Below are 71,619 nucleotides of genomic sequence, written 5' to 3' on the forward strand. Positions count from 1 at the left end.
CCTCGAACAATGAAGCCGAGTATGAGACAGCAATCGCCGGCCTAGAATTGTGCATCTCCCTGGAAGCCGATCATGTCTGCCTAAAAACAGACTCTCAGCTAGTTGCATATCAGATCAGTGGCAGCTACGAGGCCAAAGAGCCCTCCATGATAGCTTATCTTGCCAAGATCAAATCAGTCATTGCAGAGCTGAAAACTTTTGAGGTTCAGCTGATCCCAAGGGGTCAGAATACTCAAGCCGATGCACTCTCCAAACTTGCCAGTTCATCTCTTACCGAGCTGAACAGATCTGTATATGTAGAAGTGCGTCGAGAGAGAAGTGTCGACGAAGCACCTGAAGTGTGCTGCGCTGACCCAGAGCCTAGTTGGATGGACCCCATCCTAGCTTTCAAGCTTCGGGGAGAAACTCCCGAAGATAAAGCTTTAGCCTCCAAGATGAAGAGAACCAGCTCTAGGTTCATTGTCTTCAGGGGGGAACTTCTGAAAAAGTCCTTCTCAGCCCCATTGCTGAAATGCGTGGGACCAACAGATGCAGATTATATCCTACGGGAGATTCACCTCGGCATCTGTGGGAACCACATTGGGGGAAGAACCTTAGCCCACAAGGCATTGAGGGCTGGATATTACTGGCCCACCATGATCGCAGATGCTAAGGAGCTGGTTCGGAAATGCGAAAAATGTCAAAAATACGCTCCAGTTATCCATCAGCCAGCAAGGGATCTTCAGCCGATCCTTAATCCACTCCCGTTTGCCCAATGGGGACTGGATATACTGGGACCATTTCCAGAGGCTGTGTACCAGAAAAAATGGCTGATAGTTGGTGTCGACTACTTCAGTAAATGGATCGAGGCCGAAGCAGCCTCGAACATTACAGAGCAAACTGTCAGAAAATTTATCTGGCAGAATATCATCACTCGATTTGGCATCCCGAGAGTATTTGTCTTCGATCATGGGAGGCAATTTGATAACTTACCTCTGAAGCGGTATACAGATCAGTTCGGCATCAAACTGGCATATTCAGCGGTATGCCACCCGCAAAGTAACGGACAAGCCGAAGCTGCAAATAAACAGATCTTAAATGCCCTCAAGAAGAGGGTGGAAGATCAAAAGTCCAAGTGGCTGGAGGAGCTCCCTGGAACCCTTTGGTCCCTTCGGACAACTGAAAAAGAGGCAACGGGCCACTCACCTTTTGAACTGGTGTATGGTGCCGAAGCCGTCCTTCCAGTGGAAATTGGCTCTGAGAGCCTTCGAGTGCACCACTTCTCGGCTGAGAATGAGCGACTGATGAGGGAATCTCTCGATTTCCTCGACGAAGTAAGAGACTCAGCCCGAGACAGAATGGCCGCCTATAAGCAGAGAATCAGCAAATTTTATAACCGAAGGGTCCATGCAAGGCCTCTCAAAATTGGAGACCTTGTCCTTCGGAATGCTGCTGCAGTTTAGAAAGGCCGAATCCATGGGAAACTCTCAGCTGCATGGGAAGGACCTTATGAAATCTATGATGAGCTTCAGCCAGGGACATACCGACTTCGGAGTTGGATGGAACTGAGTTGAAAAATCACTGGAACGCTGATGTACTGAAAAAATATCATGTGTAAACCCTTCGGGGCAGAACAATCTTTGTAAGTACATTTTGAACTAATGAAAGGCCTTGGAGCCGCCATTTATATAAATGTTTACAACTTTTTATCCTTTCAAAATTTTCTTTGTTCTATCTACTCTTTAAGGGTTTTTTATTCAGCCTCGTCTGAAACCTTCGCCTTCGGGTAACTGGGTTTCAGATTGCTGACAAAACTCGTCTTTTTAAAGAACACTGGTCTTTCAACTGAAGTCAATCTTCAGTAAGACTTGTTCTCCAAAGACATGAGTCCATGGACAATTCTGGGATATTGCCTTAACTGAGCCTTGTATCCCAGAGAGCCATTATCCGAAACATTGCCTTAAGTTGTCCCTGTGTTTCGGGTATCCATTTTTCAAAGATAGACAGAAAATCAAGGATAACAGCAACAGTTGAAAATTGTTTAATCAGCCTCGTCTGAAACCTTCGCCTTTGGGTAACTGGGTTTCAGATTGCTGACAAAACTCGTCTTTTTAAAGAACATTGGTCTTTCAGCTGAATTCCAACTTCAGTAAGACTTGTTCTCCAAAGACATGAGTCCATGGACAATTCTGGGATATTGCCTTAGCTGAGCCTTGTATCCCAGAAAGCCATTATCCGAAACATTGCCTTCAGTTAGCCCTGTGTTTCGGATATGCATCTTTTTAAAGAACACAGGTCTTTCAGCTGAAGTCCAACTTCAGTAAGATTTGTTCTCCAAAGTCATGAGTCCATGGACAATTCTGGGATATTGCCTTAACTGAGCCTTGTATCCCAGAAAGCTAATATCCGAAGCATTGCCTTCAGTTGGCCCTGTGTTTCGGATATCCAATTTTCAGCTGAAGTCAATCTTCAGTAAGACTTGTATTCCAGAAGCACTGCCTTCAGTTGGCCCTGTGTTTCGGATACCCATTTTAAAGAAGTGAAGAAATTGTTTATTCAGCTGAAGCCATACTTCAATTTCTGGGGGGGCAAGAAGCACTATCAGTGCAAGTTTATGTTCGGCAGAATGAAAGAAACAGTAAAGCATTCAAAAACAAAGCAGCTGAAGAAAAGAGCATCAAATTAATAATTTATGCTCAGAAATTGAGCTACAAGTTCAATTAAACTGTATCGGCAGCCGCCCACAAGCGGAAAATAACAGCTGCCGAAATACGTACATAAGCAAAAAAATAAACTGTTGTACGACAAGGCAAGCTGAAGCAAAAAAACAAGGCAAAAAATTCAGAAAGCGGCAAGTCTAAAGTTAAGCGCATGATGAACCGCAAGATTCTGAAGACGACTGCCCGAGTTCCTATGCTTCAGCCCGAGGATCAGACTGATCAGCATTGTTGAGCCCCATGGTGGCCTCAGCCCCAGCAGCAGAAGAAGCAGGCTTTGCACTCTGCCGAGCCTCCCTTTCCCTCTGTTCAGCCTCCAACTCCATTCTCTCAGCTTCCTCTTCGGCTTCCTCAGCCTTAAGAATTTCAGCTTCGACTGGAGTTGCATACTTCATATGAGGGTCTTCGGGATTCTGGACCCATTCAGCACATTTGGACCAGTCCAGCTTCGGCTCAGCATGAAGGCAGACTCTTCGGCATACTCTGAACCCGTTTCTGAAACCCATTTCATATTCTTCCTGGGTATAGACACGGACTTTGAGTAGAGCCTCAGCATCAGCCAGCTTCTTCTGGGTCTCCTCCAAGTCTTCCTTGGATTTCTTCAGCTCATCGGCGAGCTTGGAGGAGGAACCTTTCAGCTCATTCAGCTCCTGCAGAACTTGGGAAGCCTTTGTCTGAGCCTGGGCCACTTCTACTTTTTTGGCCATCAGTTGATCCTCAGCCTCATGGAGATTAGCTCTCTGAGCTTCAGCAGCAGCAGCAGCCTCTGAGAGTTGGACATCCCTGGCCTGGAGCAGCTCTTCAGCAGCCATTTGGCTGGCTTCAAGAGCTTCTAGTCGTTGCTGCACTTCAGCTTGTGCAGCAGCTCCTTCCTGAATACGGCTCTCAACGACAGCCTTGAATTTGGAGACGTCCACTCCCATGTGCTCCTGGAGGAATTTTTCCCCTTCCATCAGTGGGGGAAAAACTTCTTTCTCCATAGCGTCGCAGAAGGTTTTGAGGGCTTCAGCAGCTTTTTTCTCGTACTCCTCACCCTTCTGCTGCTTCTCTTCAGCTGCTGCTTGCTTCAGCTTAGCAAGCTTTAATTCCTCCTCAGCTACCTTCTTGTCGTGCTCGGCAGCATCTACCCTATCTTGTAGGGTATCTATCAGCTCTACAGTGAGAGTCTGATTGTGCACGAACTGAAAACAGGAGCACAAGTGTTAAAAAATAAAAGTAAATAAAAATAGAGCTGAATTTTAGAGGAAATAAAGGCAAGGAAAATCACCTGCATCATCAGCAGTTGGTTAGACCTGGCTGGGTCAGGAACTGATCTGCTGGATTCGCCCATCCCAGCAGTGGCCTTCAGCGACCAGATTCTTGCCCTATCTACTTCGGACATGCCAGCAAAATCGCCGAAGTAGGCTGCAGCACCTTCACGGTTTTGACCCCATATGAGGTCCCAGATGTGATCTGGGATTGGAATTCGGGGGGCCGAGAAACCCATTTCTCCAGATTGTAGAGTCTGGAAGGAGGGAAAGGATGACGATGGAGCTTGTTTAGCTTTGGATGGCTCAGCATCATCCTTCTCAGAAGAGTCAATTACTATGACCTCTTCTTCTTCAGGGGTGAGGACGAAAGCCTCAACCTCTCTTGCAATGTCTGCCGTGAAACCCTCAGCACTGGGCATCACGGCATCCTTATTTTTGTGCTCAGCAGCACTCTCCTGAATTTCTTCTTGGACCCCTCCCTTAGATTCGGGAGTTCTCTGATCCACCTCCATCTCAGGAGGTGGCGGAGGGGTCTTTTGAGGTGATTGGGGTGGTGGCCGGGGAACCCTCGGCGATCCATTGCCTTCCTCGGGTTCCCTTATTTCAACGCCAATGGTCATCGGCCTCCGCTGAAAGTCGTGAGGGCCGATGATGGCCATTCTTCGGCGCCTTTTCTGAAGAGGCTGCTCGTCCATGTCTGAGTCTGAAGACTCTTCTTGTATTTGGTCTTCGGGACGAACAGGGGCTTTCCCTTCTTTGTGTCTGTTACTCTCTTCAGACTGTAACAAACAGGGGGGAGGAAGAATGTGAGTAAAAAAAAAAAAAAAAAAAAAAAGAAAAAAGAAGAAAGACAAAGTTAAGTCTGAAAGCTCACCGAGGTCTTCAGCAAAGCCTCGTCTTCTTCAGCTGCCCTAGCTGCAGCTTCTTCTTCAGCAGCTCTGGAGGACCCTTCTCCTCCTTCGCAAGCTTCGAGAACCCGTGCAACCTCTTCGGCTGTACGGGCAGCTTCAGCTTCTTCGTCCAGCAGCTGAAACCAGGGGTCTCTCTTCTTCCACCAAGGCTTCTGCCTCTGATACAGAGCAACAACCTCAATTTGGAAGTGGGAAGAGTCTAGATGAACTTCCCTATGCCTCAGTTCAGTGATAGACGGGGCCCGATCAGTTACAACTCGTTCTCGGTTGACACCAAGACGAGCGTAGTTAATGCCAACGTTGGTCTCGTCCCGCTCTGAAAAAGAGAAGGGGAAAGGTCAGTTCAGATAGGTTGGCACAGCATAAAAAAGCGAAGCGAGAGAAGAAAAAGAGATAATTAAAAAGCCTCGGCCCCAGCCGAAGAAGCTTACCATCCTTAAACTTTCGGCTGAGGCCAACAGCTGCTAGCATGTTCTCTTGGAAAACATAATGCGTATCGGGGAGCCAAGTCTCCGGGATATGCTGCATTCGGCCGCTGCCCCCCCGGTTCGGCAGCTTGCCGAAGATATGTTGTTGATCAAGGTTCGGATCCGGCCCGTTATCTGCGGGGGGACCTAGACTTCCCATGTCGGGATCAGGCTCAGCAAGGTACCGGGGAGCGCTGAAGACGCAAGGGTGGCCCGGATCTGTGGGTGCCCTAACCCAAATCCATTGACCTCTCCAGTTTTTGTCTGAAGAGTCGTTCGGCCACATGGTTAGGTACTGGGGCCGGGACTCAATCCGGTACCACCCAGAACCATGGCTTCCGTGCCCACTTTGAATATTTGGCACTAGCCGATGAAGCTTTTTGAAGCAGTGCAGGTTCGGCACATACTTGAAGAACTTGCAGACCCATAAGTATGTCATCACCCTTCGGATGCTGGTGGGAGTTAACTGACATAGGGAGATATTGTAATGGATCAGCAAGTCTCGGACGAATACGTCCAAAGGGAACCTCAGCCCGTACTGAAGCTGTCTTGTGTACACCCCCACATACCCCGGGGGTGGACGATGGATTCTATCGGATGCCGCGGGCATTCGGCACCAATACCCATCAGCTTCAAAAATGCCGTAATGCAACTCAATTTGCTCGGCAAACCGATATTGTTCGGCATTCTCCACCCACCATGAGTAGGGGCGGTTCTTTATCATGGCCGAAGCTACTTCGGCATTCTCCCACTCTGAAAACCCGGGGAGGATATCCCAAAGGACAGCGGGAACTTCATTGTCCCGTCCAGAAGCGCTCGGCCCCTCCGTTCTCTGAGGAGGAGCCGAGGAAATTGGAGTCGCCCTAATCCCTTCAGCAGGGTCAGACTCTGGCCTTTGTCCATTCCAGGTCCCAATCCTGTTCCTAGGATCGGGAATTGGCCTTGCTCTTCTTGGAGCACGGGCTCTACCTCTAACTCCTCTTGCCATTGATTATTTCGAAGAAAAAAAGTCGAAAAAAAAGGGAAGGAGTTCGAATTCGAAGAAAAATAAACTGAAATCAAAGGAATTTACCTTAATCTGAAGCGAAAGTTGCCGATTTACGAGTTCGTAGTGGCAAGTCTCAGTTTCTAAGCTTAATGCTCGGGGAATTTGCGAAGTTTTGATGCGGGTTCTTGGTTTCTCTCGAGAATTCTGGGTTTGTGTTGGTGAATAAGTGAGGAGAGATGACGCGCCTCTGTTTATATCTCCAGGAATGGGATACGGGGAGTCCGCGTTTCAATTTATCTTAAATACCCCACTAAGTAACCGTTAAACACACGATCTTGCGATTAAACTGCCCATTATCCGTCCAACTTCCACCATCATCCGCCTTAACCGTTGTTATCTCATTAATTACGGTTTAAATTCAAATTTTTGGATTAATTAAATCATTTACTTCCCTCCTTTTCTGAATTAAATCAAACCCGACCCGTCATCCTTCCAAATCGGGTCTGGGGGGCAAGTTGTTTGGGTCTAATTTAGTCCAATTGGGCCTAGGCATTAAATGATCCAATTAAAAGCCCAAGGTCAAGGTTCAACTCTCCAATTGTGCTAAAGTCAAAGGTCAGCCCTCAAAGCAAGCCAATTGGGCTAAGGCCCAACCTCTCCATGTATGAAGAGGTATAAAAGCCATCAATATTCATACATTCAGGTATTGATTCACAGATTCACATATTCTCATAGATTCCCATACATTCTCATATATTCAAGCAAAGCCTCAAGCAACTAATTCTCTTGCATAGTGTTCTCTTTCTACACATTGTACTGACTTTAGCATCGGAGGGGCCTTCCTCGGCAACACCCCCGAGGCTAGTTTACGTGTGTTTACTGTGCAGGAAACCTTCGGCCCAACATAACTTGGACCGAATCCAGTCTTCTCCGTTTCAGCGGACCTTCGGCAAGGTCCCATTGTTTCACCCGAAACATTGTATATTTTAGGTGCAAAATTTCACTCCAGCCTTTGATTCTCTCCAAATTTAACCTGGCAGCAAAGGTAGGACTGCATCAACTAATTATATTATGTTGTATTCATATATTTTGACAGTTATCTTAAGTTTGGGATTGTTTTTGCAGTATAATGTCAGGGGTGAATCATGGAAATGTTAATGCAAGTCCAAGGAGGTGTCATTGTGGGTTACTTGTATCAAAAACAAGGGCATGGACAAAAGACAATCATGGAAGAAGGTTTCTTGCATGTCCAGACTATGATGCAAACACTGATAGGAGGGGTTGCAAATTTTGTAGGTGGGTTGATACAGAAGCTCCTACACCTGGCAGACATAACTAATTTTAGGCTTTAATGGAAGAGAAGCAGCATCTAAAACATGAGTTGATAGCTATGAGGAAGGCGTTGTAAGAAGCAAACAAGTACTTGAAGAAGGTTAAGGGTGATTAGCGCACTCTACTGGAGGTTAAAAGAGCTGCTAAGTTAGGGTTTAGCTGTCAAGTGTGGTTCAATATCATTGTAGTGCTTGTTGTTTGCTTTTGGTTATATGTCAGCAAATGAATGTAATAAGGAGAATGTAGATGAAAGAGATGTAGTTGTATGTTACCTTCTTTTGTCCACTACTTTCCTCTGCTTTGCAAGTTTCTGAAATTGAAAGTATGTAATCATATTATGCTCTATATAAGTTTGAGTATTTAACCTGCAGTTGTTGTATTGTTATGGTTGTTGTGTCTTAGCTTAGTTGGCTTGATGGTGGAAATTCTTCAACATTGAATGAGTACACAGTCTGATCAACTTCAAAATCTGAATAAGAAGCCCTATGTACCCTCTGCTGCATGGGCTGAGATTGAACTCCATCACTTTGTCGAGGGTTATTAAGTCCTTCCTGTATCAATTATCAATATACCAATATTTGATAAGCTGAAATAATGACATTAAAACCACATTTAGAATAAAATTAACTTATAGTTGCCACTCTTTGATACCCATTTGGATAGGTGTAAATGTCAAATCTGTTAGAAAATAATACTAAAAATAATAACACATATATGGGGCAGTAGTAGTACTTATTATCAGTCAAATATCACAACACTTATAATAACAAGCAAGTAGTACAAAAGTAAAATAATTGTAGAAGAATGAGTTTAGAATAGCCTGGGTTGTAGCATGCAATGCGCTATCCTTAGAGAGAAAACGCCCCACGGCACTGATAGAATGTAATTATGCGCTCCTCTCCAAAGATACGACAACTCGGCAGATCAATTATGTGCAGCGAAAGACCCCCGAACCAACTACCAACAATGCTCCGTAAAATTATAGTATTGCTTTAAAGAGAGAATTTTGTAAATACTATTTTTCTGTGAAAGTATTTTTTTTATTTCTAGCTTGATTCTCGTTTGCCGTCACTTAGTATCATATAAGTAGGAAAACAAATGAAAAATAATTGTTAACAAATAGGCTGAGTTTGTTATATGAACGTGGACATTATGCTCCATGAGTGTCTCAATAATTATTCCATTTTTCAAGCCATACAACGATAATGTTCCTTTGATAGTAGGAGGTTAACAACTCAAGCAAGACCAAATACAAAAACTAACGGCTAATCAAAAGAAGTATCCAAATAAAGTTTATAAAATAAATTTATCTTTATATTTTAAATTATAAAAAGAAAATATAGAATTTATTTTCCAACAATCCCCCACATAATTTAAAATTTAAAACATTGTAAAAATTATATGATATAAACAGATACTAATAATTAGACGGAGCGTATAATGTTGCATTTTCGGTAAAAGGAACCTTCCAAGTTTAAGCCTTATACCTAGTGTACATGAACTTCCACCCGAGAAGATATAGAGACATGGTTGCCTTGAGCTATACCTCCATTAATCGAGCTTTGGTGCACAACACATACAACATAGGTGATCATTTAGGTTCTTATTAGTGGTTGTGCGTTACGGCCATGCGCATGTATCTTGTATCGTGAGTGTCACTTAGAGCACTTACAATGGTGGGCAAAATAAAATGCTCATGGGCATTTTGGTAGGAGTAGTCTTGCAATGGTGAGCAAAAGTGAAAATGCCCATGGGCATTTGTTATTTTGCCCATGAGATGAGCAAAATAAAGGATGAACAGTGCTCTGGTGGGCCTCACAATTTGCAATGGTTATATTTTTTGTAATGCAAATTCTAAAATAAATATTTATTAAAAAAAAATTAAAATTACCAACGGTCATAAAATTTAATTCTCTATAAATAGACATGCATTTTGGTATAATTTCAGAAATACCATAAATCCTTCATATTCTTTATTTTAACGATAAAAATGACACAAATAAAAAAAAAAGTTACACAAATTTAGACTAGTTTTTATTTATTTGGAGTAATATTGTTAAAATATAAATGAAATTAATAAATAAAGAAGTGTTGTGTAGGAGAGAGAAAGTAATGGTGAGATATTGAAAAAGTAAGAGAGAGAGAGTAGTGGGCAAGCATTTTTTTTGCTCACCATTGGGAGAGAAATTGTGAAAAAAATTTGCCCATAGGCAAAACAGATTTGTTGAGAGAGAAAGTGGGTAGAGAAATAGTGGGTGGACATTTTTTTTGCTCACCATTGAGAGTGGTCTTAGAGACTAGCCCACGTCTCATAGTAGCAACCCCACTACCACACTCACTAGGTGAACCCTCCAAGGGTGGTCCATGACCTCCACCCCCACAATTTACCGTTGTCGGGATCATTAAGAGGTATTTCATCAAACACTATATACATATATACCTCAACCTCAATATTGCCGCGGTTTAAAATACACCTCGCCATAGGAAAAGGGACTAAAATTATAATGTGGTGCATTTTAGTCAACTATCAACTTCGTTGTTACCCATTGAACTCCTTTCATGGGATCGCTAATTATTAGGAGTTGGGTGTCCATTGTTGCGACTATATTATGGGCTTTAGTCCCATTCCCCTCGACGACTCGATAACTTAATGACGCGCCAAATCTTTTGTAAGCGGATTCGCAAGATTATTTTCAGACCTGACAAAGTCAAGAGAAATAACACCATGAGAAATCAAATTTCTAATAGATTTATGTCTTACTCTCAGGTGCCTTCTTTTCTAATTAAAATTTTTGCTAGTAACTTTAGCTATAGCAACTTGACTATCACAAATGCATTGAAATGGCAGGAATAGGTTTATTAAGCATAGGCAAATTACATAAAATATTTTTTAGAAATTCAGCTTCATTACTTTATTTTAGCTTCCATAGTATGAGAAATAATGGGCAATTCCTTGTTTCTTTTATTGATTAACAAACTTGTTTCTCTTGGGGGCAGTATAGTCATTTTAAGGGTATGCTGTAATGTGATGTGTACAAGGATGCTTGCCAACTGTTTCCACGTGGGCTGATTTGGTGGACGACCTTGACATAGTTAACTATGGCAAGATAACAGCAATAAAATTACAGAAAATCGAAAAAAAAAAAACGAAATTAGAATTTTGCAGAAAAACGAAATCGAAGAGATATAGAGGACTCAAACATTTTGCAGGTTGGAGATCGGAGATCGTAAAGCGGAGGGATTTCGACAAGATTACAGCAGTAAAATTACAGAAATCGACAAAAAAAAACGAAATTTGAAGTTTGTAGAAAAACGAAATCGAAGAGATAGAGAGGACTCGAACATTTTGCAGGTTAGAGATCGGAGATCGTAAAGCGGAGGAATTTCGGCAACTCATATCTACTGTTAATCGAAAAAAGGTAACTTTAAATTTGAATTTGGGTTTGAAGTGTTGTAGATCTGACTAGGGTTTAGGTGATTTGTCTGTTCGAATATGGTTTAATTTGCAGAAAATGTCGGATAATTTGCAAATAATGAAGTGAACTACTGAATTACGAAAGTGTGAACTGGTTTAATTTCCGTGTTTTAATTTCTGTAATTGAAATTGGTTGAATTCTTTCTGGTAGAGGTGTGTGTTGATAGATGAGCAATTTACATCGGACTGATGTGAGCATGAATAGATGAATTAATACATGAGCAATTTAGAAGATTGTTTAAATGTCTGAAGGAAATCGTAAGCGTACATTTTGTGATGTACCAGAGAATGTGGTATGTACTTTACAGTTTGCTTAATACTGTGTTTGTTCTGTAGATGTTAATTGCTGGTGAATTAATTGTTGGTAGTAATGTGAATTAATACATGAGCAATGTCAATTAATACATGAGCAATGTAGGTTGGTGAAGAAGAGGATGGATTTGTGTTGAGTAATAAGGTATAACTATATAATATGTCCTGTTTTGCTACACTAATATGAATCTCACTAATATGAATCTGTGAAATAAAATTTTGGAATGAATTGATTGCAGGCAGTAGGCACACCGAGGGAGAAACAATAGAGTTGTACCCTGGAATTTTTAAGGTAGCTAGGTTACAATTTTGGTTTGGTAGTAGTAATAAAACAGTTGGTAATGTAGTTGTTGTGGAAGGATGATAGGTTAACTTATAGAGGACTTGTGAAAGTGAGGGGAGAGGTGATGTTGGAACTTGCTAAGGGCAGAAGGAGGGTAAGACTATTTACTGTATGTTTGTGTTTGATGATATGTGCTAACTAAGTGTGTTTAGTAACGTGGGTGTCATTGTTTAGCAGCCTCCTAACATGAGTTGTCGGATTGAGTCATTTGGGCGTATTTGCCAAAAAATTGATGATAGGAGAAGACGATGGGTTTGTGAGATGGGTTTTGGAGGTCTACTACAACTTGCATTCAATATGCAATTACCGTGGTAGTTGGCGTATTGGCTGATGACTCATATAGATCCGCTAAGAAAAATGTTGATAACTCCCGATGGTGTGGAGTTTAGGTTATCCAAGAAACAAGTCCAGTGGGTGTTAGGAATACCAATGGGTACAAGGAGTGTTCCTTCCACTAAAACCATGAGTGTAGAGGATCGGGAAAAGGTGCAAAGAATTTTGTTGAAGTACGGGAAGGCATGGGAGTCTAATGGACAACGTGGCCGGGTGTACACATTGGTCGGGATACCATTGAGCTCAGAAATGATGGATTGCTTAGATGGTCACTTTGATGGTAGTGAGGAAGAGGAATTTAAGACGTTTTTAATAAAATAGTTGCTTTGGAGATGGTATTGTGTCCTACACAGTCTTCCCGTCTTGCGGCTGATTTGTTACCTGCAATTGGATGTGCAATGGAGGCTAATGAGTACGACTGGTGTGGTTTAGTCTTGTCGAAATTCATAGGGAGTGTTTCTAGTTTTGCTCGACGATTCTATGCTAATGGGTTTGCAAGTGGATGTGGAGGCTGTGCTATTTTTGCTACCGTATGTTTTCGTTTCAAGTTATGTATCTCTTTGTATTCTCTATTTATTTATTTACACCGCTTGCTGACATACGAGACCATATTGTTTTAGATATTTTACTTGGATCGTTTAAATCGGGATGCTGTTGATTGGGAGATTTTCCCAAGACTGAAAGTATGGAGTATGTATGAGATTCGGATGGCATCGAAGATGGACAAATCAATTAAAGGGGACTTTGGGAGGTTAGGGGTAAGAGAAATGTTTTTGTTTTTGGTTATTTTTAGTATTGGTCATTTGGTTGTAGTTTATTTTTGGTTATTTTTAGTATTGGTCATTTGGTTGTTTATTTTTACTATGGGTTGTTGTTTAAAATTATTTAAAAATCTTTATCTCCGTAGGTGTTGGACGTAGTTTATGGGGAACAACACCCGAGGGATGCAAGGGATAGTGTTGCCCCCCAAGATGAAGTGAATGTAAGTATTCTATATTTTTTTTATTGTCAGCAATAAAACATTTGCAGATTGTTTTCTGATAATTTTTTTGTGTAATATTTTACAGATTGCAACAGCTAGGTAAGTGTAACTTCTAAGATTAGGCATAGGAGGGATCGAACTGCTGACTGTTGATAGGCGTGTCGCGTACCTAACAAAATATAACCTAACTGACCACTACTATGTAGCAGGGCAAGCAAGGGTCAAATCCCAAGAGACTAAGGTTCAAAAATAATTAAATAGACTCAAATTCCTACTAAGCAAGAATCAATAATGATCGATTAACTAAGGAACTAATGTATGGAAAATTCGAAAATAAACTAAAGAATATGAAGAAATCAAGTAATTAAAACATCCAAGATCAAGTATCACCACAATTACGAATGATGCAATTATATTTCTACCCCTAACATACAATTCCAATTGAACGGGGAAAAGTAAACCGTAATAAATACCAAAGACCTCTCTCGAGTATCAATGGCTTCCCTAACATACAATCAAGCCTATTCTCATGGTATCATGCATATTAGAGACATTGAACACATTGCTCTAACTTCCCAATTATCAAACCCAACTACTCTCGTGTTGAGAATCAAACCCTAAATTGATTTACTCAAATCCGTTTAAACCCAACTCTCGTTGTGATAGAAACAATGGGATAATCGCAATACTAAAATTACGTCTAATCTAGCATTGACATAATCACAATCAATTTAGCATAAGCAATTGCAATAATTATTAGAGAATTTAAAGATTTAATTCATGCATCAATCATAATTGGGCTACCCTAGATCTTGGAATAGGAAATCTACTCACTCATAATTAAATAAACAATAACAATAATAATTGAAGAAAACATAATTAAGAAACAAGAGATTAAAAGAAAATACCGAATCTTGAATTAAATTGAAGGTGGAAAGTATAAATCTTGAATCTTGAATTACAAAAGTAAAGAAAATAAAATAGAGAGAACTAGTTCTTAATAATGTAAATTAGAGAATAAAATAAAACTTAATTAATAATAAAACACTACTTAATGTATATATAGGCGTAGGAAGATAAAAAGATAAACATCTTTTCTTGGCGCACAAGTACTCCAGGAAGCACGGACGTGCCTCTCCATAGGCACGGACGTGCCTCTATGCGTGCATAAACTGCTGTGGCTACTGGCACGTCCGTGCCTGGTGCTGGGCATGGACGTGCCTGCTCTGCTGCGCGTATCACTCATCTTAAATCAGTCATAACTTCATATCCAGAGCTCCGTTTGAGGCGTGTAATATATTGTTGGAAAGGTATTCAAGTCTACTTTCCAATGCAATTTGAATAACTCCATTATCATTTGTATATCAAAAGTTATGAGCATAATAGTGAACAGGTGTCATATTTGCCAAATATTTCATCAACGTTTTGCTTCATTTTCACTCAAGTTCGTCTCGAACACATGTTTTGATATTCTTAAGCAATATGTTTTCATACTCCGTGATTATTATACTCAAGATTAGCCAACCATACTCCATTTGCATATAAATCACCTGAAATTCATCAAAACACACAAACGAAGAGTAGTAGAGCACAACTTAAGCAAATAATGCAAATATGCACCAAAGTTCTCTAATTTTGTAATCAAATGAGCTTAGATACCCACCTAAAACATGTGAAAAATAGGACCTATCAACTGTCGAAGAAACGAGTAGTGCCGGAAATAATTTCTTATTTATAGAATTTTCCTATTTATTTGGAAGTACTTAATAAATATATTGAGAAATTATTTCATTTACATTAAGGTAATGTACACAATAGTTGGGTCTTTTGATGTTTAAATTTGGTTTTGGGTCATTTATATTCATGTTTTGTTTTAAAATTGGTTTAAAAGTTCAAATCCTTGGTAAACTTAACCATGTTCAACATCATTTTGGGCCACATTTCAACCTCTGGTGGTCCAAAATGAAACCTAAAACCAAAAACCATTGGAGGCATGTCAGCAGGATCTTCGTCTCATAGCACCAACACTTCTAAATACTCATAAAAGCAAGAAAAATGTATAAATGTATTGACGTGGAAACTAAAAAAACCTACAATACATATCCTAGATGTATACAAAGATGTGTGACTGATTCATATTGTAGAAAAAAGTATCACTTTGCTTTTGCGTAAGGTATAGAGAGGACTTCATTTTTATACAAACAATAGGTACAAGGAAAATAATAAAAAAAAGAGACCAAAATAATATGACAAATAAATATATAAATAAATAAATAAATAAATAACAGCTTCAACATGCACCCAAGAGTGCCAACTGCAAAATTAGCTTATTTTAAGCAACTTTTTAATTACAGATATTCTTTATATCTTAAAGCACTATCCATTTCAAGGGTGTTCAAGAGTTACTGTTACTTTAGATTAACTTTAGATTAATATGGCCTAGTATTATCATTAATTTATTTTATTATCAATAATATTATCATACAAGTACCTTAATTATGAATCATATTCTTATATAAAGAATATAATTTAATCTTCATATTATTTTCGTTTAACAATCACCAAATATTATGATTAGACATGAAAGATAACATTTCATTCCCAACAACCAAATATATCACAACATTCATTCCAACAACCAAATATATTACAAGATTCATTAAAGTTGATCATCATGCCCACTTGAACTGGGTATTTAAAGTCCTACAAAATAAATTGTTATCCTCTAGATCAACTAATCGAAAGCATATGGGAAGCCTAAAGTACCTACTATATCACAACAATCTGGAAGTTCATTGTCAATATCAATTCATTTGTCTTGACAAGGACAAAAACAATCTCTCTTACTCCCTTTTCGGTCACAGATAAGATTTTGGGGAAACAAAACACTTCGTGGCCATCCTAATACCCGCATCTCAAACGGTATGAATTGGAGTAACCTCCCTGTTTTCATGGATCATTGTTATGTAGTCACGGTTCACATCGCCTTCCTCACTCCAGATTTGAAATAGCTTCTCAAGATACGCATCCACCCAGATTATTACCTTCTTATACATTGGACGGGTTCGGACCTTTCGAAGGTAGATGACTTTTGTACGAACGTCCATATTATCCTCATCATTCTAGTAACAAAAAGTAAAGTTTTTGATACATTAGTCTAAAAAACCATGACTTGAATATTAAAACTAGGTATAACTTTGGGAAAAAATTAATCTTAAGATAATATCACAAAAACTTAATATATTATCACACAATCTAAAGATATTATCACAAAAACTTAAGATAATATCACAACATAAATAATATATTTTATATATTAAACTATGTTAACATAAATAATATATTCTATATAAACTCATAAACTAACAAATATGAAACCATATTAAATAATATATTCTATATAAAGACTCCTAAACTTACAAATATGAAACCATGATCTTCACTGTACGTATTTCTACTTACACGTCCGACAACGAACAACTTGGCTCCAGTGTGAATCCCAGCCCGTTCCGGTGTCTCACTACCAACAATTATAGCACCAACCTTCTTAATAGTAATATCATCTGGCAAGCAGTCCACCCTAGCAGCATACTTGTAGTAAACCTGCTCGAAACTTTCATTAACCCTAAGGCTAAACTTAACTCCTGGATCATTTTCAGTGAGGCTCCTTACCGTGAATGTTACCTTCGGGAAAAGGGAACTAGGGTTTGGGTAAAGAGCCTGAGTTTCAGCCTGGTCTTCTCCGGCCACTATTGCCTCTTCCACGTCGTCATCATCGAGGACATCTATCACCTTGGATTTACCGGCCTTTTTGTCACCTTGAGGAGGCTCTTCGACATCAGTAAGGTCGATGATTGCATCTTCCAAAACCACCGGAACATCATGCTCATTTGTCATGACTTTAGCCTTTTTTCCGAGACAATGACTTACCAGCCACCAACGTAGAAAACACACTACGTCGGGCATAGGCTGGTGGTATATGGGAAATTATGGGGCTGGAAGACTCACTCATTCTAGCAGAGGGTTTTAAGATAGGGTTTATGGTTCAAGAAAGAAGAGAGTGATACATGTGATATTAGTGGCTTCTTTTATATAACAAAGTACTTGTGGGATTATAAGTATAACCCCTCTACATTGGAAGACTCACTCGTTGAACACTTCGTGGAATGAGCAGGCCCATTAGTTACACACATGTTTACGTATGTGATATTTTGGGGTTGGAAGACTCACTCGTTGAACACTTCGTGGAATGGGCCGGCCCATTAGTTACACTCATGTGGAGACCTGCAATTTTAGGCATTAAAAAAGCAGTGACCTATTTACGTGATAATTTTTTATGGTTATTACCCAAGGGATACAGGAGGTTACTGTCGTTTGTTTTTATCTCTTTTGACTGATTTGTCCATATCCACTTTCATACAAATCATATCTCACCAAATCCCCTAAATTAATGAGATGAAAGTGCCTTTGTTGAATTAATAAAATATAAATGAAAAATTGAAAGACATACCAGTCATCCATAAATTTGCATATGATTGTTGATTAATACAAAGTTTGACGGCAATTTGAATATCTCATGATTAGCGCACAAAAAAGAACTTCTACGTTCACCAAACACGATCATAAACTCGAATATTTGCCAAGGGATACAAGAGGTTACTTTTGTTTGTTCTGATGGCTTCTGACTTATTTGTCCATATATCCACTTTCTTACAAATCATATCTCACCAAATCCCCTAAATTCATGAGATGAAAGTGCCTTCGTAGTTCCTTTTACTCAGAAAATAGGACAACATCACGAAACCGAAAAACCAAAGCTATTTATTGATACGTATATGTAGGCTTGGGTATACTCAACTTTTCCCTAATAACTTTTCCCTTTTTTGTGAATTGATATGTACTACACATGAATACATTGGAAAAGATTATTCAGTAACAATGTTTCACCACGGTAAAAAATTGGTTTGCTGATTTCAAGTTCACTTTATGAAATATCACTTACACTTTATGAGAAATCAGATGTAGAACGCATATATTGCAATTTTTCTTTCCCACTAAACCTCAAGTACACCTAAATTTTGCCCTTTACTCAAGGAACCAAATATTCGATAAATGAAAATTTAATGAACAAAGTTATAGCAAAATATTTCATTCAATATATCATTTAACATATCATCATGATATGAAGATTAGTGACAATACTTAAGTCAATTTAAGTTAACAGTAAAAGATTCTTTCTCAAAAATAAAATAAAAGAAAAAAAAAATGACTATGAATTGTTACATACTTAAATAAGTGTTTTTAAGGTCTTAAAATAGTAAAGTACAAGATATAATTTGGAAGTGTAAGAAAAATACACTTGTTCGAATTAACAGTAAAAGTTTTCTCAAAAATGAAAAAAAAAAAGAGTAAAAGATAAATAAGTGGCAAACTCATTTTACTTTTGTTGGAGATGCGTGTCAAAAAAAAAATTAAACATAACTAAAACAAAGTCATTAATCGAATAAATAACAATCTAATCCCTATGTGGTACATCAATTAAGATTAACCATGTACTACATGATCAATGTTTTAACTAAATCGAATAATCAACACGTATTTGCCATTAGTTCTCAATAATCAACACGTATTTGCCATCAGTTGTCAATAATCAATGGTTTAGATCAATGGTTACCAAGGAGGTATTATTAGTACACAATATGCTGATTTTACCAGATCAATGATTCATAAACAACCAATCGTTTAATTCGATCAATGATTCATACACAACCAATTATTTAATTCGATCAATGATTCATACACAATCAATTATTTAACCCAATCAATGATTCATACACAATCAATACTAACGTTATGTAAGTTAACTCAATCAATGATTCGAACACAATCAATGAAGTTAAATGACTTAGATAGTAGTTCTCAATAATCAACACGTATTTGACATTAGTTCAACCTTAACCTAAGTACAAGAAGTCAATGAGAAATACCATGGTTCAACTTAAATTACCTAGAACAATCTTAAATTAAATGAACTAAATTAACTTTAATGAATGAGAACAAAGGAGCGATGTGATTGACTTAAGAATGAATTAGATCAATGGTTTAGATCAATGGTTACCAAGGATGATGTAACTCGATCAATGAATTACCTCAATCAATACGTATTTGCCATCAATTCTCAATAATCAATGAATTAGATCAATGGTTTAGAAGGAAATAATATTTAAGTACCACCAATGAGGTATTATTAATACACAATACGCTGATTTAACTAAATTAATGATTTAACTCAATCAATACTAATATTATGTAAGTTAACTAAATCAATACTAACGTAACGTTAAATTATAATGATTTGACTTTATTTAAATTTAATTAAATGTTAATGAATTTTTTTTGTAAAAGTTATGATATGATACGTTATTTTAATACCTATATAACAACTTTAAAATAAATTGATATCATAAGTTTGTCCTTTTAATTTTGTCTTCACATGCTTGGCCCATAGGTACTCAACATTAACCAACAAAGCAACAGAAACACATCCCATTGTCAAAACTTTCCATCTTCCACTTCCACCTAAAAGAGCCATGGAAAATCCTCTTAGTTTCTACCTAGCACCACAAAACGAAAACACCAAACACTGTTTCGACTACCCCAAGGTTCGTGAACCTGAAATGAACTTCAATGATTATGTTTTATTTCTATAGTAATAATGGTAGGCTTACAACAAATGTCGTCGAGTATGATGTTTTAAGGAAAATAACCCCTAAGCCATTGGAGGAGTAACACAAGATGAACAAAATGATGATGGTGAATGAGGCTGGGGAAATATTCCCAGCTCACCTCCCTAACACTGCAGATGTTGTTGGTTTGCCAAAGGTTCAAGCCGCAATTCGCCAACTAGAGATTGATGACCCGATGATTGAATTTGAAGGAGTGACTCCTTCATACCTAAGTTGCTAGCGGACTTGATAGATCCTAAGCCTATAATTCCAATTAGCGGTCCAATTTATTCCCTTGGAATGAGTGGCTTCACCAATGAGTTTGGCCACTACTCGGACAGTGGCGGACCCAGGAATTTCCGACTGCTGAGTCACAATTGATAACCAAATATGTAAAAAGAAAAAAATTACCAAAATTCCCAAGAAAAATTATTTACAAAGATCATCCAAATAGAAAATTGACAAGATTACAGTACTAACTAATAATTAACAAGCTTAAAATTGACAAGACTAAAATTAACAAACTAATAATTAACAAGCTAATAATTGACAACATGACAAGCTTAGCTCTCTAATAATTAACAAACTAATAATTGACAAGATTAAAATTTGTACAAGCATTAGGTTCACATTTCATCAAAAACCCAACAACATTAACAAAAGGTTCAAAGTTAGTATTTTTTTTTTAAAAAAAAAACTTAGAAAATAATTTATTTATTTATTTTTTTTTTAAAAACTTAAAAAATATTTTGGGCCCTGGTGGGTCATGACCCACCAGGCATAAGGCCAAGTCCGCCAATGTATTGGGACGATGTCCTCTTTCTTCAGATGAACTTTGTCTTAATTATTTATCCGAGCATTAACTATATTAATTTATGTTAAGAGGATTTATATTTACCCCTATATCATGTTTGTCCCCAAAAAAACATTATATAAACACTTTTAAACCGTGGTAACACAATATTAGATAAGTCTAATAATGTAGTAAAAATATCATCAATTAAGTATACGTACGTGTCCAAATTAAAGTGATGCTATTGAGGAGTAGATTTTACTAATAGTTGATGCGGAATTGGGCCATCCCTTTAGTATAGGACAATATCTAAATTTTCCAAATAATAATTCTATGAGATATGAGAATGAACATTAGTGACTATGTGCACTTGATTAATTAATTACAAATTATTAATATTATTAATAAGCATTACCACTCATATTAACAATTACTATTGGGATATTATTGAGATCTTTGTGATATTATCTTCTGTAAATTACATTGTGTGAGATATCCTAGCTTATCATTAGAAAGTTAGGATGTATGGGAATATTAGAGTTTGCCATTATGCGCCAAAATGCAGGTGAACTGTGCGATGACAGGGATCAATTTTACGGTCAAAAGAGACCAATTCATTGAAAATGAGTCGTGTAGTCGTTACCAAGCACTTAACCTACGGCCCGAGATGGAGAATGGTAAGAAAAAAACTGGCTCTCGGATCCGCTGTCGTGTTGTGGAATGGTCGTAGGATCACACGTCCTTCTTTTGTGAAGCACTTTGAAGAAGTGGTTACGACCCACAACCCAATATTCATCGTTCTAACTGAAGTGGGGGGTACATACACCAACTGTGAAAGGGTCATCAACAAGATTGAGACGACTATGAATTGGAGGCTTGAGCCGGGCAAGGGTTTGATGGGAGGTTGTGCTCTATTCTGGGATCCTGCTAGAGTTAGTCCCAATGTACTTGTCAATGACTCCAAGTCCCTTGAACTCCGAATGATTGCTTCGGTCACTGCTAAGGAGGTTTAAATTGGGCATTTTATGAGTTTTGTTTCTCCGCATGCATATCCATTATGTAATGTAACATATGTTTTAATATGCTAACATATGTTTTAATATGGTTATCAGGTCTAAGGGAGTAGGACTGTTGCTAAGTTGAAGGCTGATTTGGACGGATTGTTGCTGTTTAAGCTTGTTGGACTACTGCTTTTTATGAACTATCTAATATGTATGCGTTATTATTAATGTGTATTGGGACACGTCGGTTTGTAATGTAAAATATATGTTATGTAATGTTTTAATTTGGCCCATGTAAGCCCCCTAAACTCTTCAATTATGTATTATGTATTTATGTATTATGTGTTGTGTTGTGGTATAAACACTGTCAAAAATCAGTCCATGAGGGCTAAAATTACCAAAGTAAAATTACCAAAGTTGGATAAAATGGACCTACTAGATACTGTAGTAAAATTCGAATAATTGGACCCTTGGACCCTAAAAAAAAAAAATACAAATCTAAAATTGGACCATCAAATTCATTAGAACTACAGTCTGTCAACAACACCCCAAAAGCTATTGAACACACTTTAAACATTGAAAGTACATCAGATCAGAACCCAGTTCATACATTCAAACATAATACCCTAGTATGCAATCACTCAGGAATAAAGATATATATAAAAAAAATAAATAAAAAAAAAAAAAAAAAAAAAAAAAACATCCTACTTAGTCTGCCATAATATTAACCTGCAGCAACTCTCGGGTCGGCACATATTATGATAATTAGCATTGAGATTAGGCTTCGGTCATGATTACCCTTAAATGAACAGACAACCGTGATGTTCCTAGGCATCCAACCCATCGAGCCGTTTGCGCTTGACCTGCAGATGGTTAAGTTTGAATCATTAATAAAAAATCAGAAGACAAGAAACATTTGCATCTTATAAGGAAATGTCAACTTACAGGTGGCTTTGTCTTAGCTTTAGTAGCTTTTTCCTTAGACATTTTGACTTTTTCCCGAGACACATTCGCCTTTCCCTTAGCTGTGCTTGTGGTGGCCTTTCCCTTACAAGTGCTTGCCATTCCCTTAGAAGTGCTTGCCATTTGATTAGCCGTGCCTGCCGTTGTTGCGATTTTGCCTTTTCCCTTAACAGCCTTGCCTTTAACAGCCTTACCTAGTGGAGCTACAACAGCATTAACATCCTGTACAACAACAACAACAATAGCATTAACATCCTGTACAACAACAACAACAACAATAGCATTAACATCCTGTACAACAACAACAACAACAATAGCATTAACATCCTGTACAACAACAACAACAATAGCATTAACATCCTGTAATCATTTCAACAATTCATCATTATACATTTGCATAAATATACAGGCATTCAAAATTAAATACAGGTCTGAAACAACACTTACGCGACAGAGGTTGTTTTTGTTGTTGCTTTTCTTATACCCTGTTTCGGCCAGTGTTTTGTGACGTGAACCTTTTTGCCTTCCAGGGTGCCTTTTCTTAATAATTGGGTCTTTAACAGGGAACAGTGTTGCAATGGGAACAAAAATGTCATTAACTGGAGAGTTTGGATCTTCCTCATCAGGTATCTCTACAGTACCGTTCTGAACTGAAGAGTTTGTTCTACCTTTACCTGTTGATGAAACTGTATTAATGTCTCTGGAACCACCACTAATGACAGGAATTTTTTCCTCTCCCTTCTTCACCATAGCTTCATTAACAGCTTTTGTCAGTTTGGATAGTGTTTCAATCACCATTTCCATAGTTTGATCGTTAACCATCGCAGCGGTTTCACAAAGGGGCTCGAACTTCGCCATCATCTTGTTAAATCTCATCACATGTTCCGTTTCACCAGGATCATGGTAGGCAACCTTCACTCTTGTGTGCTTCCGAGGTATGTCTTTGCGCCAGCGTGGTAGTATGTATTTTTCCGGAATATCGAACACCAGGTTTTGATCAAGGACCTGGATAGAGTGTTTGCATAGTATGCCATGTGTCTCGAACTTTCGACAATCACATTCAACCTCACTCGTGCTCAAACAGAACGTAATAGTGTACACTTTACAGCGATCAGTAATGATCTCCTCACTAATCCCAGAAAGTACAATCCAAACACGATCCTCCACCTTATACTGAATTAGGTTTTCAGATAAAACCTTCTCCTCTCAGACGTTGCAATACATCATTCTCGAACACTCCGTTTGGACTTCTTGAAACTTGGAGTCGGTGTATATCTTTTGGAAAAACTTTTCAACTTTAAACCCACTAACCAACCTCCTCAAGTACTTGGAGCATCGTTGATCTGCACTAACCTCATCGCGAACCCTTTTTCCCAACGCAATGCAATATTTTTGTGGGAACTTAAACAATTTGGTGTTATGGTTCACAAAGCCGTCAAAAAACCAATTGATGCTCTCCACCCTTTGCGTGGTCTTCATGCCGGCCCAAAAGAACTCTTTCATGTATGCCGGTACCCACATATGACTTTCTTTGTGGAGGCTTTCCAGCCATTTGTTGTCCTCCAACTTGTACTCAGAAATAAGTGCAGCCCATCGCTCTTGGAACTCCTCGGGGGGAAAACTCTCATACACAACCTCTTTAAGAGGGTTCTTGAATTCTTGGTAGCTGCAAAAAATTCAAGCAAAATCATGACATATAACAAAGTTTATGTTAGGATGAACTGTAGATAATATCTTTCACAGATAACCTTGTTGGTGATTTGCACAACTTAATCATAAGAAAAAAAACTCTTGACAAATTGTACTGAATAATCAATAACAAAAAATTCCTAGTTGAGTACTAAGTAGATATGACAATATGACATATAAGCCAACTTCACCTCAAAATCAAAGCAATACAGATCAGAATATTAACACTAATATATTTAGATTCACACACTTGCGGCACAACAACTATACCAAATCTTTATTGGGAAGCAATACAGATCAGAATACTAACACTAATATATTCAGATTCACACACTTGCTGCACAGAAACTATACCAAATATTTATTGGGAAGCTTAACAGATTAGAATACTAACACTAATATATTCAGATTCACACACTTGCGGCACAACAACTATACCAATCTTTATTGGGAAGCAATACAGATCAGAATACTAACACTAATATATTCAGATTCACACACTTGCTGCACAGCAACTATACCAAATCTTTATTGGGAAGCAATACAGATCAGAATGCTAACACTAATATATTCAGATTCACATACTTGCTGCACAACAACTATACCAAATCTTTATTGGAAAGCAATACAGATCAGAATACTAACACTAATATATTCAGACTCACATACTTGCTGCACAACAACTATACCAAATCTTTATTGGGAAGCATTTTGACTAACTGTGCGCACTTGCCAAGTTTCTCAGGGATCTTGCTCATGATATTCCATATGCACCAACGATGCATCGTGTTTGACATGACTTCAGCTAGGGGCCTCCGCATGGCTGCCGCTTGGTCGGTCAAATTGGCATTAGGAGCTCGGTTGTTCATGGATGTCAGCCATTGTCGAAATATCCACGCAAACGTATCACAATCTTCATGTGAAACAAGAGCACAACCCAACAATAAAGATTGGCTGTGGTGGTTGAATCCAACAAATTTCACAGCTCGTACTCATTTGTAAGGTAGGTTGCGTCGAAGCAAACCATGTCCCTAAAGTCCTCATAAGCTACCCGGCTTCTTGCATCTACCCACAAGACGTCCTTAAGCCTCCCCTCTTCATCCAAACGTTGTGCATGGAAAAAATTTTGGTTGTCGGATTGCATTTTCTTAAAGTACTCCATCATTCCCACTGCACCACCGCCTACCAGCTTCAATCGCCTTTCCTTGTATACCTCATGCTGTAAATATTTGACAGTTAACGACATGTTTTCTATTCCGTTTTCGATCGGTCGCCATGCACCCGTGTATTTGAGATACGAGCACCCCCTGCTCATAGTAATCCAACAACTTCTTATTTACATTTGTGGTCATATGCTTCATGCGGTACTCCTTGACAAGCTTGGATAGACTCGGATCAATCAAGTGATTATGCACTAAGTGCACAGTCTTCAACTCCCAAGCACCGTCTTCATTAACATTAGCATAAATCTAGGCCAAACATTGACACTTTTTTGAAGTCCTCTTCGATCAGCTTAACTCATCCTCACATACAACACCATCAACTAATCCACCTGAACCTCCAACCCCCATTGCCTTTGCCCTTTTCTTAGCTTTCCTCCTAGCCCTCATGTCGGGTCTTCCCCAACACTCACACTTCCATCTGGTTGCAATTCTCTTACTCTTGTCCATCTTAGAATTTACACCCTGCACCTTTGTCACTCCAAACCCAACCTACTCCGCATACTCCTCATAATGGGCTTCAATTTCTTGCCAAGAACTAAACACCATCCCAACCTTAGGCTCCTCAACAGTGATTACAGTCGTTTGGTTGCTAGCAACCACGGTGTGGGTGGTGTGAACTATTTTCATGGGGGAAATATACTTAACAGAAACTGCATTCATGTCTACATCACCCTCAATCTGACCAGCTCCAATGTTAACGGAAACTGCATTCATGTCTACAACACCCTCAACCTGACCAGCTCCAATGTTAACACAACTATCTTCTACATTGAAATTACTCCTTATTTTAACTCCGCTGCCCCGATCAACAACACCCACCTCACTGCCCCTTATAATGGCTTCCCTTTTCGTGTCCAAAAACTTAGTGTCCATAATAACAAATAACAAATTCACACCTCTACTTCAGAAAAAAAAAATCTTTTTAATCTCCACATACAAATTTGAATTAACAAATAACAAATCCACAAAAAATTTGAATTAACTAATTACATACAAATTCACATACATTCATAAGAACAGTCACAAAAACGACATTTCTCTGTAATTGCTTATAGAACGAGTAAAGTACTGTACAGATTAATTCATTACCTAAATCAACAACTTATCACAAACAATAGCACCACAATCAATTGAAATGTACCAATTTTCATCTACCACCACAATCAACCCATTTTCACACTTAAATAATTGCAATTTTATCCGAAGGAATCACCACAGTCAAGCAATTTTCACCAAGCATCATTTCCAAAGAAAAAAAACGCAATTTCGGTCCCTAACATAAGTTCAATTTCACAAAACCCACAGGAAAATAGAACCCTTGAACCAGAAAAAATAATTGAACAGATAAGGGTAATTCACTAACCTCTAAATCCGTTCATCGGCCAATTCATCTGGAAACATCCTCGGAATATTCAGGTCTGGAGATCGCCATTCGCCATTGATAGAGAGGACAGAGAAAACCTGAGCTTAGTCTAATATTTTTACTGTTTACTACTTGTGGAAATCATTTGTTTACCTAACAGTCATCCCACATAACTCAACATACTTGCCACCTCACACGTCCCCACCTTTGTCCAGTCAGTAGGACAAAAATGCAAAAAAGTTGGAGTAAATTTCCAAAATGCCACTAGAGAAACAAGAATTGTTTCCCATAAAGAGAGTAACTAGGCATCGCTCAGAAATAATAGTTAGTTTAGAAGGTCTCCAACACACTGCACCACCTGCCAATGTAAATAAATATCCAGTAGTGGATTTTGTTTCATCCGAATCAGAATTCCAATTTGCATCACCTCAATTATGGTAGGAAAACCAGTATAATTAATACCATAATTTATAGTTCCTTTGAGGTATTTAAATACCCTCTCTAATTCACTCCAATGAGAAAGATTAGGATTATGAGTGTATCTTTCCAATCTACTAACCGCATATATATTATTGAGTCTAGAGTAATTTGACAAATGCAACAAAGAACCAATAGTTTGAGAGTATTTAAGTGGAGAAACACCTTCATGCACTCGTATTTTTCTTAAACTTAAAGGATGGGTCATACGATGTCGAAATAGGTTTCACATCAAAATAATTAAACTTTTTCAACAAATTCTCCACATAATGAGATTGTGTCAAAACTATGCCATCTTTATTTTGAATCAACTTCATGCCCAAGGTCTTTCATATCAAAGTTGCTAGACAAGAAACATTTCACGTCATTTATAGCATCTAAATCACTACCAAATATAAGAATATCATCTACATAAAGACAAAGAATCACACAAGAGCCATTATCATCTTGTTTAACATACACACATTTATCAGTATCATTTATTTCAAACCCATATGAAAGTACAACTTTATCATCTTGCCATTGTTTTGACGCTTGTTTTAAACCATATAAAGACTTAACAAGCTTGCACACTTTCTTTTCCTTTCCGGGTTCTATAAAACCTTTCGGCTGGTCCATGTAAATTTCTTCATCTAAGTCACCGTTTAAAAATGCAGTTAACATCCATTCGGTGAATTTCCAAATTAACACACAAGCAAGTGCAATCAATACTCTAATAGTAGTAATTTTAGAAACGGGAGAATAAGTATCAAAGAAATCCACACCTTCTACTTGCTTACAACCAATAACAACAAGACTAGCTTTATACTTTTCTATAGACCCATCGGTTCCTAACTTTTTCCTAAAAACCCATTTACATCCTATACTTTTGCATCCGGGAGGAAGAGCAGTTAGAAACCTAGTTTTGTTGGTTTTTAAGAAATTTATTTCATTATTAATGTCTTCCTTCCAAAAAAGGTGCATCTATAGACCTCATGGCCTCACTATAGGATTTAGGATCAATTTCAAGTAGAAAAGTACAAAAGTCAGGACCAAAATCTTTAGGCTTCTTTGACCTCTTACTCCTACGTTCAGAGTCAATTTCTAAATTACTATGACTACTAGAAGGTAAATTAGAATTAGAATTAGAAATATTACCAACTAGTCTAAGCACATCATTCTTTAAAGGAAAAAAACATTTTCAAAGAAGATAACATCTCTGGATTCCATGATAGTATTATTAGAAATATCGGATATCTCCGAATTACTAACAAGAAATCTATAAGTAGTACTATGCAAAGATTAACCAATAAACACACAATCAACGGTTTTAGGCTTGATTTTTCCTTTTGGCCACCCCATTAGATTGGGGAGCATAAGGAGGAGACACTTCATTAATAACACCATGCATTTCAAAATTCACCCATTTCGATAGGAGCATATTCCCCACCTCTATCGGAACAGAGTATTTTTTTTTTCTATCCAATTTATTTTCCACCTCCGCTTTATAAATCTTAAATTTATCAAACAACTCACTTTTATGAGTAATTAAATATACATAGCAATATTTAGAGAAGTCATCAACAAAGGTAATGAAATATCTTTTACCTCCACGAGTTAACAAGCCATTGCCATCACAAATATCACTATGAATTAATTCAAGCAAGTTGGTTTCCTTTTCAACTATTTTATTAAAAGGCTTTCTTGGTTACTTAGCTTGAACACATACGCCACATACTCACGGTACGTGTGCTGGAGTCCTGATATGAAGAAAATAAATTTTTGTCAACACACACATGTACATTAGCCCCAGAGTTTATCCACCAATCATTTAAGTTAAAAACATAATTTAGCTCGAGGCTAGTGACATGATACTTGTCAGATGGGAGATCGGAGCTTCTATTAATCATATTAACAACATTAGCAAACGTTGGTAACAATCCTTAGCAAAATGATTCGCCCAAAAACATAACAAAATAACTCATTCCCTGACTTTTACCATTTTCCTTGTTATTATGAGCATTGTTTTTATTTTTAAAAATTATTCTTACCAAACTTGTTTTTCTTACAACTATTTTTCTTAAAAGGTTTAGACTTAGGCATGGTGGAGTTCTCAACAACATTAGTCGTAGCCTGAAATTCAGATTTTTGCAAATTCTTTTGAGAGAGACGATGTTTTTCCTCAATGCGTAAGCAAACAAGCAATCATCAAAAGAAAATTTTTTGGGTTTATGTTTTAGACTCCTAGCAAACTTAGATCATGAAGGAGGCAATTTTGCAATCATAAAAGTAACGAGCATAATATCAGGCAAAAAAAATCCTTTTAATTTCATATAATAAATAATATTTTCAAACTCATAAATTTGGTCAGAAATTGATTTTTGATCAACCATTTAAAACTCAATCATTTTTTCACAAGAATAACGTTGAAAACCCTTTTCGGTCAAACCATATTTCATGTCAAATGCTTCCCATAATTCCACAACAGTTTTAGTGTGACAATATTTTATACACACTATTAGATAGAGCACTCAAAATACGACCATGACATAGAATATCATTGTCACTTATAGAATCGGTACTAGGAGTTTTGATAGTTACTTCTTTGGCTACATCTTTAGAAGAGCTAGCTGATTTTTCCTTGGTCATAGGATCAATAATATCATATATTAAGCCTAATTCCGTAAGCCAAAATTTCATTTGTTGTTTCCAACAGAAAAAGTTGTCACCATTAAACTTTTCAAGCTTGCTAATGGTTGACACCAACAGAAAAATTTGTCATCATATATATCCATGGTTGACATGTTGACTAATGGATATACTACTACTAAAAATTAAAGTAGATTTTTTTTTTCTCTAAGATTGTTAGAAAATAATACTGAAAATAATTACACACATATGGGCAGTAGTAGTACTTATTATCAGTCAAATATCATAGCACTTATAATAACAAGCAAGTAGTACAGAGGTAAAATAATATTAGAAGAATGAGTTTAGAATAGCCTGGGTTGTAGCACGAAATGCGCTATTATTAGAGAGAAAACGCCTTACTACACTTGTAATACCCCGTATTTTTATACGGTTTATAAATTTAAAGTATTATTATATAACGTATTTAAATAATTTAAAATAAATTATTTATTGTATTTTAATATTTAAAAAGGTGTATTTAAATAAAACCCATTTATTATTTATTTATATGGTTTGGAAATATTTTATTTTTGTAAACTTTGAGGCACATTTAATTTATAAAGGAGTTTTAAAGTCAAAAGAATTTTAAATATAGTCAAAAGACCACTTTGAGTGGAAGTGAGAATTATTAAGGGTAAAAAGGGAAAATCAAGTAGGAAGAGGGTTTTAGAGAGGAGTATAAATACTCACTCGAAGGCAAAAATTATTTTTTTTGCCCAAAGTAATAATTCCAAAGAGGTGAACACACTCTCTCTCCTCTTATTTTTCCCACTAATTTTCCCCTTCCCTTTAATCACCACACGCACCCAGGGGCGGATCCAGGATTTGGGGTCAGGGGTAGCACAACGTATAATTAGTTCAAAATGAGTTAAGACATATTAATTAATACAAAATCACATTTAAAAAGTACATACTAATGTATGTTATTACATTACAGCACAAGTACTTTAAAAAAAATTACAAATGTTCACGACGAGTTTGCGTATTTTGGAATCGATTTGCAATTGCATCAAGACTTACATTCAAGAACAAATCTTTCTCCAAATAAGTAACCAAAGTGTCATTTAACAAACCATCTCCTATTCTATTTCGTAGCTTGCTTTTGATTTGAGTCATTCCCGAAAATGCCCTTTCAACAGTTGCAGTAGCCACGGGAAGAAGCTATACTAATTTCAAAAGCAAGTATACCTTTTGATGATTTCAATGCTTTTTCGTCTCAACTACTTTAATTTCATAGAAAGCTCATTGAGATTCTTTAGATTCCAAAACCTCTTATCATTTCGCATATCATCAATGAAATTTCCAAGCAAATGATCAAAGTGCATCAAATCACTACTTGAAATTTCATTAGGATAAAGCTCGGCAAGTCGAGTCAATTTTTCTATGTTAAATGACTCAAATCGATTAGAAGGATCGAAAGAAGACATAAAAATGAGTAACTCTATACTTTTCTCATCGAACCGATCTTCAATCTCTTGTAATTGTAAATCAATGACACTAAGAAAAACCTCAACTCGAAAGTGATGGAGATTGGTCACTCTTGGCATATTACCACGAAACATCCTTATACCTGGATGGACATATAAACCCTCCATGTTTGGAGTCACAATACCATGCTTCTCCATCAATGAAGTGACTTTGTTCAAGTGAGCATCCCATCCATTATCTCTTAACCTTTGTAAACTCCTCATAGTTACTCCAACCATATTCATGGCATTCACAATATCTTGATCACTACTTTGCAAGGCCAAATTCAACTCATTTGTGATCCCATAAATAGCTACCATCAAGTGTACCACAAAAACAAAATCAAAAGTCATCAACAAGTTTGTTATTGATTGTGCTTTATTTTGATTGCCCTTACCAAGAGTAGAATCTGCAATCCCATCAAGTGACTCAAGGATAGGACGATATAAATTAAGCATATTCAAAACTATTTTAAAGTGAGATCCCCATCGAGTGTCACCTGGTCTTTTCAAGGTAAGTTCCTGATTTAAACCGGTTCCTGTTTCAAGTTCACCTAATGACAAAGCCTCAACAACTTGCTGTTTTTGTTTTTCCCGAAGAAATTCTTTCCTCTTGGGTGAACCACCAATAAAATTCAATAGTAGAAGAGTAAATCATTGTTTTTTTTTTTTTGCAACAACAATAAGGGTTAATTGAAGTTGGTGAGCAAAACAATGAACACAATATGCTTGTTTAGATTCTTGAAGGATTAAAGATTTCAAACCATTAATTTTTCCTTGCATATTACTTGCACCGTCATATCCTTGACCACAAACATTAGAAAGACTTAAAGAATTCTCCATAAGCATTGATTCAATTGCATTTTTACGAGTAGCATAAGTAGTATCAGCAACATGCATTATGCTAAGAAAATGTTCTTTTACTTCTCCACTATCATCAACAACTAGTTGTTCTTTATCCACGATATCAGCAAATTCATCATCTAAGATAGCAAAGAAATCATTACGTATTTCTTCAATCATTGCTTTTGTTGTCTCTCTAGCATATGCATTGATAATTTGCTTTTGGATTGAAGGAGCAATCATTTGACAATTTTGAGGGGCATTTTCCAACACAACATTTTGAACATCAACTCTATCCATTGCATGAAATTTTAAAATTTCAAGAAAATTACCCCGATTATTTGAATGCACACTTTCATCATGGTCACGAGCAGGATGTCCTTGAAGTACAAGCCACCTCAAGCACTTCACAAAAGCTTCTAAACGAGTTCTGTATTGCCTTGTGAATTCCACAGTTTGCCTTAAGAAGTTGGATTGAATAGAACCTTTCTGATTTTGGAAGTCATTATAAGCAGCCACAACTTGTTTATGAATGTTGTTCTGACCACCTACATGCTTCCTATGTGCATCAGGTTTGCTCCATGTTCTGAGCCCCTCACTTACAAAAGCATCAGATTCACCAAACAAATAGCAAATAAAACAATATCCAGCATCCTTTTCAACACTATATTCAAGCCAAGGTTTGTGATCTTCAAACCACTTTAGGTTAAAACGACGTTTACTTTTCCCAAAGTGTCTAAAAGGAGAGTCAAAGGTTTCGGTTTGACAAGGTTGTCTTTGAATATATTCTCTTCTTACTAAATCCCTGTCATTCGGATGAAATTGACTCAACTTTCTCCTTTTTCCTGGATCTTGAGGAAGATTTGCAACATCAATTGCTGTGATTCTTACTTGCTCAGTTTTAGCATTTGTGCTAGGATTTGAGGTACCAGTAACTGTTTCTGTTTCATCTTCTTCAAATGGAGGAGAATTATTTGAGGGAGATGAATTTTGTTGGCTAGGACGATTATGAGGATGGTTATCAGGTGGCTGATTATTTTGTGGCTGAAATTTTTGTGAATTTTGATGAAACAAAGGGGGGTTTTCAGAATTTGGTGGGTTTTGATGATTGAAAGGATGATTATCAGGTGGTTCCCTTTGTGTTCTTTTTTGAAAAAAAACTGGAAATACTTCTTTCTTGTGATCTCTTCATTAAATTAGATTTCTGAAATCTGTAGCATTATTATGTTTTATTAGAACATATTTCATAATTGCAAGTTTAAATGAATTAAAAAAAAAAAACAGAACTTCAATTCAATTCATAAATTAGCAAAGTTAATTCATCAACATAATAAATTCAATTCATAAATCAGCAAGTTAAATTCATCAACATAGCAAATTTATTTATAAAAACAGCAACATTATACTTCATTACTTTAATTCAATTCATACTCAAATTTTAACCAACAAAACAACCTAATTTACTACATACTTATGCAATTAAACAAAAGAGAAAGGAAATAAGGGAACCTTGGAGCCTTGAGGAGTTGAGGCCGAGATTCCGACAACACTAAACACCCACTGGCCACTAAACACCGTCAGGTCGCCGCCGAGCAGAGCACCCTGGGCCCATTGCTGAGCATAGAACTAGAGAAGGGGAACGAACTTCGACAAAGCACCAGTCACCTGGTTGCTTGGTCGTTGGATCTGGAGCCTGGAGGAGTTGAGGAGGAAGGAGAAAAGGGAAAACGGCTGTTAGAAGAAAGAGAAAGTTGTTTTTAGGGTTTTAAGGTTGGGTTTTAACGAAGATAGAGAAAGGAAATGACCGTTGAATTTTATTTTCGTTTTTTTTTTAAATATTTTTTTTTTCAGGGGTAGCACGTGTTACCCCTTGTGACTCTATAGGTTCGCCACTGCACGCACCACCACACACACCACCACAAGCACGATTGCTGGCTGCCACCACCACCACCACAACCGGCCGCCGCCAGCACTCGCTGGCAGCAGCACAGCTGTGGGGAGGCGGCAGTGAATGGAATGGTGTCCTTCTAACAAGTGTATTATTCCGATAGAGGGTTCGAAATTAATAGAAAGCTAACTCTTCAGTGAGGTCAAGTGATCAGAATGCCTAGGTGGAGGCCGCTTCCGATCAGTAATATTAATGTGTAATTAATATTACGGCTTAATCTTGACTGAACCCTTTGGGTCGTACCCAAATCGAATAACCGATCCGAGACGGTGAATAAATCCGAAGGATTAGATGAGTCTTTAGAGTACTACGAGCAAGGATTAATTTCAAAAGATTAATTTCTGACAAACTTCACCCAAAATCAGACAAGTGTTTCTTGGTGGGATACCCAAAAGAAACCAAAGAGTATTACTTCTACAACAAATGCGAGAACAAAGTGTTTGTTTCTCGTGATGGTGTCTTTTTGGAGAAGGAACACTTTTCCAAAATGACAAGTGGGGGGAAAATCGAACCTGATGAAGTTCGAGAGGACGAGCAACAAAGTCAACCTGACAAAACTGACAATCAAAGTGCTTTAGAAGAAGTTGTTGACATTGGTCAGAGTTAAACCGATAATGTGCATAGTCGAACCGACAATGCAAATGCTCAACCTATTACCCTGCGTAGGTCATAACGACCAAGATCTCAACTAGACGGATACCTCAGTGTTGTCTTAACTAAAGATCAAGACATCCTAGTTATGGATGGAGGTGAGCCAGCAACATACAAACAAGCTATGACGAGCCCCGACTCTGCAAAATGGAAAGAGGCCATGAAATCCGAGATGGACTCCATGTTTGAAAATTAAGTCTGGGACTTAGTTGGCTTGCCCGAAGGTTACACACCTATCGGTTGCAAATGGATTTTCAAGTTGAAAACCGACAAATATGGAAATGTATCTACATACAAAGCTAGACTTGTGGAAAAAGGTTACAGGAAGATTCACGGCGTTGATTATGATGAAAGCTTTTCACCAGTCGCCATGCTTAAGTCCGTCCAGATTATCCTAGCAATTGCCGCATATTATGATTATGAAATATGGAAAATGGATGTCAAAACCGCCTTCCTTAATGAGATTTTGGAAGAAACTGTGTACATGACACATCCCGAAGGTTTTGGCGATTCAAGCAATGCTGGGAAGGTATGCAAGCTTCAGAAGTCAGTTTATGGACTAAAGCAGTCAAGCAGAAGTTGGAATCTGCGATTCGATGAAGCCATTAGTAAGTTTGGTTTTATCAAGAATACAGATGAGTCTTATGTTTACAAGAAGGTCAGTGGGAGTGACATCGCATTCCTCGTCTTATATGTCGATGACATATTACTCATTGGAAACAACATTGAACAGTTAGAGTCCGTAAAGGGCTGGCTTAGTAAATGCTTTTCAATGAAGGACTTGGGAGAGGCACAGTACATGTTGGAAATCAAGATCTATAGGGGTGGATCTAAAAGGATGCCTACCCATGTCACATGGAATAACTCTCAGCAAGAAGAAGTGTCCGCAGACACCTGATGAGCGAGAAAGGATGAATCAGATTCCATATGCTTCGCTTATTGGATCGATCATGTATGCCATGATATGCAATATGTCGGATGAATCGTATGCCTTGAGTGCTACGAGCTGATACCAATTAGACCCAGGAGAGGCGCGTTGGACTGCGGCCAAGAACATCCTAAAGTACCTGAAAAGGAACAAGGATAAATTTCTGGTCTATGATGGTAGCAATGATTTGGTTGTTGAAGAGTATATCGACGCGAGATTTTAGACTGATAAAGACGACTCCAAGACAAAGTCAGGGTACATATTCTGCCTAAATGGAGGAGCGTTTAGTTGGAAGAGTGCTAAGCAAAGCACCACTGTTGATTCTACAACTAAAGCCGAATACTTGGCAGCTTCGGAAGCAGTGAAGGAGGCAGTTTGGATTCGTAAGTTCATCGGTGAACTTGATGTTGTACCCTCCATTAAGGGTCTGATAGACCTCTATTGTGAAAATAATGGAGTTATCGCTCAGGCCAGGGAGCCAAGGGAACATCAGAAAGTCAAACATGTCAAGAGGCGATTTCACATGATAAGGGAATGGTAGTCCCGAGGGTGAAATTAGAATTTGTAAGATTGGAACGGACGGCAATGTAGCCAATCCACAGACTAAACCTTTGCCTTAAGTGAAGCACAACAAGCACGTTGAGGCAATGGGAATTAGGCACGTTGGAGATTGGCTTTGATTTCCTTGTTATGATTTTTTAATTAAATTTGAAGTTTTAATGTAAAACACTATGTTGAACCATTCGGTTTTGGAGCAATTAAAATTTGTGCAAAATTATTATTACTCCATTTCTATTTAATTGTGGTTTAGAATTAAATAATGAGTTCATTCGATTTCTGAGAATATTCAAAACAGGGTAACAAGACCATGTCTTGGATAGAGAAACACATATTAAGTGAACATTGAATATTTCAATCGAAAATTATCCCTAATCAAGGTCATTTAAATGATGGACGATTAATGACCACTTGAGATTAGTGTGTAGTATGATTTATAGCACCGTTTCTTGTGCTACGAGGACATGATTGTCATAAATCATTTGCACGGGTATTGGTTTAGAACTATACCGGTTGACCTATGAGAATAATTTAAGAGATTTAAAATTGTCATAATTATATTTCTCATTATAGCTATCGGAACCTTTTTCCTCGACCATGAGTATTGTAAGTTCTCTTGTTAGAGTACTAGTCCATTTTGATGTCGTCAAACGTCTGCCGTAAATGGGGATTATAACGGTAACACTCGGGCGACTAGGTCCTCTTAGTAAGGGAAGCTAACAATACAAGACTGGGAATGTCCCCCCTATTAACAATAGGGAACATGTCTTTGTTGTTTACAAGGCCTCTTGAAGAGCGAGACAGTGAAAATGCATGGCCGTGCTCAGATGGATTTTAGAAATCATTTGCTTATTGACAGTCGAACTCGAAAATCGAGAAACACTTCTAGACGTAATAAGGATGACGAAGAATATTACCTCATAGTTCATGAAGAGACATTAAGTGACATAGGAAATAGGCTATACACTAATTGCACACTTGTTCGGAAGGACAAGTGGAAGATTGAAAGGAATGGTGTCCTTCCAACAAGTGTATTATTTCGATAGAGGGTTCAGAATTATTAGAAAGTTAATTCTTCAGTGAGGTCAAGTGATCGGAATGCCTAGGTGGAGGTCGCTTCCGATCAGTAATATTAATGTGTAATTAATATTACAACTTAATCTTGACTGAACCCTTCGTGTCGCACCCCAACCGAATAACCGATCCGAGACGACGAATCAATCTGAACGATTAGATGAGTAATTAGAGTATTACAAACAAAGACGTCGGATATCGAGCTTAGAGCGTCGAAACCGAGCGTCACAAGTCAAGTCGAATTTAGAATTTGACGAGACGTAGAATCAAGCAAACGACAAGTTCGAGCTAAGCCGTAGCATCGCATTGGCCTATCCATGAAAGTGGTAGGCTAGGCGAGACCACAAACCGCACGCATGCTTGCGTGCCAAGCATCGCCTAGCACTCGCACATTGCACAGCACGAGCATCGCAAGCTGCGTGCCATGCGTGTGTGTGCTGTGGCTATGCGTGCATGGTTGTGTGTGCTTGCTAGCACAGCAGCACCAGCCACTCGCAGCAGCAACTGGGCCACGTTAGCACACGCAACACAGCAGTAGTAGCAGCCCGTAATGCATGCGTGGCTTGCTTGCTGCGGGCATGTGATGTGCGAGCTGGCAGCTAGCCCAGCCTTGGTGCTAGGTGCCAGCTGGGAAGCCTTGGCAGCCAAGGTGGGCAACCAGCCAGCTGTGCAAGGGAGGCTAGCTCATGGTTAGTGGAGGGGACCGATTTTAGGGGTTTTCTTGGGGAGCAAGTGTGGTATGGTCCCCTTTTCCTTCTTCCCCTAAATTGTCCTCACCTAACCTTGCTCACCATTTGCCACTTGGCGCTTGTTAATTCATTTTGCATTTTAACTTGTTTTTAGATTAAAATAAATTGAGATAAAATGCAATTCTCCCACATTGATGGGGAATGGGAAATCAAGGCTCCCCTTCCCTATAAAAACCCAAGTTTTGGGTTTGGGAAAAAGCACTTGAGTTGAACTCAATAAGGCATCTCATCATTAGTGAGAAAACCTTTAAGTTTGTAATACTCTAGTTTTTCTTTGGCCTAGTCCCGAATAACCTTCGGGGTAGAGACCGCTCGGGTTGGGTCGAGGGTGCGAGCCGTCGGAGGCTTACGCACTTGCGAGGCTAGAGCTTTCAAGTAAGAGCTTGTAAGCGAGCGAAGCACGCGTCAAGGGTAAGAATGTATTTTCTCTTTCTCTCTCTTTGTTGTTTAATTATGTGATTGCATGTTTAGTTACCTTAATTAGTGTGCGGGTCTTGGGACGGTTTCATTCCGCGTAGTATTGGACGCTACAAAAAACCAACAGGCAGCAGTCGTCCTCCCCATCTCTTGTGCGTGTGCGGTTTCAAGGGAAAAAAATTTTCTTGTTTAAATTCAAGCTAGCTTTGATTAATTATTGATTTTGGGTGTTGTGTGATGAAATTATGATGTTTTTAATGATGTTTAATAATGTTTTGGGGTTTTCTGATGTGTCTTGTGGGAGAGTTACAACTCCTAGATTGGATCTACTAGCGCATGTACTTACAACAAATGGAAGCTCCGGTTGTTCGGAGTTTAGCCTCCGACGATCAAGTTAGTACCAGACGGAGTGAAGTAAATGCGGAAAGTAACGTAGCTTTTCTCGGATCCTGAGATCTAGGTAATTTCACTGTTATTAGAACAGGTGAATAGTGTTTGAAAATGACTAATTTGATTGTAATAAAGATTGTGTCCCCCAATGGTAGTAAATATCCCTATTTATAAGGCATGGGGGAACGTGCCCTTCCTTAGGTCACTTTAACCTAGGAGTTTAGGGCGCGCCGTTTTACGGCGCATCGAGATTAGGGCCTTAAAAGGCCGCCAACCTTTCAATGATGAGGGATTCCACGTGTCGTTCCTTGGTTGGTCCCTTCGATACAACTCCTAGGTTGACACGTGTCACTTCCCCAGGCCATTATTCGACGTATTCAGAGTATTTTTACCCTAAACATCTGTCCCTTATAGGGGTGTAGGGAATTTTTAACTCATTTTTTAGCCCTACTATGGTTCATGCTTTTAGGCGTGACGGCGTTCCAAGGAAAAGAAGCTAGAGAAAAAGAGTCGTCAACAAGTTTTAGGAACTTGTAAATCGCTCACGGGTGTGAAGGTGACACCCCATTCTCAATCACAGAGATTGCTAACTCCATAGTGGTCCGGAACCATGACTGGATGTTCGAGATGATGGTATGTACGCAACCTAAAAGAGATTGAACCCGCACTAAATAGGCCTCTACTAAGTTCTTATGATATTCATGTGCGCTTTTCGATCAACATACATACAACAAATTAATCCTAAACCTGTTTAACCTAGATTGGTTGATTATTAATGCACAATCAAATCTATTATTGGTGATCACTTGAATTAAAATCATATTAAGCCTAAATCAAATTTTTAATTATCTTATTAGGCGTGATTTCAAGTACAAATTCCCTTTAAACCTGCAAGAAAGGGCGTGATCAAGAAATAACAATAAATCATGAATAATCAAGTGACATATGATGAATGCAACAATCATCATCATAAGAATATCATCAAAACATTGTTAGTAGTAAGATCCTAGGCACGATACTAAATGGATTAATAACAAATCTTAGCATGTCACTAATAACAAAATCAAAGCATTATCCTAAACATGATACTTGAAATCATAAAAAACAACCTAAGCATGATATTAGAAATTATAATAACATTGTAAACATGATTTCTACTTCAAAATCAAAGAACAATAATAAGGGTGATTGAATTACTCGCTTTGATGCCTCAGCCTTCTTTCTATTAAAATAATACACACGTTAGTAAATTTCAAGAAAGTTAAATCAATAAATCAAATATGAATATAAATATAGATTTGGGACCAAACCCTAAGGGTGAGCACGGATCGGATATCCGATATGAAACTTGGTTTCGGTTCGGATATCCGTATACTAAAATACCTATATTTCATATCCGTATCCGACCGAAAATTTTCGGATATCTGATATCCAGATATCCGAAAAATTCGGATCGGATACCTCGGATATCCATTATTAAGCTTTTTTAAAAAATATTCATTTAAGGCAAATTAATATACTGATTTAATGGCCAAATTTTTTTTGTTAAGGCAAATTGATATACTGTGTATATTAAAGTTGAGCCAAAAGCAAATTAAGCAACTCCAAAAAATAAAATATTAATTCATTGCAACAACTAAGGAGAAGAACAAATAGACTAGAAAATTTTAAAATCAAACAATTAAATTCACCAATTACAAATAAAAAAAAAATTAAACTAATTGACATTGAGAAGAAGCAGAGAAGAGAAGTTGTCGGACTGCTGCCCGCTGGTGGATGCGACGATGGTGTGTTGTGGGTTGAAGCTAGGCAAACGCGCAAATGGGTTATGGCTGGAGGGAAGTCGTGGTGTTGCGGGTGTTCGTTGTTTTATATTATCGTGGATGTTGATGGCGGTGGCTGGAGAGAAGCCATGATGTTGCGGTTGTTGTTGCAGATCGTTGTCGTGGGCCGTTGTGGTGGTTGCAGTCGTGAGGAGGGAAGTCGGACAAGTTGTTCGTGGTTGCAGATGTTGATGGTGGTGATGAATTAAGTGAAATCAATGTAGATAATTTTTTACCAAAAAAAAAAAAAGATCTGATAGGACTATAGGAGAGAGAAGATAAAGAGAAGAGAGAGAAAAGAGAAAAGAGAGAGAGGCGGTGGAGGGTTTGGGAAATTGGAGGGTTTTGATTTAGGGTTTACTGGTTAGGTATTTGGGCCTTTGGGTGTATTTGAGCCTCTAAGGTATTTAGGGTTTCCTGATTTAAGTATGTTTTTGGATATCGGATCGGATATCCGATATCTGATTTTTTACGGATATCGGATATCTGAAATTCAATATTTTGATATTCGATATCCGATCCGATATCCATTTTTTTCGAATTGGATATCCTATCCAAAATTTTCGGATCGAATACGGATTAGATTTTTGGATTTTCGGATTTTCAGATAGTTTTGCTCTGTCCTATCAAACTCTCAGAACTATTAACCTTTCACGCCGAGGTCGAAGGCAATATTGAGGATGGCTTGGAATATTCGAATCTCGTGAATGAGGTATTGTGACTAATTTGGGAGAATATCAAGGATGTGTTTAAGCTAAGCCTAAGAACATAGGAATTAAAGAATTCTTGGTTATGATGATGGGATTTTCAAGGCTAATTATCGATGATTGTTGATGGTTGTTGATGATCTGAAACGGGGAAAACGACCTCTATAGAGAAAAAAGAGAGTGTGGATGATCAGAAAAGATCAGAATTTGGAACGGAATAGAACTTCTCTTAACGCGTCGCGCTAGGTACTTACGCGCCGTGTTAGGTGATAACGCGCCGCGCTGGTGCTGACACGTTGCGTTGGGACTGTCGTAGTGCGTTAGTCCTGGCGTTGTGCGCTGGTTGTAAAGGATAATCTATTTTATTTGAAGTTTAGTTTCTGATGGGTTTTCTATGCAAATTATATCTGAACGTCTTTTAATTTAAATAGAACAAGGATTATTAAAAGGAGAAGTTTTATTCAATCTCAAACTCTTTGATCTTTATCTTTTCGGAAAGGATAAACTACAATCTTCTAGAAACTTGTAAAAGAGTCCTAATTGATTTAGGATTAGGAATAAGATATTTGGACCCTCATATGATCATTGGGTCATAGGGAAGGTGGACCTAGGCTTGGTTTGGGTTCGTTTTAGTATTTTGGCCATAACTTATTCGTTTTAAGTTAGATCTGGGCTTATAATATATCATTGAAAGACTCTTCTCAAGCCCCATCCAACTAAAAAATAATTGGATTGAGAATATGAACCAAAATAATCTAGTTTGGATGTTTTTATGAGTTGGACACAAAATGAATGATTTTGAGGACACGAAATGAATTATTTTTGGTTTAAAGGCACGACATAAATGATTTTGGATTAAAATTTTTTAGGAAAGGTTAAGAATATGGTCAAGGCTTAAGGAAACTTCACGAGACTCTTCAACTCTTTACCGAAATCGTTAATAAAAAACGTGAAAGGTACTGATCACTGGGTTTGGTTTTTGGGGAGACACAATCAGGTGTCTACAGAAACCCCCACTTTGACTGAGTTTGGAGAAACGTAAGTTTCAAAAACAAAAGTCAAAGTAAATCGATAAGGACGGAGAATAATTTAGAACGTTCTGCAATCCTAAATCATCCTTTTAAACGCCGACACTTGCAGAAAGCATTAGTTCTAAAAATAAAGGAGTAAGGGGAAAGGAAACGCGTATCTGGGTTTGCCGAGCACACGTCTCTAGGTGACATCAAATCAAAGTTTGTTTTGTTTGAAAACTTCCACATTCTTAGGGAGCGCTGTCAGAGATCACTACGCTTCGAGCCATCTTCTCAAGTTGGATGACAACCTCCTCAGTCTCACAGAGCGTTGTCTATGTCCACTTGTCTCTAAACAAAAGAGATTTGAAAGAAATTCCACTCGTCTCTAAATAAGAGAGCTTTGAAAGTGATTGTCCACGCGTCTCTGAACAAAAGAGCTTTGAAAAAGTGAGAGTGCTCGATTGGCTGTGAATAGAAGCTTTAAAGGATTGTTTTGGACCGGTGAAAGTGTTCGATTGATTGCGAACAGGAGCTTCAAAGAATCAGTGACGGATGGGGAAATTGTTCGATTGGCTGCGAATAGGAGCTTCAATGAATTGTTGTATCTTGTAAAATCAAATATTGCAAAAGGACTTTGCTTGTGGTTTTCTTGAGGTTGACCCAAGGCTTGGTGTACTTGACTTATTTTGGTTGGTTGGCTTGAGTTTGACTCAAGGCTTGGTGTTACTCGACTCATTGTGTGACTCAATGTACTCAACTTGACTCGATGTGTTTTGACACGTCATGACTCGTGTGTATAGACTCATATGTAGAGTGTAGACTCAACTCGATGTGGTGACACGACATGACTCAATGTTCATGACTTGTATGTGCATTGTGCTCGTGTAACTCGAAAATACAGAAAAGCAAAAAATTTCTGTCATTTTTGTGGAGGGTTCTCACAGTATCCTGTAATTTTTCAATTCGTTGAGCCTTACGGTGGTTCATGTTTATAAGCATGGCAGCGTTTCAAGGAAAAGAAGCTAGAGATAAAAGAGTCGCCAACAAGTTTTAGGAACTTGTAAATCGTTTACGGGTGTGAAGGTTACACCCCATTCACAATCAAAGAGATTGTTAACTCCATAATGGTCATGATACTAAACGGATTAATAACAACTCCTAGCATGTTACTAATAATGGAATCAAAGAGTTATCCTAAACATGATACTAGAAATCATAATTAAACATCCTAAACATGATACTACGAAATTAAAATAACATCCTAAATATGATTTCTACTCCAAAATAGAAGAATAATTGAATTACTCACTTTAATGCCTTAACCTTCTTACTACTAAAAATAATACACACGTTAGTGAACTTCAAGAAAGTTAAAATCAACAAAGTAAATAAATCAAATATGAATTGAAATATAGATTTGGGACCAAACACTCAGAGCTATTAACCTTTCATGCTGAGGTCGAAGGCAACGTCGAGGATGGCTTGGAGTACTCGAATCTCATGAATGAGGTATTGTGACTGATTTGGGAGAATATCAAGGATGTGTTTAGGCTAAGGCTAAGAACATGGGAGTAAAAGATTATTCTGGGTGTTATGATGATGGGATTTTCAAGGCTAATTCTCGAAGATTGTTGATGATTTGCAAACAGGGAAAACGACCTCTATTTATAGGGAAAAAAAAGAGTCTGGACAATGATTCTGTTGTCATGTGATGATTTCTAAAGATAAAAAAGCCGTACAGAGTTTGATTTCTAATAGAATTAGATTAACGAAATTCATTCGGACGCCTTCTAATTTGAACCGTAAGGCTCAAGCGGCTTTGGCTTTGGCATAAAACTTTCAGAACCACTTGCCTGAAAGGCAACAAAGAGTGGTCAGCCACTCACTGGTGCTACTAGTTCCGCAGCAAAAGGCGGCATCCTAGGCCGCCTGCAATCTTAAGAAGCCAGGTTGACCCCTTTCCTCAAGGTACAGTCGGCGCTACTCAACTTCCTTGGCCCATGCGGGTCAAGTCTTAACAACTATTTGAAGACTCACCAGGCTCAATCGACTACCGACAATCTATTGGAGCCGAATATGTCTCCTTCTCACAAAATCTTCATTCTGGTGCAGATCTCTCCCTTGAATGGCCAGACGTTCAGCAGTTCTCTAAGAAGATGCTGAAGTCAGTTTCCAAGTCTGAGAATCAGGCTATTCCTAGGGTGCATGCAGCCAACTTCGACCGGATCAGTGCCTTATTGGCTGAGGTGACTTAGAATTATTTTAACTTTCAAGTTTCTTTTGTTGAGAGCCAGCTGAACCCTTGGTTTGTCGTTTATCTTGTGTAGGCCATGCTGAGAGTAGACAACTCAAAGTGTCGTTTGCACGCAAGTTAGAGGAGGTAAGCGATGCCAATACTCGGGCAAGGCAAGCGATTGATTTTTCCCAATATCAAGTTAAGGAAAATGAATTAATAACTAAAGAGACTTATTATTCTCAAGCGGCCACCAACATCTAACTGCGAGCGGACCTGGAGGCGGCTTAGAATAAAATCACTGAGCTTGAGGCGGAGATCAAGATGGCCAACTCAGACCTCATGACTCTCAAAGAAGCCGACACTGAGAACACCTAATTAAGGGCCAGAGTCGAGGCTTACAAGAAGCAGCTTGCCCAGGCGGACATCTACAAGAGGGAGGCAATTCAGGCTGAACAGATCCGGCTCATTGAGGATAATGAGGCCAACTGCGCCAAACGCATGCGTCATGCATGGAGCCTGTCCTTCCATGATGTCTACTATGAGTACTTTTGTTTGCAATATGATTACGCAACCATTGCACTCAATGCCGAGCAGTTGGGTGAGCAAGCGTTGCCGCAGTTTGAGGAGTGGACCAACTAAGGCGATGATTAGGTGGCTGCCGACCAGGAGGAAGAGGTCGAGGAGGTCAATGGAGCTGAGGGGCAAGTCAACTTAGCTGTGCAACTGGTTGATAATGCGGATGACTCAGAGCAGCCTCAGCTCATCCAAGATTAAGCTTTGATTATGTTATTTCGACTAAAGTGTCGTTTGCTTTTCCGGCCTGTGTGCCGAGTATCCATGTACTATTTCAACAATATTTCTGCCGGTTGCACAACCGGTTTTAACAATTTTCTTTTATTGCCGACCGTGAGGTCGGTTAATATTTTAATATTTGTGAATAAGCCGACCGTGTAGTCGGTTTTGCTTCAATTTTGCGAGTTTTTGAATTTTTAGTATATGCATGAATTTAACTAAGTCCTTAGTTTCTTTATTCAATTCATGCGGTCACTGTTGTACTTGTTGCCTTTGCCTTTGGACAGCAGTCTGGTTGGTTTAAAAAAGGGATTGATTAACTTAGGGATTTTTGATACTTTTAAGAGTATGACTAATTCCTTGGTCAATTAATCACTACCGTGATTGCCCCAAACCAAGAGGACAATCATTCATCAAGCAATCGGTATCAAAAAGTCGATGAGGTTTTGGCATTCAGACGACTATTGACCATTCCTATGCCATTGGATTGGCGGTTCGCTTTTTGCCGTCTGAATTACATAACCAAGCCCTTGCTAAGCCTTTGACTAAGTCTTAAAAACCACGACCTTAAAGAAGGCCAGACGGATAGAGAACTAGCTATTCTAGACGGCTATCGGCCATTTTAGTCACATTGGATAGATGGCTTGACCGTTTGTGTCGTTAGCTTCAAAATTTTTCATTTTGACATTCTCATTGAGAATATTAGACGGTCTGAGTTATAAATTTGCGTAGTTTATTATAACTTAGGTAAATCCAACTTTAGACTCAACTTTGACCAAATTTGGCTATAAAAATTTCACGGTTAAGAGCCGTCTGATTTCCCATAGAGCAGGCGGCTTCCGTTACTGTTTGTCTCACACGTTGGCAATCAGCATGAGTGTGAGACTTAACCGATTTGGTTGGATTTTAGCTATCTTAATAATTGTGACTTAACTAATTTGATTTAATTTAAGTTTTAGGTAACCAAGCGGTAGAAGGCCGTTCTTGTTACAATAAGGGAAGACGGCCTCCTTTGGCCATTTCGGTTTAAAAATGGCAATTAAAAACGTTTGTGGATTGTTCCATTTAGGGCAGTCGGCTTAGCCATTTGCGGAGCGAGTTTATAGAGAAATGTGCCACCTAAATGGGAGATGCTCTCTTTGAGCGAAGTCACCCGAATGGATGTCGTCGAATGTGTCTTGCCAAATTAGAGTGGACAATTGGATCAGATTTATCGCCAGTACAAAGTACAGATGGTGCTTTGCCCATTCTGAGGGAGACGTATCTAACAATGTAATAAAATAAAGACAAAATTCAAACAAAAAGCAATTCTCATTACTTAAGCTTTTCATTTACAAAATTTACAAGGCTTAGAAGTAATACTTTTTCAAGTTATCTACATTCTAAGTTCTGGCTCGCTGCCTACGGTCTGGAGTTTCCAATCGGTAGGTGCCGCCTCTGACTTTTTCATAGATCCGGTAGGGGCCTTCCCAATTTGGTGTCAGTTTGCCTTGTTCATTGGCCCTTTCGGTTGCCTCCATTTTTCGTACAACAAAATTCCCCACTTTCAAGGGTCGTTTGTCAGTCTCAGGCGGTAAAAATTTCATGGCGTAAGGCGGCATTGCCTTGGCGTTTTGGTAGAAGGTCCAATGCTAGCCGCATGGCTTCCCAATTAGTCCCTTCATCATAAAACATGACTTGAAGAGTCGTGTAGACACTTGAAAATATCTCCCAAAAACTAAACCTGATGATGAACAACCTTTCGCTGCCATTATTTGTCATGTCGAGTATTTAAAACCCAGTTCAGTCAAACATATTGAGCCAACAAATCTGTCAAACCATTTATTCAAACTCAGTCCAAGTCATATCCTAGCCCAAACCCTTTTAATTCATTTCGTGTTATTTATTAATTAAGCTCGATTAATAAATAATAAAAACCCTAAGCCTAAATTTAATTCGGAATAGCTGAAACGACGCACAATATATCACGTACTTAATTATTAAGCAAGGAATAAATGAATCTGGATTGTTTTCAAGAAAACATGTGCACCATGTCACGACAGACACACCGCGTCACGGTATTCCGTGCCGTGTCACGGTATTCTGTGCCGTAACGCGGCACACATATCGTGACGCAACATTTTTCTAGGGTTTCTTCGCGGCGCCTTTTCATTTCTAGGGTTCCGTACCTCACCTTTCTTATTTTCTCTATAAATACGAACCTGATTTCTCCAATTTCGAGGGGACCAACAATCATTATCTTCTTTCTTTACCCTAAACACTAGCCACCCTATTCTCTCATAATACTTCTTTTAAGCACTCCAAGGAGTCCATACGTGACCCAAACTTCTATACTTAAACTAAGGCGTGAAAGGTAGAATAAACTGAGGGTTTTGACCAAATCAACTCTACTTTTTATTTAATTTAATTATTTCAATTTGATTTATATTTTTATTGAAGTTACTAACAATTTATTCATGATGTACCAATTCAAGGAAGCACGGAAAGTGAGTAATTAATTACTTAATTACTCTTATTTTTATTCTTTATTGCTAGTATCATGACTAGGGTTATTATTATGATTTGATTTGACTAACGATATTATGGTTAAATTGCTTCCAATGTTGATGTTTGTTCTATTCTTTATTGTTGATCACTATATTTCATGTTTAAAGGGAATATGTAATTGAATATAACGCCTAATAAGATAATTTGGACGACCGGTTTAGGTTCCGTTTTAATCTTTTGTTTAATCGAAGTGATCACGATATTTTAGAATTATTTGTTGCATTAACATTCAACCAATTTAGCTTAATAATAGTTTGGAGCAAATTGAATCTTTGATTGCATGCCTTTGAGATTGCTGGAACTACTTTTCACAATAAGAATCGAGTAGAGGCTAATACGGGCGAATGTGACTCCATGACTCACTTTGTACCATCATCCCTGATCCTCCTTTCGTGGTTCTGAACCATATGGAGTTAGTAATCTTATGGATTATGAATGGGGTGTAACCTGCACGGGTCAATCGTTGTCCCTTATCGTGGTTGCCTTAAATGATCTGTGAACGGTTTACAAGTTCCTTAAAAACTTGTTGGCGACTCCCTACTTTCCTTGTCCCTAATCGTTGTACCTAATCGTATATGTCTATTCCCACTTCCTATGATCCCAAGCATATTCACAACATTGTTACGTAGGCGTGCTTCGAATGACGCCTACAATTTGGCGACTCCATTAGGGAGGATTCTTGGTTATTTATCTATTTGAGTGATCTGTATTTAATTGAGATGAGTGGATGAGACTTGAAAGATTCTTGAATCGTATTCCTGTGATTAAATAGGCATTTTTGCATAAGCATTGACGTTTAATGCGTTTTTAGATTCGTCCCGTAGGAAAATTTCGAATGACTTGATTGCGAACGAAAAAACAGGGGCACGGGATTAATTTCTAGACTTACCGCACCACGGAAATCATGCCGTGTCACGGTACAGAATATCGTCACGCGGCATTCGGTACTGTGACACGGTAAGTTCTGTCGTGTCGCGGCAATCCAAATTTTTTTCTAGTGGCTCTATAATTTTCTCGTTATTAGCTTCCTTCGATTTTTCTGAAAAAATGTGTGTGTTCTACATACGTCTTAGCCTCCGGGGATTTAAGCTCTATCAACCCAAAAACTCTCATGGCAATAAGGGTTCATCCGAGTTATTAAATCCACCCAAACCATGGAGTCGAGTTCGATTTAATCACGACCTTGCGGAGCCACCCGTTGGCATACACCCTCAAGGGAGGCTGCCTTGCTAACGCGTCCAAACTCTTAACCATGGTACCCTTTTGACACCAAATAAACCTGATCATAGTGGAACATGTAACTTGACCATAGGTTACGAACTCTTCTTTGCATCATTGTGCCTACGTGCCCTATGTGTGTATATTTGATCATTTCGATCCTAACCTTAATGATCTTTCTTTGTCTATAGTGGTTTATGACCGTATTCACTTAGTAATTAGCGCAAACTCTAAAATTGACAAAAAACTGAAAAAAACGCACAAAAACAACCTGGAACTGAAAATCGTGCCGCGGCAGAAATATCGCGTCACGGTAAGCAGTGCCGTGTCACGGCAACTTGTACCGCACCACGGTAGAGTTTATCGTGCCGCGACAGTTGTACCGTGTCACAGTGCCCAGGTTTAAGTCTAGTCAGTCCCTGTTTTAGTCTTCCGTGCTAATTTTGGTCCACACGTCAGTCGTTTCGACACTCTTTACACGTCTAGCCATGCGATCATACCACGAGTCTTATAACATCACCTAATCACTCACGAGTCAAGTATAGTCCACACACTTTTTTTATTTTTACTCGAGTTGTGCACCATGTCATTTATGATCGTGCACTAGGTTCATGCATGTGTCTCCTTTTTCCGTCATAAAAAAAGAGTGGGGTTTTTCTTACCTGTTTTCAAATGTCTATTTTTCCCTCTTTCGTCCCTATTTTGAACAAGTGAGTCAAACCATTAAGTGAATTTGGTTTATATCACAGTACTTGGTCAAGAAGCAGGGGTAGATTGGTACGATTTGAGTCGCTGCCACAACAACCTCTTATACCTAAAAGGCGTTCAAGGAAACCACCATAAGCGTCTCCACAAAGCTCATCTCCATCTTTAGTTTATTTTCAACTCATGGACACTAAGGAAGATATTGAGGGAATCCACAAGTCCATTGAGGCTCTTATTGCTATGATGCAAAAGCTCACTACCCAAGTCAATACCATAGAGCAGACCAAGGTCACAATTGCTGCAATTAATAAGATCAAGGAGCTAGTGAGCAAGATTTCTAAAGAGTTCACCTACAAAGAAAAACCTTCCATTCCTTTAGATGTGAAGGATAAGCTGCCTGAAAAGTTCTCCACTTCTGACATACCCAAGTTCAAACCTTTGACAATCCAATATTCAACTTGAAGGCCTTTTCTACTACCATGTTTCTCAAGGGATTGGATGTAACACTCTTTCCTATGGTGTTCCCTCTCTCCTTAGAACATGCCGACCAACAATGGTTTTATTCTCTATATGCCAAGCACACTGCAACTTGGCAAGATGTCACCATAAGTTTCATGAATCGTTACAAGTGTAATATTCAAGCCAGAACTTCTGAACATGAACTCTGCATTCTCAAAGAGAAAAAGAATGAAGGCTTCACTACTTACCTGAACAGGTGGAGGGAAACAGCTGCACTCTTGGTAGATCCCCCCAAAGAAAGACAGATGGTTTGCCTCTTCATCCAGAACCTAACTTACAAGTATAAGCAACATTTTAGGTTCTTGCCTTTGAACACTTTCGAAGCTGTATATAATATTGGCATCAATATCAAGGATGAGCTAATAAAAACTGCGGGTAGTAACAATAATAACACTTGGAAAAATAAGAAGAACGACCTTCCTTCTTCTTCGTCTTCTAAGCCCGAAATTACTACCAACAATATTAGCTAAAGAAAAGGAGAACTTACAATCCTTTAGGAATGACATATGACATCGCCTTTGATCATATTTACGGTCAAGGTTTGATTACACCAATTGGGCCAATTCTAGAGCCAAAACCTGAACAAAGGAGTGCCAGGTGGGACCCTAATGCTCACTGTAAATACCATCAAGGAAGGGGTCATTCCACCGAGCAGTGTTGGAACTTAAAAGACGTTATATAAGATCTAGTGGATGCCAACAAACTTCTTGTCCCTCCAGGCGGCAAGAAGTGATAAGTAGCAATGAAGACAAGGCGCACGGTGAGCTCTTTATCCAAGATTTCATGATGTATTTTCTTCCCTTTCCCCAATTCAAGTCTAGCATAGAATTTCATTTCTGTAATTTGATCATTCACCATTTCCATCAATAAAATAAGCATTATTCCTTTACATCTCGATCAGGTCTTGTTTTTGCAATAAAATAAAAAAGAAAAAAAAATCAATTGTCGAACCAAATACAAGGTACATCAATGATTAGAGGCACCTTTGCAACCCATTATTCCCATTAACCATTCAAACACATATTCCATTTCTTCACTAACCATGTTAAGCCTCATCTAACGTTTTACCTTCATTTCTTCAACCCACATTAACCTAACCTGGGATGGAAAGGTGAGTGATTTGTGTAACAGTCAAAAGCAAGTTAAAAAAAAAAAAAAAAAAAAAAAAACATGTCTAAGGGCAAGTGTTCCAATGTCTTTGGTATGAACAAGTCTCAAATTGCGTTTCTCATCGAGTGCTTGGTATCGTGCCTGAAAAACATGAATGCTAAGTGAGTGATGGACCGCATGATCCGAGATTACCCACATTGATTTAAAAAAAAAATATGAAACTTGCAAGTTCAAATTTCAAATACACATCTTAGGGGGATTCTCTCGGGTCTTTAGCCTTTTCTTCTTTAAACCATTAGCTTAACCACATAACAACCCTTGAAAGACCTCTTTGAGGTGTACATACACTTGTGCAAAGTTCGACTAGAGCTACGTTCAGCCTGATTCCTAATGGATACGTAGGCAACCTCACATCGAGGTGCGGCCACATTCACACTCATCCATATATGATCGAGTCAAAACATTTCCAATGCTCATCCCTGTCCATATAGCTCTAGAATTGGGGGCTTGAGCCCACATCACTTAGCTTACCTAGCCTAAGGAGTCATCATTTTTTACTCTTCTCAAAACTATTCCCATCATCATAACCTTTGCAGGCAGCCTTAGTATCACTTTCACACACTTCATTCACATATTCATGGCCATATCCTCCTTCCCTTAGGAACCCCTTATCATGAAATCTTGTTCCCACACCACGCATGCTTCATGACGACATCCAGCAAAATCATCATCATTCGATAGTATTATCACAAATGTACTTAGCTTCCTGACCTAGGTACATTTATCAAGATTTGTTGTAATACTTGCTTAGCTTCTAGACCTAAGCAAGGCCCAAGATTGTACAATATGTATGATTCCTAGCATCCTGACCTAAGCAATACTCAGCAATCACCATTGTATACATGCTTAGCTTTCAGACCTAAGCAACTTTCAAGATGGTTTTTTTTTACACACTATATATGATGCTTAGCTCCTTGACCTAAGCAACATACATTGTCAATAAACTACTGTGCTTAGCTTCATGACCTAAGTCCATTCATTGATCGTGTCACATGATGTAATTTTCCTTAGCCTCCTGGCCTACGAACATTCATCATGCATATAATACTTTCAAGATGAGCAATTCAATTTGACAAGAAGAAAATCCATGCGATTCGTCTCACTTTGCTCAACGAGGAAACTGAAAACTTCTTCCCTTTTTCATGTCTTTTCTTTTGGGGAAGTTCAAAAAACTTTTTCAAATTTTTCTCGGCGTGAAAGTACAAAACTTCTTCTTTTTTTTCATCTTTTTTCTTTTGAGGAAGTTCAAAAACTTTTTCAAAATTTTTATCGAGGAAAGTTCGAAAACTTTTACTTCATTTTTCACGTCTTTCTTTTTCAGGAGAAAGTCGGTACCCTCCACTCATGACAAAAAATGACGAAAATTTTTTTGCATTTTTAGTTGTTTGTGTCTGCGCACACACTCAAACTATACATACACACACAGTCACATGTCATACACATGTCATGTCGTGCCAAGTCAAGCTTGGTCAAGTCAGTTGGTTATGTCAATCACAGTGCATACGAGTCCTTTGGCAAATCCCATTTTGCAGGTCTCAGGTACAACCCATGTTTGGGGACAATCGAACCATCAACAACCCATGTTCGGGGACAAACGAACCATCAATAGCCCACGTTTAGGGACAATCGAACTATCTACAGCCCACGTTCGGGGACAATCAAACCATCAATAGCCCACGTCCGGGGAAAATCGAACTATCTACAGCTTACGTTCGGGGACAATCGAACCATCCACAGCCCACGTTTGGGGATAATCGAACCATCAACATCTATATCCCACATTCGGGACAATCAAACCATCAACATCTACAGCCCACGTTCGGGGACAAACGAACCATCATCATTCATCAAACACTCAGTGATCATCCCGAAGTGCGGAAGATCGTCATTTAGTAGGCTGCTCGAGGTGTAGGAGTCTACGACATGTTTCCCAAGGCGCGGAAGCTTGTCATCTTTTATTTAGTGGATCGCTCAAGGTGTAGTGGTTCACGATAGAATTCCCAAGGCGCGGAAGACTCTCATGTGGTAGATTTCTCGAGGCGCATAAACCAACCAAACGTATTTGCTACTTGCCCATTGGTGTCAAATACGCATTCTATCCTTTTACTCTTTTATCTCTGGAACTAACGCTTTTTTTGTAGGTTTCGGCATATACAGAGTGATTTAGGATCGCAGAACGTCTTAAATCATTCCCCGTCCGTATCGGCTACTTTGACTATCGTTTTCGAAACTTACGTTTCTACAAACTCAATCAAAGTGCGTGGGGGATTCTGTAGACACCTGAAAATGTCTCCCCAAAACCGAACCCGATGATGAACAACCTTTCACCGCCATTATTGGTCGGGTCGAGTATTTAATCTCGGGAGTGCTTAAAACCCATGTTCAGTCAAACATATTAAGTCAACAAATCAGTCAAACCATTTATTCAAACTCAGTCCAAGTCATATCCTAGCCCATACCCTTTTAATTCGTTTCGTGCTATTTATTAATTAAGCCCGATTAATAAATAATAAAAACCCTAAGCCTGAATTTAATCTGGAATAGCTGATGCGGCGCACAATATATCACGTACTTAATTATTAAGCAAGGAATAAATGAATCTGGACTGTTTTCAGGAAAACATGTGCCCCGTGTCCTGGCAGACACACCGCGTCACGATATTCCCCGCCGTGTAGTAGTATATTGCACCGTGTCACGGTGTTCTACGCCGTGTTGCGGCACACTTGCCGTGACGCGGCATTTTTCTAGAGTTCCGTACCTCAATCCTCTTATTTTCTTTATAGATACAAACCTGATGTCTCTAGTTTCGGGGGGACCAACAACCATTCTCTTCTCTCTTAAGCCTAAACACTAGCCACCCTATTCTCTCATAATAATTCCCCTAAGCACTCCAAGGAGTCCATACTTGACCCGAAGTTCTATACTGAAACCAAGGCGTGAAAGGTATAATTAACTGAGGGTTTGGACCAAATCAACTCTGATCTAAATTTTATTTAATTTAATTGTTTCAATTTGATTTATATTTTTATCGAAGTTACTAAAAATTTATTCATGATGTAGCAATTCAAGGGAACGCAGAAAGTGAGTAATTAATCTCTTAATTACTCTTATTTTTATTCTTTATTCATAGTATCATGATTAGGGTTATTATTATGATTTGATTTTACTAACGATATTATGGTTAAATTGCTTCCAATGTTGATGTTTATTTTATTGTTTATTGTTGATCACTATATTGCATGTTTAAAGGGAATATGTAATTGAAGATAACGCCTAATAAGACAATTTGGACGACCGGTTTAGGTTCCTTTTTAATCTTGTTGTTTAATCGAAGTGATCACGATATTTCAGAATTATATGTTGCATTAACATTCAACCAATTTAACTTAATAATAGTTTGGAGCAAATTGAATCTTTTTTTGCTTGCCTTTGAGATCACAGGAACTACTTTTCACAATAAGAATCAAGTAGAGGCCAATACGGGCGAATATGACTCCATGACTCACATCGTACCAGCCCTATCTCCATGAACCATTATATATGTCAAATTTACAACTTAGACTGACCTAACAGATTTACCAAACCAGAATATTAGTTAAAATTGTAAGTTTGTGAATAAGAACAACAAGTTGTAAAATTCTGAGGTGCGAGGTACGTAGCAGCAGCAGCATCCTCGGCAGAGTAGTAGCAGTTGCAGCCTTGCCAGGCTAGCTGCAACAACAGCCTCGGCAAGGCAGCAGTAGCTGCAGCCTTGCCAGGCTAGCTGCCACAGCAGCCTCGGCAGGGCAGCAATAGCTACAATCTTACAAGGCTAGCTGCCACAACAGCCTCGGCAGGGCAGTAGTAGTTACAACCTTGCCAGGCCAGCTGCAATAGCAGCCTCGCCAAGGCAGCATTAGCTGGAGCCTTGCCAGGCCAGCTACAATAGCAGCCTTAGTAGGGAAGTAGTAGCTGCAGCCTTGCCAGGCCAGCTGTAACAGCAGCCTCGGCAGGGCAGCACTAGCTGCACCCTTTCCAGGCCAGCTGCAGCAGTAGCCTTGGCAGGGCAACAGTAGCCGCAACCTTGCCAGGCTAGAGTCACTAGTCCTTCATTCCTAGTCCCTCCTAACCCTTAAAGAAGAAATGATTTGAAATTGAATGTAGAATTCTATTATATAACCTACATAGCCAATCACAATAAAAAAAAACCCCCAGAAATTAAAACCATGAAATGTGAGAACTAAATTGTGATTTCAAGAAGATAAAAACAATGAAATTAATGACCTAAAAATTTGAATGATTCGTGTATATACACTCAATGACAAAAAGGGTATACACATAGATCCCCACATCAATCATGTTATTAAACAAATCCAAGCAGAGTAATATATATCTAATAAAGTTTCTTATACCCCTATGGTATTCACAACCCCTATATATACCTAGGATTTATACCCACATAAATGAATAAATCTCATATCATAAACCACTTCATCCTCTAATATTCACAACCCCTATATCTAGTATTTATACCCACATAAATGACTCACCACAGTTAACATCTCAATTAAAATACATGGCAAGTATGCAGAAATATATGGCATATGTGTCAAATAAAATAGACAAAACACAGTTACACAACTCCCTCACTACCCCTGCTCTGCTCCTCACACACAGCAAATCGTAATTTAAATTTAAGACACAAGGCAGCCTCCACACCAAAGCACAATCACACTACACATCACAACAACTCAAATTCACAAGCAAATGAGTTGTAGGCCCCATAACCATATGAAGTTACATCCAAAATTATTAACAAAATCACATTAGATACTACTATACTCATAAAACCATTACAAACAAAATAGGGTAGAAAATCCGCACAACAAAGAATTCAAAATTTTATCATTCAGTCACTTCCATAGCGTACAATTCAATAATGCATACTAACAAAGAATCAATTACATAAACCCTAGAAATTGGAACTAAAGAAGAATCAAAGTAAAATTTATAATATAAGTACTTATAATTTGCATCAAAGTAAAATTCACATACTTCAATATAAAATCCTAAAAATTAAACAGAAACAAGAATTAAACATCAAGGAGTACCTCATTTCAATTGATCCTTGATGATTCGTATTAAGGAGTACTTCACGCTTTGATCACAATCCTCTACAAAGTAACACGAAAATAATCAATAAATCGGCATAAATTGAAATTTAAACATCAAGTTACAGAATATGAAAAGGAAAAGCAGGATTAATTGTGAAATTTCACAAAAATTAGATGAAAAAAGAGATAAATTGCATAAATTAAATGAAAATTGTTTCAAAAAACCCTAGCCATTGATGGCGTTGCTTGCGGCGCAGTGATGGAGAAGGAGATTGAAGGAGAGAGAAAAGGAAAGCTAAAGAACCCAGAAAGCTGCCGTCACTACAACCTGCCACAACCCACCACGCCAACAGCTAACTGCATAAACCTCGAAGCCATTTAACATGAATAATTGGACCAAAACGCAAAGCTAAAGAACCTAGAAACCCTAACCTCGAATTTTTGATTTTTGAATCGATAATTGATTCAAGTTTTTTGTTGTTGTATTTGGTTCAAATTGACAGCAGTGACGATGGTGGTTGTGCTTGGTAATAATGACGCCAATTTTCGATAGAGAGCAGCGGTGGCCGATCGATGCTTGCATGGTTCGAATTGGCAGCGACGATGGTGGTTGTGCTTGGTTCCATAAGAGGAAGAAGAACGATGGAGGTTGTTGAGAAGCAGGTGGTTGTGCGATGGTAGTTGTTGAGAAGAGCAAAAAGACTGAGAGATGAGCTAAGAGAGGAAGAAGAACTAGAGGTGAGAGAGAAAGAGAGAACAAAAAATGACAGAGAAAGTGAGAGAACAAGAGTGGCGGATGAGAGATAGAAAGGGGGTAAAGGGTGTTTTTTTTAGTTTGCACCAGTGCCATGAACTTAAGTTTGCACCGATTTGGTTTGAACCGGTGCAATTTTTCTTACATTAAATCCTGCCTTGTTTTATTCGCATCGGTTTTAAATAATTGGTGCGTATTTGTGTTTCTCTACTAGTGGTGGGAAGTGGAGTGTCTTGACTTTTTTGAGCCCCCATTTTGAGGCAAAGAGCAAAATGTTTTACCATTTTTAGAGTTTTTAGTTGCCAATGGGAGGGATCATCTCGACTTACCCCCCAAAAAAGAAATGAACAAAAAAGACAAATTTGCGTAAAAAAGGAAGGGGGATCTAACTTTCCCATAGATGAATAAAGAAAGAGAATTAGACATGTTTTCGAAAAGCAAGGATTATTGACTTAATAGTTTAATCATCGTGATGATGACTTGGCAGTGAGGTATACATGTAATAGCGATAACGATCATTTTTTCATGTAGCGACCATGTTCAATTAATGTTCCTCGCTTAGAGAGGGTTAAGATATCCTACGCAGGCGACCATATAAATTGCTTAAGTAAGATGACCAATGCTCAAGAGTGTAAGAGACATCTAAAGTTGACTTCGAGGCTGTCAATATATCAAATCAATTAACTGTATTCACTCGTCTTTTTTCTAGGAAATGTATATAGAACTTGAATCACCTTGGTAATAAATAGCCCTATTATTAAAAGAAAATAAGATGATTGTTTTGAAAGTGATATTCATCTTAATTTTCTTGGCAAAAGATATAAAAAACATCGAATAAATGTGATTCGATTACTCTACAAAAATGATGTAATCAAGCCAATGGCTATCAAATCATCCAATTCTTTTTTTCGATTTTATAATCATTGCTCAACACTTTATGCACATTATGTATAGGAATAACTACTCAATAGAAGGTCGATATGTGCAAAGGCCTAAGGTAGGCCATATTTTTGTAGAATGATGACTTTCGTGGTACATGGTTATGGTCTACATCAAGAAGGGCCTATCCAAGGTTGTAACGTGGCTAAGCATGGAGTTATGAAGAATGGACAGGTTCAAGTATATTCCCTTAATCCCATACTTTTGGTGCTTCTCAAATTAAACCTTCCTACTTTGTACAACAACTTCAACATTAGGTGCCTTCTTCCTTGTCCTCTTTTTTTTTTTTTTTTTTTTTTTTCTTCTTTCTTTTTGACAAGTTTTGTTGGAACAACAAGTGTGTAGTGTGTGAATTTTGTGGAAAAACTCAAAGTCCCACATTGGTGGGAAATGAGAGTTTTACTCTCTTTATAATATAGAGAGTGGGCTAAAGGGGTGTGGCCCTTGGGCTACCCACATTTTGTGGAGAGGGAGGACCTATATGGTAAACCATATATCACACACACGCGCGCCGAACCGAACCGAGCCGAGCCGGGCCGGGCTGGGTCGGGTCGGGTCGGGTTTGGGTTTGGGTTATTAAACAAACTTAATTTTTGTTACCGGTTTGATTAATATTCAGTTACAAAACGTTTTACTGTTTTGGTTTAAATTTTTCCGTTACATTGCTTGATTCTCGTTGTTGTTTTACTGCTAAACGTTGCACCGTTACACTAATTTAATGCCTTGATTCTTGCTTAACGGATACACTAATTGCAGTAAACGTTGCTAATCTTTCTCCCGTTTTCATGCTTAAGCTGTTACGTATCTTTACCTATAAAAGGACGGTTCCAGCTTTGTTTTTAAATACACGAAAAAATACAGAAAACCATTTTGTAAAATATATTTTCTCTTCCTCTCAAAACAGTCGAGCAGTTTCTTTCTGATTTTCTGGTGTTCCGTTGTCCGGTGGTTCGGTGCAAAACCGCCGGTATTTTATACTTGTGAAAGACTGTTTTATCCTGGGGGCATCCGGTTTGGTACGAGCTGCTTGCACAAGTTTGAGGCAGTGCCGCGAATGTTCTAAAGAGAGCGACATAGTCCGCGACTCAGTCTTATTCTCGGTAACATTGTTCTTACTATTTTATTTGTGCAATTCCGTTTCTAACAATTTTAGAACATCGTTTCTGCCTTCGTGAACACTATGTCTACCGAAGAAATGACTATGTCTGCTGACCTTAACAAGCCCTTTCGTTTTGAGGGCGCTCACTTTAAAAGATGGAAACAGAAAATGCAATTTTTCTGAACTGTCAAAAAGGTTAATTCTGCCTTAACAGCCCCTCGGCCATTTATTCCTGATAATGCTCCTGAAGATGAATTAGCTTACTTGAATAGTGAAATCGAAACCTGGAAAGATTTCAAAAATAATCTCAGGCATAAGACTAAGGAATTCTCCTTAGAGAGTTTGATCACTCGGCTACGTATAGAAGAAGAATCCAGAAAACAGGATCTAAAGGAATAGATTTTACAAATCTCTGCTAATAATGCTCCTAGGCGATCTGCTGCAGTACTTAAACCTGCTGGTAAGAATTTCAAACCTCAGAACCGGAAGAATAACTTCAATAAACCGAATGTTCAAAAGAACAATGGAAGACAACAGTCTCAGCCCCTTAAGAATGGTACTGGTCAATTTCTGTGCTATCGGTGTGGAAAACCAGGCCATATGGCACGAAAGTGCAGGAACATGCCTAACCCTGTGCCTGCGCAGGCTAGCATGATTGAAGAGCCTTTTGTAGCTATGATTACTGAGATCAACCTTACTGGTGGATCAGATGGGTGGTGGATAGACACTGGTGCCACACGCCATGTCTGTTATGATCGTCGAATGTTTAAAACATACACTGAAAAGACCGATGATAAGAAAGTATTGTTGGGTGATTCCCATTCCACTAACATTGCTGGTGTTGGAAATGTTGAGTTGAAGTTTACTTCTGGCAGGACTCTCATTCTGAAAGATGTGTTACACACTCCGGAAATGAGGAAGAATTTAGTTTCTGGTTTTTTGCTCAATAAGGCTGGTTTTATACAAACCATAGGTTCTGATTTGTTTACTTTAACTAAGAATGGAATATTTGTAGGAAAAGGATATGCTACTGATGGCATGTTTAAACTGAATGTTAAAGTTAATAAAATTTCTAATTCCGCTTATATGTTGTGTTCTACTATTAATGTTTGGCATACTAGACTTTGTCATGTGAACAAAAGACTCATAAAAAATATGAGCAATTTAGGCTTTATTCCAAATATCTCTCTCAATGACTTTGACAAATGTGATTCTTGTAGTCAGGCTAAGATTACAAAAACACCTCATAAATCAGTGATTAGAAACTCAGAACCATTAGACTTAATTCATTCGGATATTTGTGAACTAAATGGAACGTTGACCAGAAATGGACAACAATACTTTATCACCTTTATTGATGATTGTTCTGATTATACTTGTATTTATTTGATGAAAAATAAGAGTGATGCTTTTGAAATGTTTAAGTTGTTTATAACAGAGTTTGAGAATCAGTTTAACAAGAAAATAAAAAGATTACGAAGTGATCGTGGAACTGAGTATGATACTGATGCTTTTGTAGAATTTTATAATTCACATGGTATCATACATGAAAGGACATCTCCTTATTCCCCAGAAATGAATGGAAAGGCTGAAAGGAAAAACAGGACCTTTACAGAATTAGTAGTTGCTATTTCCTTATATTCTGGTGCTGCTGATCATTGGTGGGGTGAGATTCTACTAACTGTTTGTTATGTCTTAAACCGTATTCCAAAGACTAAGAGTAAGGTTTCTCCCTATGAAATACTTCGTAATAAACGACCTAACATTTCTTATTTCAGAACTTGGGGTTGTCTAGCATATGTTAGGATTCATGATCCTAAAAGAGTTAAATTAGCTAGTAGAGCTTATGAATGTGTATTCATTGGATATGCTATTAACAGTAAGGCATATAGATTCTTTGATTTAAATGCTCGTGTAATTATTGAATCTAATGATGTTGATTTTTATGAGGACAGGTTTCCTTTTAAATCTAGAAATAGTGGGGGTTCGTCCACCTCTATTATTCCTAAAGTCAGGTCTAACTCACAAGAATTGGATGCTGAACCCGAACTAAGAAAGAGCAAGCGGGCTAGAGTAGCAAAAGACTTCGGCCCAGACTTCGTAGTTCTTAATGTAGAGGAGGATCCTTCTACCCTCCAAGAAGCTCTAACCTCAGTTGATGCAGATTTATGGCAAGAAGCCGTGAACGATGAAATGGACTCACTTGAGTCTAATCAAACTTGGCATCTAACTGAGTTGCCACCAGGCTGCAAGTCAATTGGTTGCAAATGGGTCCTAAAAAGAAAGCTGAAAGTTGATGGGACCGTTGATAAGTTCAAAGCCCGTTTGGTAGCTAAAGGCTACAGACAGAGGGAGAATGTTGATTTCTTTGATACCTATTCACCTGTAACTAGAGTAACATCTATTAGAGTACTAATATCTCTTGCTTCTGTTTTTAATCTTGTAGTACATCAGATGGATGTAAAGACTGCATTCTTGAACGGTGAATTGGAAGAAGAAATCTACATGGATCAACCGGAAGGATTCGTTATTCAAGGAAAAGAGCATCTGGTATGTAAGCTAGATAAATCTCTTTATGGTCTCAAACAAGCACCTAAACAATGGCATGAAAAATTTGATACTTAGTCATCTCACATGGTTTTAAGATAAATGGTAGTGACAAATGCATATATGTAAAATTTGAGAATGACATATGCACTATAATTTGTCTATATGTGGATGACTTGTTAATTTTTGGCTCGAACATTCATGCTGTGAATGATGTAAAGCTATTGTTGAATGCTGAGTTTGTCATGAAAGACCTAGGAGAGGCTAATGTAATCCTTGGAATTAAGATTACTAGGACAGAAAATGGAGTTTCTTTGGATCAATCTCATTACATTGAGAAAATCCTAAAGAAATATGGTTACTTTGACTGTAAACCTGCTAATACACCTTATGACTCCAGTGTTAAATTATTTAAGAACACTGGTGATGCCGTAAGGCAATCTGATTATGCGAGCATCATTGGCAGCCTTCGGTATGCCACTGATTGTACTAGACCCGACATTGCCTATGTTGTGGGATTGTTAGGCAGGTTTACTAGTTGTCCTGGTAATGAGCATTGGCATGCTATTGAAAGGGTCATGAGATACATTAAGAGGACCATGAACCTAGGGTTGCATTATGAAAGGTTTCCAGCTGTACTAGAAGGCTATAGTGATGCTGACTGGAACACCTTATCAGATGACTCTAAGGCTACTAGTGGATATATTTTTTCTATAGCCGGTGGAGCTGTATCTTGGAAGTCTAAGAAACAGACTATTTTGGCTCAGTCCACCATGGAGTCAGAAATGATAGCACTAGCTACGGCTAGTGAAGAAGCAGGTTGGTTAAGAGGCCTGCTAGGTGAAATTCCCCTATGGGAAAAGCCACTACCGGCTGTCTTGATCCATTGCGATAGTACCGCGGCTATTGCAAAAGTTCAGAACCGTTATTACAACGGTAAGAGACGACAAATACGTCGTAAGCACAGCACTGTGAGAGAATATCTCTCTATCGGAGCTGTTAGAGTGGATCACGTACGCACTGAGAATAACTTGGCTGATCCTTTGACGAAAGGATTAGCTAGGGAGAAAGTCCATTTTTCCTCTAAGAAAATGGGATTATTGCCATTGAAATGAACCACACATAATGGTAACCCAACCTATGAACTGGAGATCCCAAGAAATAGGTTCAAAGGGTAATAACAAGTTATGGTGTGATATGAGTTGAATATGTTCAAAAGACATAATTTCCTGAAGCGATCAAGGATGAGTTAATAGGAACTCTTAATGAAATCTATACTCCAATTTGGAGTGGAGTACCAAGCTACAGGAGTACTCTTGATATATTCACCTATGTGAATGTGGAAGTTAGGCCGCTTCCTATGAAATGTGTGGCGGCATTTCTAGAGCATTCACTACACTGGGATAGACGTGCATGGCCGAAATAGCACGGGTCTAGAACAACACCAAGAGTAGGTTGTGTGTGGTACTTTGTCAGAGATAGGGTTCAAAACTTCGAGTCACCCTTGTTGAATCTGAATCGTACTCACTACGTAGAAGTTCAAGTTGAAAAACACTTCTGTTTATGCGCAACCTATATATGTATGGATTCTGCTCGAAAATGTTTTCAAAAAATTCAAGTGGGGGATTGCTGGAACAACAAGTGTATAGTGTGTGAATTTTGTGGAAAAACTCAAAGTCCCACATTGGTGGGAAATGAGAGTTTTACTCTCTTTATAATATAGAGAGTGGGCTAAAGGGGTGTGGCCCTTGGGCTACCCACATTTTGTGGAGAGGGAGGACCTATATGGTAAACCATATATCACACACACGCGCGCCGAACCGAACCGAGCCGAGCCGGGCCGGGCTGGGTCGGGTCGGGTCGGGTTTGGGTTTGGGTTATTTAACAAACTTAATTTTTGTTACCGGTTTGATTAATATTCAGTTACAAAACGTTTTACTGTTTTGGTTTAAATTTTTCCGTTACATTGCTTGATTCTCGTTGCTGTTTTACTGCTAAACGTTGCACCGTTACACTGATTTAATGCCTTGATTCCTGCTTAACGGATACACTAATTGCAGTAAACGTTGCTAATCTTTCTCCCGTTTTCATGCTTAAGCTGTTACGTATCTTTACCTATAAAAGGACGGTTCCAGCTTTGTTTTTAAATACACGAAAAAATACAGAAAAACCATTTTGCAAAATATATTTTCTCTTCCTCTCAAAACAGTCGAGCAGTTTCTTTCTGATTTTCTGGTGTTCCGTTGTCCGGTGGTTCGGTGCAAAACCGCCGGTATTTTATACTTGTGAAAGACTGTTTTATCCTGGGGGCATCCGGTTTGGTACGAGCTGCTTGCACAAGTTTGAGGCAGTGCCGCGAATGTTCTAAAGAGAGCGATATAGTCCGCGACTCAGTCTTATTCTCGGTAACATTGTTCTTACTATTTTATTTGTGCAATTCCGTTTCTAACAAGTTTGGTTTTGGGTTTAGAATGATTTTTATTCTTTTGCATTAGATTTTTCCTTTTTGGGTTTAGGCTAACTTTGTGTCTCCTCTTATGTTTCGTTCCCCCAATTTTTCATTTGTATCTATTTGCACCATTCCCATCCCAAGGTTTGGAATAATGTAGGTTGAATAAGCAAGGCTCAATTGACGAAGCTCAAAAGGGCTGCCAAAAAGATGGATTTGTTAAAGGTTAAAAACATGGGATCATCTTCGTGGAGTTTCAAGTTCCCTCCTGTGTTGGTGTAATCATCATATCCCTTCTCAGTGGGAAAAAACATGGGCCTCTTTTCGTTCGATAAATCTTGTAAGCCAAAGCTCATCAAGATTCTTAAAGTGTTGAGTATGTATGCCTTTTTTGATATTGCCTGTTTGTATGAGTATTTTATTCAATTCGAGCTAATAACAACAAAGCGATTAAAAAAAGAATAAGATATACGTACTTGAAAATTAAAATTTTATTCATTAATTAATGAGAGTACATAATAAGTAGATTCGACAACATGAATCACTTAGTCGATCTATCATAGAAAAAACAAAAAGGAAAGAAACAAAACAAGACCTAGGATGCTACATCTTGAATTGTTAACAAATTTTTGAGATTGCATCTTCGAGTTTTGTTCGTTTTCAACGTAGGTGAGATCCTCTCTAAAAATCTAGTCATCTATATGATTCATGGTTTCATTTATAAAGTCCCTTTCAATTAATGTTCCTACATAATAGACTTTATGAAATGTGTCTAAACCCAGGTATTGTAAATGGCACTTGTAAGGTGGAGACATATTGTCTATGAACTTTGGGACAAGTTAATGATTCGGAGGTCTTTGTGAAAGAAGAGCAACCTTTGATCGCTGCCTGGAAAAGAAGTCAATTAAGTCTTCTTATTCCCTTTGCTTGCGTAATTCAAGATCGCGCAAGGTAGTTGTGAGCTCGATGTTATCTCCATATTGGGCTAGAAACGCTTTCACAACGTCCTCCCTAGTGGAAGTTTATTTTGCATCGAGGTTATAAAACCATGATCTAGCAGTTGGGTCCAATGAAAGAGGGAAAGTACATAGTATAAGATATGCTTAACCCCTTTCAATGCCATCATTCTAAGAAAGCTCATTAAGTGAGTCCTAGGATTGTCCGTAACCTTAAAGGTTGGTAAATCCGTAGTTAAGAACTTTTCTGGGAGAGTCTTGCCACTAGGTTGTGGTGCAAGCTTATAATTGAAGAACTTAGTCCCTAAGCTAGCTTGAAGGACAAGTTTCTCCAAGGCTTCTAGTCTTCCAGATTTGGCTTTTACTTACAAAATTTTTTCTTTTTCTTTCTCGCTTTTATTTTAGCCTTCTCTGTTTTTCTATGAGCCTTAATTTGGGCTTCATCTTCTCATAGGGCCTTAAGGTTTTGGATTTCCACTTTAAGTTTCTCCAATGCTGCTTTGTCACCCATGATTGAACTAGGATGCAAATGTGGAATATGATCTAGTAATGTGTATCACGATAAATTGAGCGCGTTCACTTAAAACCTTTTCTGCCAAGCATTTAAACAATGAACCAAAGTCAAAATGATTTTTTTTTTTTAATCCTTGTAATACAAATTCACTTTAAGCAAGTTTATTTATTAAGAACGTCAAAATATTCACGAACAATCATTAATAGAATATCATGATTTGTGTTAACTTCAACAAGGTAATCATCTAAGGATTTTACTTTAAGTGAACTGTTTTCGAAAAAGGTAGAAGAAAAAGAAAGGGGAAGTTGGATTGATGTGGTCATCAAATTTTTAGAAATATTAATCAACCTGAATACATTCCTTAAAATGATTAATATACTAGAATGTGGTATTTGTTGATCATTTAGATTACAATAGAGATTTTTTTTTTTTTAAGATTCTCATATTGCTCATCTTTAAAGGATAATTACTATTGGTTTAAATAGAATGGTTGCCTCCGAACGTAAAATCCAAGAAATAATTAAATCATTTTCTCGGATTTATCATTCATTATTCTCTCTTTTTTTTTGTTGAGAATAATAATTTTTTTTTTGGGTTTCTCTTTTTGTACCATACTCTTTTTTTTAGAAGGATTTCTTGAATTTTTTTTGCTCCCCCCCCCTCCTTTTTTTTTGTGACGCAATTATTCCAAGGTTCTTGGGATTTTTTATTTTAAACCATAGAAGAGTTAAATAAATTATACTCTTAAATCAAGGTTAGTTAATTACAACTAGAAGATGATGATCACGAAAATAGGCACGTTTATGAATGGAAATATTGATGGTGTCCTATTAAGGGATTCGAACTTCTAATGACGAACTTTATAAAAAGTAATGTCATTAGTTTGATTAAAAAGTACGTAAACAAATCATCATAATCGAAAACAATATTGCGCAATTTTCCGTCTTGCGCTAAGGTGGAGAGTGCAACTTAGAGAGTAGCGCCATCCACATGCTTTTTTTTTTTTTTTTTTTTTTTTTTTTTTTTGCGAAAATTAATAATAACAGATGATTTTTTGAATAAGAGAAAGATAAAAGACATGTTTTTGGAAAAAAAAAATTTAAAAGAAAAAAAAACGATTTAAAGACATTTTTTTGGAAATTTTTTTATTTTAAAAAAGAAAGGACGAACAATGTAAAAGCAACTAAGTTAGACAACGTTTTTAGCCAAAGAGATATTATTAGCACCTACTTAACGATTAACCTTGAAACTGTAATATTGTTCTCCGTATAACATTGCTCATAACGAGTCAAAGTTAATGTTGAACAGTGGGCGCGCGCAAGACTTAGAGTTGTGCGGAAGAGCCGCGCGCAACTTGTGGACTTGCGCTTGGAGAGGACGCGCAACTTTGACAGTTGCACGCACCACCTGGCAGGTTCGACCTTTTTTTTTTTTTTTTTTTTGTAAACTGAAATGCAGAATTTTTTTTTATTTTATTTTGTCGAACCACTTTTTTTTTTTTTTGCAAATACTTCAATATCTCTAGGTAACAAGTTGGAATTTTATTAAACTAGACACAAGGCATATAAGCACATAGTCATGCAGTCACATAAGCACATAAAAGAAACCGTCAAAGCATATAATGTCGTTCTATGATCAAGGCTTGGGTGCCCAAAGGTACCATATCTTAAGAACGATGTATGAATCAATCACTCAACTTGTTGACCCATGACATGGTTCTCCCAACAATTTGTTGGCGATATAGGTGGGATGATTGTTATTGATTTTGGGATAGAAGCATAGTGTTGGCGACTCCTAGTCAATGAGCCAATCCCCAATGATTAAAGTGTGCTATGATTATGCATGATCCAATGTTGCTTATTTAGCTTTTACTCTTGTGAAAAAGGAAGATATTATGCGTTCAAGTCTCGCTATCTAAATAGATTATCCAAGTTAGCCTTCGTTACAACTCATAGTTAACCTAAGTTGGAAACCTTGAACCATAACCAAAAAGCTAATCTTGTAACCTCTAAGTCCCCAGTTGAGTCGCCACTGTGAGGAGGGTAGCCCGTCGTTAGGATCCCACTTCCTCTATGCCCATGGCCCTTTAAAAGTCTAGGACTTTACACTTTTGAAAGTGTGTTAGGATTTGAATTCCTGACTGTTTGGGGGACCTTAAATTAGAATTGATTCTATCATTACACTTTTTTTTAAGAAACTAATAGGGAGTCGCCAATGAGTTTTAGGAAAACTCATAAACCTCGTTTATACCTTTCTCCGAAGTAGTGTTCAAGGGATAATTAGCATGAATCATAAGTTTACCCATGCCCAAATTGATCTACTTGTACCAGAAATGAGTTCGGGAGCGAGGGTACTAAAATAACGTTCCCTTTAGAGGGGAATCTCTATCCTAGCCCAAGTGCGGCCTCTACTAGCTCTTCCTTTTTTCACAATTTCATCACCAAACAATATATGCTACGTGGTACCTGAAACAAAGTTAGTTGAATTTATTTACACACGTCAATCACATATAGCTTACAATGCAACAAATGTCGTTAGTCTTATTTATTCCAAATTCGTGAAAAAACAATAATAAACAAGATTTGCCTTGGCTTAGGTGATAAAACAATCAATTATTTTGTCCAATTCTAGTCTTGTTTAACAAAAGAATACTATGTGAAATCAATGAATTAAAATTTATTTAAAGTGATCAAACAACACTAATTAATTGATTAAAGTTATTTAAACAAGAAAAGAAAAGTGATTTATCTAAGTGCTCAGGAAACTAACCGTTCTTCTTTACTTGCTTAGATCTCCGTTTTATATGCTTATGGACCTCCTTTCTTCTTCGTACCTCCAAGGACTTCAAATGGATGGATTAGGGTTGAAGAGTATTTAGGAAGAAAGGAGAAAAGTATCATAATACTAAGAGAATTTGAGAGATTAGGATTTTAGAATTCTAAGGTTTTTTTAATTCTGATTTTCTGTTGTCATTAGGGCTAACGAAGACCCCTATTTATAGGCGCAGGAATCTAGGTTTAGGATTTTGGAGCCGCGGCGTCAGATGGCGCGCGCAACTCTCAAAGTCGCGCTGAAGTGCCGAGTGCAACTCTAAGACTTGCGCATGATAGGCGCGCGCAACTTTGAGAGTTGCGTGCAGTGCGGTTTGCCTTATAATAAAACGCGTTTTTAAAACTTCCATAAATTATAGTTGCAAAGTCAGATTAGGGCAAATAAGATATCATTGGAAAACTCTATATGTCTACTTTACAACTCCGTTAGAATTAGTTTAAATTCTATTATGGATCAAAAGATATGGCCGTTTGAGTGCAAGGGTGTTGGTTTTAAGGCTCGGTTTAGTATTTTGATGATAACTTCTTAGTTTTAACTCATAATTGGGCTTATAGTATACCGTTGGAAATATCTTTGAAAGGGCTATCCAACTCTATAGGCTTTAAACAAATATTGGGTGGTTAAATGTTCTGGTTGGCTCATTTTTTAACAATGTAAGACCCATTTGATCTAATCATTGCATATGACGCATTTAAGTCTGTTAATAATCAAGATTAAACATGTATGAGCATGTTTTAGGCCTAATTTATAATTGGAATAGGCTCTTAGATAATTTGGTCTCAAATACAGGTTCTAACTTACTTCATAATGCATTTTAGAGTTCATAAACACTTTAACTTTGATCTAACATGAAGAACGAGTTTTTGTAACATCATCGCACTTCCCGTCGGGACAGGAGGCCAAAATTAGGTGTCTACACCAATTTCAATAGCTTCATCTAAATAACTATTTTATATGTTAGGATTCTTGCCCTTTGATTCATCTAGTCTTTTAAGCATTTCCAATTCTTCATCAAAAGACACTTGCTTCTTTTTCCTCATCACTATCCTGATGAGTGTCATTTATAACACTCAAAGAGAAGTTTTTTCGGTTGTTTTCTTCTCTTTTCATAGATTTATTCTTAAATAATGGCTTAGTTTGCTCTTTTGAGCTTTAATTTCCTTTTTCTTGCTTATTTCATGTTTTCGTTCATTTTTAGTAGTTGTTCTTGTCTTTTCTCTTTTATTTGTTTATCTCTCATTGTTTGTAGGTCTAAGGCAAAGCTTGAGACCCGTTCACGATGATTTTCCGGGTTGGAAGAGACTTTTGGTGCAAGGTCCTAGCTTATGGATAGCTTATGAAGCAAAGTAATGGCTAACTCCAAGTCTTAGTTGCTGCGTTCTCATGCTGCGATCTCATAATATTGGGTGTTGAACCAACTACAAATTGCATTCTGAATCTGCCATGTTTTGTGGGTATCACGAAGATCGGCGCTCGCGCACTCGTCCTACATTGTGCGCACCAAAGAGGTTCCCTACTCCAGGCTGCACGGGCGCGCACTTTAGACGTGCGAGCGCACAGGTTATCTTCATGGGTGCGCCATTGAGGGTCTCTGTTCCGTACCAAGATTATCGCGGGCGCGCCTGACTAGGTCTATTTCGAGTTTATGCCTTATTTTCTTCTTTGTTAGTTATACCATAGATATTTTTTCCTTTTATTTTCTAATTAGACGTCATTCAGCAAATTTTAGAGGGATTAGTGAGGCTAATTAGAGAGAGAAATTGTAGATTGCAACTTTTGATTTCAATTTCAATAAAATTCAAGTTCAAATTCCTTTTGATCATCAATTTTTGTGAGATTCTCTTCTTCTTATTTCATTTCCTTGCATTTAAATTTTGTTGTTGATGAAATTTCAAGTTAATTTTGATAATTGTTTATGATTTAGCTTGATTGATTTAGTTTTGATTTCAATTGCAATTTTTGATGATGATGATGATTAGAGTAAACTTAGTTTTATAATTTAACAAGCTTAGTGAGTATTTTACTTGCTAGGGATAATGGTGAAGCATGGTGATTGATTAAGTTGATCTTAATTTGGAAATTGAATGATTTGGATGGTGATTAAAGTGATCAAGTGAGGAATTGCATGTTGTTTGATTTGATTGGAGTTGCTAACCATGATGTTAAACTTGAATATATGATTGAATTGATTAACATGGCCAATTGATATTGGTTTGATCATAATTCGTTGAGGTCTAGGTTGTGCTTAATCTTGTTATCTAATACTTGAGGGATTAAGATTAGCATAATAAGAGGTTTCTTAATCTAAACCTTCTACTAGATCCTATGCTTAGTCTTTTCTTGTCCAAAATAATTTGATTTTCCAATTCTTGATTGCTTAGTTGTGAACCATGTGGATCCAAAGTCCCTAGTTTTTGCTTATAGTTCAATCCCATATCGATTAGTGATTGTTTGTTTTGGCTTAGTTTAATCATCCAAATTCCGACTTCGAAGTAGATTAATCTAGTGATTGATTGCTTAAACTTGCACCGTTCCACGTGGTTCAATCCCTAATTTACCATTATAATCGTATTTTGGTGATTAGAGTTTACACATTTTGTTTATCTCATATCAAAATGGCACCGTTGCCGGGGAACGGTGTCTATGCTTGAGTGTTTTTAATTGTTTGAGTCCAGGACTTTGTATATAC

General features: G+C 38.0%; 5 protein-coding genes and 1 long non-coding RNA gene across 17 annotated transcripts; 2 read left to right on the top strand and 4 right to left on the bottom strand.

Moving 5' to 3' along the window:
• Positions 1-10,719: 10,719 nt before the first annotated feature.
• LOC110730406 lies at positions 10,720-13,503 on the top strand. Of its 11 annotated transcripts, XM_021910208.1 has the most exons (7): positions 10,720-11,576; positions 11,671-11,723; positions 11,799-11,868; positions 11,952-12,637; positions 12,728-12,865; positions 13,015-13,089; positions 13,175-13,503. In XM_021910208.1, the coding sequence occupies exons 4-7, from the start codon at positions 12,440-12,442 to the stop codon at positions 13,190-13,192; spliced, it is 429 nt and encodes a 142-aa protein (XP_021765900.1). In that variant the 5' UTR covers positions 10,720-11,576; positions 11,671-11,723; positions 11,799-11,868; positions 11,952-12,439; the 3' UTR covers positions 13,193-13,503. The 11 variants fall into 11 exon arrangements, with proteins under 11 accessions (XP_021765900.1, XP_021765895.1, XP_021765898.1 ...); XM_021910203.1 differs by having other exon boundaries at positions 11,671-11,868; XM_021910206.1 differs by having other exon boundaries at positions 11,799-12,637.
• Positions 13,504-14,683: 1,180 nt separating this feature from the next.
• On the bottom strand, positions 14,684-20,269 carry LOC110730408. Of its 2 annotated transcripts, none has more exons than XM_021910212.1 (2): positions 16,552-20,269; positions 14,684-16,211 (listed from the first exon to the last, which is right to left on the bottom strand). In XM_021910212.1, the coding sequence occupies exons 1-2, from the start codon at positions 17,053-17,055 to the stop codon at positions 16,005-16,007; spliced, it is 711 nt and encodes a 236-aa protein (XP_021765904.1). In that variant the 5' UTR covers positions 17,056-20,269; the 3' UTR covers positions 14,684-16,004. The 2 variants fall into 2 exon arrangements, with proteins under 2 accessions (XP_021765904.1, XP_021765903.1); XM_021910211.1 differs by having other exon boundaries at positions 16,510-20,269.
• A 265-nt stretch (positions 20,270-20,534) lies between these two features.
• Positions 20,535-22,099, top strand: LOC110730410. The gene is made up of 2 exons (XR_002513058.1): positions 20,535-21,614; positions 21,720-22,099. It is a non-coding gene; the product is annotated as an uncharacterized LOC110730410 (long non-coding RNA).
• LOC110730409 lies at positions 22,100-27,120 on the bottom strand. Its single transcript, XM_021910213.1, has 4 exons — positions 26,847-27,120; positions 23,019-24,237; positions 22,554-22,793; positions 22,100-22,471 (listed from the first exon to the last, which is right to left on the bottom strand). The coding sequence occupies exons 2-4, from the start codon at positions 23,445-23,447 to the stop codon at positions 22,436-22,438; spliced, it is 705 nt and encodes a 234-aa protein (XP_021765905.1). The 5' UTR covers positions 23,448-24,237; positions 26,847-27,120; the 3' UTR covers positions 22,100-22,435.
• On the bottom strand, positions 23,778-25,930 carry LOC110730367 (protein FAR-RED IMPAIRED RESPONSE 1-like). The gene is made up of 4 exons (XM_021910155.1): positions 25,793-25,930; positions 25,285-25,479; positions 24,320-24,375; positions 23,778-24,237 (listed from the first exon to the last, which is right to left on the bottom strand). Exons 1-4 carry the CDS (start codon positions 25,928-25,930, stop codon positions 23,778-23,780), a joined length of 849 nt encoding a protein of 282 aa, XP_021765847.1.
• Positions 27,121-31,213: 4,093 nt separating the features above from the next.
• On the bottom strand, positions 31,214-50,221 carry LOC110730368 (zinc finger MYM-type protein 1-like). Its single transcript, XM_021910156.1, has 3 exons — positions 50,192-50,221; positions 32,180-33,346; positions 31,214-32,071 (listed from the first exon to the last, which is right to left on the bottom strand). The coding sequence occupies exons 1-3, from the start codon at positions 50,219-50,221 to the stop codon at positions 31,214-31,216; spliced, it is 2,055 nt and encodes a 684-aa protein (XP_021765848.1).
• Between the last annotated feature and the right edge of the window lie 21,398 nt (positions 50,222-71,619).

This window comes from Chenopodium quinoa, unplaced genomic scaffold (genome assembly GCF_001683475.1).
Source record: "Chenopodium quinoa cultivar QQ74 unplaced genomic scaffold, ASM168347v1, whole genome shotgun sequence".
Classification (NCBI taxonomy): domain Eukaryota; kingdom Viridiplantae; phylum Streptophyta; class Magnoliopsida; order Caryophyllales; family Amaranthaceae; genus Chenopodium; species Chenopodium quinoa.

Coding starts and splice junctions, on each gene's coding strand:
- LOC110730409 (XM_021910213.1), bottom strand. CDS start 23,447: ATGAGATTTAACAAGATGATGGCGAAGTTCGAGCCCCTTTGTGAAACC. Junction 22,794..23,018: donor ACAAAAACAACCTCTGTCGC/GTAAGTGTTGTT, acceptor GTTGTTGTACAG/GATGTTAATGCTGTTGTAGC. Junction 22,472..22,553: donor AAGCTAAGACAAAGCCACCT/GTAAGTTGACAT, acceptor AACCATCTGCAG/GTCAAGCGCAAACGGCTCGA.
- LOC110730408 (XM_021910211.1), bottom strand. CDS start 17,055: ATGCCCGACGTAGTGTGTTTTCTACGTTGGTGGCTGGTAAGTCATTGT. Junction 16,212..16,509: donor AAGATCATGGTTTCATATTT/GTAAGTTTAGGA, acceptor TTTTGTTACTAG/AATGATGAGGATAATATGGA.
- LOC110730368 (XM_021910156.1), bottom strand. CDS start 50,221: ATGGAGATGAGCTTTGTGGAGACGCTTATG. Junction 33,347..50,191: donor GCTTTGTGGAGACGCTTATG/GTGGTTTCCTTG, acceptor CAAAAATTTCAG/CCACAAAATAATCAGCCACC. Junction 32,072..32,179: donor AATCTAAACAAGCATATTGT/GTTCATTGTTTT, acceptor GGTTCACCCAAG/AGGAAAGAATTTCTTCGGGA.
- LOC110730367 (XM_021910155.1), bottom strand. CDS start 25,930: ATGGACAAGAGTAAGAGAATTGCAACCAGATGGAAGTGTGAGTGTTGG. Junction 25,480..25,792: donor GTGGATTAGTTGATGGTGTT/GTATGTGAGGAT, acceptor AAATATTTACAG/CATGAGGTATACAAGGAAAG. Junction 24,238..24,319: donor TTGTGCAAATCACCAACAAG/GTTATCTGTGAA, acceptor AATTTTTTGCAG/CTACCAAGAATTCAAGAACC.
- LOC110730406 (XM_021910200.1), top strand. CDS start 12,440: ATGGTATTGTGTCCTACACAGTCTTCCCGTCTTGCGGCTGATTTGTTA. Junction 12,638..12,727: donor GCTGTGCTATTTTTGCTACC/GTATGTTTTCGT, acceptor ATATTGTTTTAG/ATATTTTACTTGGATCGTTT. Junction 12,866..13,014: donor GGGACTTTGGGAGGTTAGGG/GTAAGAGAAATG, acceptor TTATCTCCGTAG/GTGTTGGACGTAGTTTATGG.